Source organism: Mytilus edulis, chromosome 14 (genome assembly GCF_963676685.1).
Source record: "Mytilus edulis chromosome 14, xbMytEdul2.2, whole genome shotgun sequence".
In the NCBI taxonomy this organism is placed as follows: domain Eukaryota; kingdom Metazoa; phylum Mollusca; class Bivalvia; order Mytilida; family Mytilidae; genus Mytilus; species Mytilus edulis.
Genome location: NC_092357.1, coordinates 26,937,156 through 27,009,244, shown reverse-complemented (window position 1 = coordinate 27,009,244; position 72,089 = coordinate 26,937,156). Strand labels below are relative to the sequence as shown.

Sequence of the window (72,089 nt, the reverse complement as noted above, 5' to 3'; positions counted from 1 at the left end):
GAGATGCACTAAAAGTAAAATCGGGGACGGTTTCAGATTTTCCGGTAAGGTAAGCATAATCTGCTCAACATGTGCCACCCATCATGTAACAATGTTGAAAAGAAAACAAAGTTGGTACGTCTAATAAAATATTTGTACCAAAAATGTTCTATGTATCAACATGCGTTACAGTTATCGCTACAAACCAGTAACAGTCTGAAATGGCGTATATCTGTACTCGACAGTACTGATTTTGTCTTGACCAGTCTGAATTGGTCTGAAATTTACTTGATAATACTCGACTGTAGTCTGAACCATACGTAACCGTCTTAATGTGTACTTGACCAGTACTTAATCATTCTATACGAGTCTGAACCATGCTCAACCTAGTCTGAGCCATACTCGCCCTAGTCTGAACCGTACTCGATCTAGTATGAACCATACTCGACCAAGGCTTAACCAACCTAGACCTATTCTTTGTATCTATCAACTGAATTTTATCAATTAAGAAAATATTTTTAATAAAAATGAAACTTGAAATTAAAAAATGTTTTCAATATAGTATTGAAATTAAAATTTCACGATAATCAATGAGAATATAACTTCAACACAATACGTATCAACACTTACAAAATAATAAATATCAACTTTGAAATATAAATGAAACAAGCTGATCAAATAATCAAGAAATTCCATAGCCTTGGTAACCTTTAAAAAAAAACAGAAATGTGTTCCAAAGTAACAGTAAATGTTTATTTCAATTAATTTAAAGTATTTGTTGTCAAATTAAAGACATGAAGCACCTTATTATGGTCTAATTACCTCAGTACATTTTACAGGTTAAAAGAAAGCCATATTTTCTTTAATTCGTGTATAATTTATCTAGTATATTCGAAAGGCCTTGTTATTTAATTAAAACAGGATGTTTCAGTTTTGAAAAAATGTTATTCAGAATTTAATACCTCTGACCAGGTGTGATCTTACTTATGAGTTTGCACCTAGCAGAGGTAATACTTAGATATTAGACACATGAAAAAGCCACATCAAATGATTTCTCAAATGTGTGCTGATAGCAATGTATCTGTGATAATTAATCATGATGTAATCACCTGTTTCTGTTTTATTAATGATTATTTCGTATCATTCAATCGTATACAATATACCCTTAGTAATACGTGTTAAACGTCAATGCTATCATTTCTTATTTTCAAGTGGAGCTGTGGACATGGATATTATTTAAGATATGACAAATGTAAATGATACATATAATGAGACCAAAGAGGATGTATTTACATCTAGTAATTTGGTAAGATCTTTTACTAATGTACTTTACCTATTAGTCATTTATATTGTTCTTTCAAAAAGTCATTTTCTTTTTTTAACTTTACAAATTAATATTCACTTACACCAGGTACAAGTTTATCTTTTATTTGATTGATCTTTTCATATGTTCAAGGCACCCGATACAGTTTCAAGGGATCTAACTATTGGCGCAACGTTAAAGAGTTCGTATAACGGTAAAACGTCACATCTTCTGTGCAATTTTCATTCATAGAAAAGAAATGCTTTAAAGCTATTTTGTATGACGATGTTTCAACTTGTATTTTTTACTTCACAATAACGTCTATGCCTTAACATTTCTTTGTATAACATTATAATAAATAAAACACTGTTCCTTGTTTTGAAGCTTCGGTGAGGCCAGTCTTTTTTCTTAACATAAGGTATGTCAATACCATTTGTATCATAACATCATAATTTTGATTCAATTTTCTGACATCACATACAGAACAGTTGTACGGCGCATTGTAAAAAGCAAAGCAAATGTCAATTTGTCAAATTTTTCGAACATTCAGATAACGCAAAAATCAAGTTGTAATCATTTAATTCCACAAAAAATGAAAAGAAGTGCATTTCCTCACGGAACATTTTATCCAATTACTTAATTTAACAAATAAAAAGACGCAATAATAATGGTATGCCACAATTATTATTGCGTCTGAAACCGATATTATCAAGATGCTTGATTTCTTGATTGACAACATGTTTGTAACGTTCGGAGGACGTGTTTTTCAACAGACTGTCGGCATCCCAATGGGAACAAACTGTGCCCCTCTACTTGCCGACTTGTTTCTTTATTATTATGAGGCTGACTTCATGCAGGAATTTCTTAGGAAGAAAGATAAGAAGCAATATCCTTTAACTCTACTTTCCGCTATATAGATGACGTTCTGTCACTAAACAATTCAAAATTTGGTGACTATGTGGAACGCATCTATCCCATCGAATTGGAGGTAAAGGATACTACAGATACAGTTAAGTCGGCTGCATATCTTGACTTACATCTAGAAATTGACAATGAGGGTCGGTTGAAAACAAAACTTTACGACAAAAGAGATGATTTCTGCTTTCCAATTGTGAACTTTCCATTTCTAAGTAGCAACATTCAAGCAGCACCTGCATACGGGGTATATATCTCCCAATTGATACGATATTCCCGTGCTTGCATTTCCTATCATGGTTTTCTTGATAGAGGGTTACTGCTCACAAGGAAACTATAAAACCAAGAGTTCCAAATGGTGAAGTTGAAATCATCCCTTCGTAAATTTTACGGACGCCATCACGAGTTGGTTGACAGTTATGGAATAACCGTTTCACAAATGATATCGGATATGTTCCTTACGTCGTAACTACAATCCCCTTCCCTTTCATGAATGTGACCTACCGAATTAGACTATTTACTGGATTTGTAATCACATAAGCAACACGACGGGTGCCACATGTGGAGCAGGATCTGCTTACCCTTCCGGAGCACCTGAGATCACCCCTAGTTTTTGGTGGGGTTCGTGTTGTTTATTCTTTAGTTTTCTATGTTGTGTCATGTGTACTATTGTTTTTCTGTTTGTCTTTTTCATTTTTAGCCATGGCGTTGTCAGTTTGTTTTAGGCAAACAGTTTAAATGTATGTTCCCGAAGAAAAAAGCAAAACCCATACACCAGATATATAATCACAGTTTTATTAATCGTGGTTTGATAACGTTTTAACAGACGATTAGCGAATATTGCATTGTGTTTCTTAGTTTCTGTAGTAGTAGACTGATTAATGTACTCTTCAATGTATTAACAACACGAAGCACCGAGGTGTGGATTGCATAAATTGTTTTACTGCTACGTGTGATATAAAATTTTTTTACTATAGGCAAACGTTGAATTGCAAAAAAAAAAAAGAACTCTGGGGAAACTTCTTTACGGAATGTCCCTAAGCAAATGACAAAATCAAAAGCTCAAACACAAAAACGACAGCCGTCATAATCCTCATGTTCCTAACTAATAGTTTTTATTGTAGACAAACATTTAATAATACATTATTGAAGTCATGAACATGTTACATAACATGACTTTTCACAGTAATGGGAGTAAAAACAGCAATGGAACAGTACACAACAAAGACATTGATCCTCAGGTATAAACATAATTACAAAAATTTAATTTAAGATATTTAAAATCAAGTTAAATTATGTAAAAAAGACTTCGAATTGAATAAAGGGGATTTGGTTATCTAGACATACATATATATAGTTTTGCATGGGGCGCATTTAGAAAACTAACCTACACCGTATACGTAAAAGTTAGTTATGTGCTTATGCATATGTATCAGTATCGTAGTTGGGGAAATGGTGATTGTATTTTGATACAGTCTTCAAATTTACACCATTTGACAAATCGATATGTTTCGGCTTTGTTGTTATAAGACATGTTCATTGATAATCGACTTCATATTATTAGGAGTGATATCCCCATTCATTTATCTGAGAAAATCAACATTCAATATTTTAGTATATACATTTTAGTAACTAACCGAAATGTCTATGACAAGTTTGAACTTTTACAGTATCCGATATGATAGTGTCATTGGTTGCATTGCTGCAAAACAAGATTAAGTGTATATTTCAAAAAATCAAGTTTGATAGCATTTGTGTAAATATTGGTCATAACTATCTTCAAGTATAGCTATTGTTCTATTGCAATTGTTAAAGAGGTGAAATTACTAATACATATATAACATTTCCACAGGTTCTCAAATGGATATCTCTGATTATTCTCTTGGGAATATTAAGCTTGAACATATTGGTTTTGGCGTTACTACTTTCAAGACAAAACAAATCTAGAATGAAGTTCTTTGTTGCCAACTTAGCCTTTGCAGGTGAGGATTGTATCAAACAAGTCATGCATTAAATACAAAAATAATAAATCAGTATATTTATTCATTGCTTATTTTTTACATTTGTTTCTTTAATCTTTAGAAACCAAAATAGAAATAGTATTTGTACAAAATGTTGCAATTTAACTGATTCAGACCAACTCTCGAGCGTGACATTTTTGATTTATTGTAGATATGATCATAAATGGAAGACACGCAACGCTAGTTTGTTGACGCTCCAGATCCCTCTCTTTTGGAAGCTCGTACAAGTATATCAGTTTGTTTTTGTTATCTTTAATTGTCTCTGCAAAACATCTAAAGATGATTTCAAGCCTGTCAAAATCTTCAATACTTCCTTAAAGCCCGAATGTGAGAGATGTACTCGACTCTTATTTGAATTGAAACACGAATTGTATGTTTTGTTTTTTGAAGCATGAATTTGAGTGAACTCTAACGGGGACTTAATTTTACAAACCAACAAAAATGACGACAGTCACTACACAGTGTAGATACTATTCTGTACGCTATCCGGAAGTCGCGATTTTCGAAGCGATGATTTCCAACTGGCTAACAGGACGGTTTTGCCTACGGTAACTTTTCTCATCATTTGTTTACTCCTATATCTACAAAGTGCTTTGAAAATCTTCAAGGTATATATAGCATTATAAATATGAGTAACTGTAACAAAAACATGCATTAGTATATAAAATATACGTGTGCATCACATCAACTTGGTAGAAAAAAAGTGATATCGATGGACAATTTTGCTCTCGTAGTACAGAGCAAATAATCTTTTATTGCAAATATTTGCATCAGTTTACAGTTAAATATATACTGTTTCATGTTCTTTTCGTATTTAAGCAGAATATTCGTATTATCCATAAAAAATATGTTTTCCTTGAGGATCCCAAAATAAATTACTGTACGATCAGTCTAGAACTGACTGTATTCTAGAAGCGATTTCAGATTTTTTGACTATATGACCAGTCGTGATTTTGAGAGAAAAAAAAAACAACAGCAATTTGAAGGTATATACGTGTATATGGGATATTATGAACTATCCAGGGAACTATAACGTGTAATTACTTTCATTAGACAATACACATATATTTCTGATGAATTGTTTAGATGGCAAAATAATTGTATTTTTGTTCCATCAGTCTTATTTAAAATCAAATGCCTAAAAAGTAATACATGATTCGCTTGTGAACTTATAGTGTATTGTTACAGTTATCTGTTTATAGCTATTACATTTTTAACGATTATTTACACCGTCCTCCGTTGACCAATTAATGATAACATAAATTAAGCTTGTCTCTTTTAAAATAACGAAAAAATGGATAAAGACAGCTTTGCGTAGAGGGTTAATTCATGTGATATAATTTTGGTAAGTTTACAGAAATAGAAGGTCCATAATGAATTAATCGAGTAAAAATGGAGCAATTTCAGAAAACTTTAATGATTGGTGTAGGAGGTGTTGGAAATACCTGATGGATGCCCCCATATAATGCAATGTTCAAGTCCGTATCTTATATATATAAAGTAACCCCATAAAAGAGTTTTACTAAAATTCGAAATAGATGGTGCACAATACAGTCATTATCATTTATGATAAGGAATCCGAATAAGATTAATTAATAGTTATATCAGTGACGGATTAAAAAAAGGGAATCCGGCAGTTTGAAACCCTTTTTTAACTATCAATGCATTTGTATGGGAATATATTTGAAATCCCCTTTTTTCCTGGATCGGACCCCTCACCATTTAAAAATGGCCTTAACCCCCAATGTATATAAAGTGATTTATGAGGAGATTCGCTTACAAAACCGGCGAAACGTATTGTACCGGTCCAACGGAAAGACGGACTTATTTATCACTATAACCCCCAGCTTAGCAAGTGGTGTACAATTGAGTGTCAAAGAGACAGCTTTACATCTTAAACAAAGTGAAGGAACTGTGATCAATTATAGGCTACAGTACGGCCTCGAATGTGTGTAAATACAAGCATTTTTATATAACAACTAAATATGTGTGTTTGTACAATTTTAAGTATAACGGAGGACATTTCTGAAACTTATAAACTAGTATACATCAAACCTTCCTCTAATTTTAGCAACATTTAAACATCCTTATACTTAATGTAGTAAGTCGAGTACACCCTATTAAGCTAAAAAATGTTTCATAAGTTTTCAGGATGTGAATGTTTTGAAATATATTTGTTTTATTTAGAAAAATGCCACCTTCTAATGTATCGTAAATAACTTTGAAATCACCACTAGAATACAGTGACAAAAAGACTGATCATACAGTTTTAAAATATACAAGCGAGACTGATCGTACAGTGAGAAATTCAAACAAGTGTAATTTTCTTAATTCTGGCTTCAAAGATCTGGTTGAAACTCTTACCACCACTTGAACTATACTTCATTTAGTTAATTAAGTCTGGTTTTAACGTTAATTTGTACACTAAGAGGGTAAAAAGATTGTTTTTAGATTCGCCGACTGATTTTTCTTAGTAATGCACTTGAAAATCTCTTGATTAAGGCAAAGATACGAATAATGAATGTGCGGAATTTAATTCTAAACCATTTGTGAATATCGATGTTGGCTGAACTAATCATTAAGCAATGTACAGATGATCAACTTACCGTTTAATTCAGTTTACCCATCAAATTTAAAATGTGATCCAAAAAGTTCTCGCTTCGAAAATCGCTACTTCCGGAGAGCGCACAGAATAGTATCTACACTGTGCACTATAATATAGCAAATAATACTAAATATGGCGACAATTATTTTCATTAAATTCTGTATGTTTTCATTGCAGATCTCTGTGTATGTATATTTTTTGAACTACCAGAAACTTTGTTCAATCGGTTTGAAGTGCAATGGAATCCATATGTGTGCTATATTTACTACGTGTATTTCTCAATGGTTCCATTTTATGTGTCAACATATGCAATTGTTGTGTTATCAATTGACCGGGCATATGTTATTGTAAAACCATTAGCTGCTGCTTCTCAGGGAAACACATACCGATATGGATTGGCATTGTCAGCATGGATTACAGGCTGTCTCCTTGCAATTCCTTACGGAGTATTTGGTGTGTACACTGAAGATAATAAAAGGTGTGAACAAACATTTCCAAACCAGTTGGTAAGATGACAAAATAAGTATGGCTCTAATCATTCTAATAACACAATTTTGAAACACAGAAGTGAAAATTAAAGTACACACAATATAGACCAAATGAAATAAAAACAATCATAATTCAGAAATTTGTAACAGTTATTATTTGTATATTACCAGCTGTTCCAACTTTTGCATTCACCATAATATTTAGAAAAACGTAATTTCAAATTAATAGATACAGTAGCATATAAAAAAAAAACTATAGCAATAATAAGGAACACATATGTAAATAAACTCATATAAATGTGTACGCAATAATGGTGGTCTTCGTCTACAAAGGATTCAATGACGACAATGGTATAAAAAAATAAGAGGTCAATTAATGTTATAAATTGAGGAGGATCGTTAAGCAAACTATTCAACAAAAATGACGCCTACGCGAGTTATGTCAAGAACTAGCACTAATTTACCAGTTGACATTATTTGATATGTGTTACTAAAAACTCGCTACGTTGAAGAGATGTGAAACTTGTAACTGCGAACTTGAAATTTCTGTAATGTATTCATTAAATTAAATGCAGTAATGTCATACAACATATATCCGAACCATTTGTGTGTTTGTGGAAATCCTTATAAGATCTACATAAATATAATGATGTCTTTTAATTGCAATCGAGCGGTCAATTCATATCGATTTTGAAAATGTTTTTTGTTTGTACATACAAGTTTAAGTATTTCTGAACACAGATATAACCATTATTTCCTAATTTTTAAGACATTCTTAAGCTGTATGTATGCCGTTATTTAAGTTTTTTAGCAATGAGCAACTAAATTCGGTGCTTGTCTAAAATGACCGTTCGATAAACTAGCATGCACTCATTGATGAAACAATGAATATTCTAATGACCAATTAGAGTAAATCAATAGTAGGGTGTGGAGGTCATTTTTAATTCATGTAGAAAAGTGCAATACAAAGTCAATTCGAGAATTATTAGCAGATGTAGGAAACGAAAGACCGAACATTCATAGAACAGCGATATCAACAGCACTTAAGTTTTTCCCCTGATTTTATCAAAGGAGTGCAACATTGGACTGTAGAGGAATTTACAAATATACCTCAACATGAAACATGCTGAAATGTATTGATGTTCCAATAGATAAGTGATGTCACTTAACACAGCACTGACATTGCCATTTATCATTTTCGTGCTTGCAACTCCTTTAAAACACGTTTTATGAAAGCTCACTTATATTCTGGACCACAAAATAGTACATTAGTTTTAGTTTTAGTTTATCCAAAAAATCCTTCAGGATCACAACATTCATATTATTCATTTTAACTGATCGATTTATGATTTTTGAACAGGGGTATACTACTGTTGTCTTTATTATGCACTACCATTCATTTTTTTTAATTCTCAAATCTATTTTGTGAAGGTGATATTATATGCCGATTTTTCCAGTATCATCATAATCTCAGTAATAGTCATCACTGTGTGCTACATCATTATAATCATTACGATACGTCGTCGAGAAATGAATGGATTCATGCAACGGAAAAATATTAATTCACGTAGGTGCCTTAATATTATATATTGTGGACCTTAATAGTATATCTGTTTCGATAGTTCTGTAGAATATACAAACATTCAAATCGCAAACAAATTAGCTCCGAGGAAAATTAAAGAAGGAAAATCCTTTATCAATTTGCCAAATAAAAAGCTCAAACACATCAAACGAATAGATTACAACTGTCATATTCCTGTCTTGCTACCAGCATATTTTTATGTAGAAAGTGATGGATTAAACCCGGTTTTAAAACTAACTGAACCTCTCACTCGTATGACAGTCGAATACAATGTTTGAAATCAGTTTCAATTCTAATATAACTTGCCATTGAAAATGTATGATTTTCCTATCATAAGAATCGAATGTAAAACTTATTGATGAAGATTTTATTAATTATGCCATGCTAGGTTTTGGCCAATACATAGTACATCTTTAAGCTTTCCAAATTTTGCTAGGTGTATTTACCATCAATCAGTCTTTTAACCAGTGCGTGCAAAATTGGTAAATAAGTATGAATAAACTATTTTGTTTAATAACGAGTTCAAAAACTAGTAAGAACTCATTATGACAGAAATACAACTATACATAGTTAAAGGACCACTAGTAAATTGATGTTTACCGATTTGACTCAAATTATCATACGTGTATTTGAGTTATAACAATGTAAAACATGGTTCCAAACTACTTCAAGTCTCTAATAAACAGATGTACATTTCAACAATTAATGTTTCCACAGTTTGAAAAATTAGTTAAACTCATAGTTATAAATAACACACCTGTTTTGTATATCATTTTCAATGCATGTTTTAGATAAAGACTGCTGTACCGATGCTAGCGACACAAGAATATCAAAGGCAAAGATAAGAAGCATTCAACTATTGTTTGTTGTTGTTTTTGGTAAGAATTGCCTGAATCGAAATGTATGGTCGCTAGTAAAATATCTGGATCTTAAACTACAATATTGATCTGAAGATTGTACACATAGGTTTTTTGTCTTGTTAAAAGATTGAAAATTTTAATGATTTTTCATAAACTATAGTAGATGGGTTCCATCCTACAAACACCAACCGAATCACAAAACTATCAAAAATGTAAAAATATTATCATAGTATAGCAAGATCATTTGAAAGTGCACAACACTCAGGACTTAGTTTGTAATAGAAAATCACCCTTGTCTTTCAAACATACAATGTAATGTTACACCTTTTCATGAAAACCATTTTATTACAGCAAGATTACACAATGATATAAATGATGTTAGTCAATTGTTGACGTTTGTCATGTGTAATCATGGTATTATAAACATATATATCTTATGTCTTGTAATCTCAATAATAACATTTCCTTTTTACTTGTCTTCTTTTGTTTTCCAGCATACATCACTTGCTGGGCACCGGTTACTATTGCCGCTATTTTGTTATATCATGAAATTGCAGAAAAAGGACTTTGGTTTCAGGTACTTTTCCTGCTTGCACCATTGAACAGTCTTGCAAACCCATTAGTGTTTCTCATTTTCAATAAGAAAATGCTTCTTTCGAAAACGAAAAAAACAAAGACAAAAGTTGTGAGCGGAAAGGCCTTAGAGTGAACATTTCAAATAACAACAGAATGTAACTTGTTTTTTGTTATGTCCAGTAAATGACATATATGGATCTTGGCTGTGTTCGTTAGTAGCGTACGTGTATTCGTCTATCCATCCCATTACAGTTCAAAGTTTCTGTTTAGAGCAGTTTATGAAAAGTAAGACACACACGTGTTTCGGTATAAGAAAACAATGTGCATTCCAGAGACTAACAACATATGTATTTGTGATACAAATGTACATTATATGTATTACAATCGCTTCATACAATGTGAATATGTTGTGTGAAAGTTGTAATTGTATACAAATTTTAATTTGTACAGATGTTGTTTTACAAGTTATCAGTGTTTCATGAACTGATTAACACAAATGAATGATACAAGCATACGGTCTTTTGTTTCCCATTTTCTTTCATATGCTAGCAACTACATGATATAATCTACAGGGTCTAAATAGAGGATTGATTCAAAAACATTATAAGAATAATTTGTTTTCATTTCGAAACACCATCTTCAGTAGATTTATTGTTTTGGTTAGAAAGGAAAGTAACTCCTAAGTGCCAACGGAAACAACTTGTTAGCTTTCAAAATTATGTGTTATGAATTTATTTTAACCTTTCATCATCAATTTATTCGTCTTATAAATCCTTTCAGATTTGTCTTCAACTACGTGTTGTGTTCATAAAGGGTTTGCCTTTTTGTTGTTTTGATAGGACAGATACTCTTTACTTACCCCATATGGTAACTTTCCATGTATGGTAACAAATACTATATTTGTTTAACACCCTATATCAAACATACATAGTCACCACGTGTAGTCCTTTAACCAATCATATCTCCTTAAATTTATAGGAGGTAAGATAAAATTAGTTACATAGTGTGCTAGTGACATAATGCGATATGAATATGGAATTTACTGACCCAATGCATGTTTTATTGGATCACCATCACACTGTATATCAAAATTATCCTGCCTATCATGTATACATGTGACAAGTAGACTAGTGATTGGCCCTGTGAAATAAGTGTTATATACTGCCATAAAGAAGGGTTATTTATAAAGTGATCTCCATAATCTAATTTTGTTTTCATTATAATGAAAATTGAGAATAGAAATGGGGAATATGTCAAGAGACAACAACCTGATCAACGAGCAGACATCAGCCACCAATGGGTCTTCAGGGTGACACGTAGTGTTGACGAAAAAAAAAGGATATTTGCAACAGTAAAAATATATATATATCGATGGAAGGTCACACAGCTTCAGATAACAAAACATTTATCTCATTTGTATTATAAAAATCTAAATAAATAAATCATTCAATTATTATCAATACAAAAGTGATACGTTTTCATGAAACGAACATACCACGACATAATGTAATATTATTTGGTGCCATAATTGGGCACGTCATACGCATGATACCGACATCAAACGTTAACATAATGGATATAAAAATAAAATAGCTAACAACATACATCAATGAATACCAGAGTGATCTGTGTAGCTCCAGACAGTTGCACAGAGCTTACCTCACATTAAATACAAGCTTGTTAAAAGCCAATAATGTATGAATGGTTTAGACCAGCAAGACTAATTATAATAACAATTGTTACTTTTGCGTCAAGGATGTCTATGAATCCAATGGATTACACCGTCAACATGTTTTAGATACATGTTTCTACATACAGTTTTTGTTTCAGGCAATTCCATCAATATAAATTTCGACTTTGTTTGCACATAATCTTTTTTGTAACCAAAACAAAACGACACAAAAAGTTTGCTAAACATGACAACTACAGACATTTGACTTTATTGACTTATGAAACGGTTATACTTAAAGCATAAAACACATTTTTAGAATGCGGTAGCAAAGATTGTGTAATCATGCATAACTGACATACACAAATAATTAATAAAAAACGGTAATACAACCTGGTGTTACCTATGTTTTGTTTTGACGCATTTTCATGTGGTCTCCTCATTTTGTATAACTCATTATATCTAAGACATTAACCAACATTGTTTGTAGACCAGTATGATAAGGCCTGGTATCTTACATGTAAGGGTTCCCGATTAATTAACAATAAAGTATTTTTGCATAAATAATCGTGTCCCTGAAGTGTGAACTAAAAACAGAGTACACAACAAACTGAAGAACACATACCAAACAATACAGGGCCAGTACAATGACAAATTGTAGCTACGATTCGTCTGTTGATTATCATGTAATTCCCAGTTTGTCAAATCCTCGATTTTTGATTTAACAAGCAAACAAATTAATTCATTGGATTGTTAATACAAAGAGGTATTATATACAGTAGAGAATAGCACAACTTTCTGTCAAATATTTAAGAATACTAATTTTTGATAGCCAACAATATTCTCAAATCCTCATTTATAAATAAACGCATATAACTATTAATAGACTGTGTTTCATTAACAGAATTTGAAATGCTTTGAAAAGTGATACAATGTCAGTAATTCATTTTTATATTCCTTAAAAAGTCGATCAGACAACGGAAAATCTATAAAAGATATCTTTGCACGATAGGTTTCTATTTGTGTGTTTTTATTTCATTTCAATCTTTATTTTCGATCATTTTTTCAACTGAAGAATGTTTTTTTCTGCAATAGTTAGCTTTTATTTTCTTTTAATGGATATATCTGCATATGTTCTGTCAATTTTCTTCTTTTTTTAACTATTCTAATGTAAACAACTTTGTTTTCCTCAATCGACAGAGAGATTTCATCACTAACAGTAAATGTGATCAATAGTTATATCTGCAACGGATATTAGTGCACGCTGGATTATAGTTTTGTTATTATTTCAGTTTTGATCTTAATCTAACGATCGTCTTTCTCTTTATCACTGAGTGTTTTTCTACACAAGAAGTCAACAGAAATAATCCAGGTGAGACTCTGATTATTTTTCGTCACTATATTAACTGAATTATACGGGTCGAATTAAACGAGGACTTTTAGGATTATATTTCAAAGCTTCACGCTTTCGTTCTGTTTATGTCATTTTTTTTTAAATTCTAATGTTTATGTTACCTTTTTGTCATAAACAATGTAGTCTCAGGATGTTTGCCTGCCATGTTTCGGAATTTTTGTCAGATTTTCCGAATCTTCGAGTTATATCCATTTGAAAATGTTCGCCCAATGACCCCCATTATTCTTGTTTTCAATCTTTTATTTGTATAATCATAAGCCATCCGTAAAACAATCCTTGTTATTTTTTAATAGATTTGAGAGCTTTAAGTTGTCAATGATTAAGCTATGAAAAATCAAGAGAGACACTTCCCGTCATAATTTCATTGCGCAGATCTCAAAAACAGGCGCATTGACCTATATTATATTTTTTTTGCTCGTTTGGTTCATTTATTAATCCATTATCAATATATACTAGTATTATGAAAAGTTTGTTATTTTGAAACTGAGTAGCGAACTTCCTTAATCAGAAAAGTAAATACATTATGAAACCCAAGGTGAATTTTATTTCACTGATGTTCGTTTATAAAGTATCGTGAATTATGATGATAAACAGATAAATATTACTTTCAACTTCCACCCTGCAGACTTCGTCTTTTGTTTTCTTCTTTGTTATATTTGTAACAAGTCTATTCATATCATTAAACAGTCCGTATTCTGTGTTGATAGTAAATCTAGATAAATTATCATTTGAATACAGATTTTTTTTAAAGAAAACAAAATACATATTAACTAACTCTTTTCAAAAGAGACATTGATTTCCAGTGTTTTTCATTAATGTATATCTTTGCATGCTTCAAAAGTCAAAACTAAAATAATATTACTGACAAGTCGATCTAACGATAAAGATTGGAATAAAATAAACAAAATCCTAGAGTCCGCAAACATCTATCAAAGATAAACTTCGTCAGGTCGACTTTTTGAGGAATATAAAAATTGAATTGTTTTTGCAATGCTCACATTCTTTATATTTCCAATAATTGCAAAGTCTTTTATGGAAACATACTACTTATACTTGTATACTATTAAAATGAGGGTTTTGGAGAAATTGTCGATATAGCGTTATGTATCTTAACAAACATTACTTAGGGTTTTGGTTTATGACCAATTCATTTACCGAAAAAGATTGCATGTAAATGTACAACAAAATGACGGTAATTTAATTGAATATCCTGTATTAACAATGTTTATTATACAATTGCACATAGTTGCATACATACCTGTCATCCTACTGAATTATTGAAATCAATCGTTTACCATCACTACAAAAGTCAAAAAGTCTGAAAAGACCAGTTTTTGTCTGAATTTGCATGAATTTGTACTCGACATTCTTAATGTGTCTAAATAATATTTAAAAATTATTGACATAGTATTAATTTGTCTGATAAGGTTCTTGATTTTCCTTGACAAGTGTCTTGATATTATGAACATTGTCTTAAAATTTCCTGTATCATCTGATAAGAGTCTGGATTAGTCTCGACCAATTCTTGACTGTCTGAAATTTGTCTCGATCTGTCTTGACATATTCTTGACATTCTTAATAATGTCTTAATATGTCTTGACATATTCTTGACATTCTAAATAGTGTCTGAATATGTCTCGACGACAAATTCTTGACAGTCTTAAATATGTCTTAACACTTTCTCAACAGTATAAATTTCGCCTGAAATGTGTAGAGACTTATTCTGCAATGTTTATGACATTCTTTTGCTGTTATATACTCCTTTTTATTATGGCTAAACTAAACTTTGAAGAATCAAGGATTAATTTGGTATAGTAAAATAGCCCTTTTGGTTTACCTAAGTTGAAAGAATGTAGGACAGAAAGTCACAGGACAAAAAGTCACGGACAAAAAGTCACAGGGCAAAAAGTCACAATTAATTTTTTCTGATTATTTTCTTTGAATAAAAACTGCTTATATCTAGAAAAATATTTTTGTATTTTTCTTGAACAATTGTATATAAACCAACTTTCTTAACAAAATTTATCCAAAAAATATCAAAGATGATCCAATAATTGTTAAAAGAAGAAAATGTCAAAATGGCTTGGCACTTAAATGCTTAAATGGCTTCGTGGTGCCAAGAAATATATCTTTTGCATGATCAAAATTAAATAAATCTTGGTTTTTTTTCAAGTATAATGACACATTTCCTAAACTTTAATATGAATATATGTATTAAAAAGTAAATATTTCAAGATATTTCTTTTATATATTCAAACAATTGTCAACAAATTATTTGTGACTTTTTGTCCTGTGACTTGTTGTCCTACCAAATTTGTGACTTTATGTCCCGTGACTTTCTGTCCGTTTACCAGTTGGAATACCCTGAATAATCCCCCATGTAGTTTAGCTTTGATTGTTTTCACTTCGAATATAAGTCGAAAAAACTGACAAACATCATTTAAATTTTTGCAATTCGCAAAACTGCCAGTCAAATATGCTTTACTTAAATAGGTGTCTTGTAGGCAGTTTATAATGTGACCATGTGTCTCTTTTGGACCCCACAATTCATGTTTTAGGTGTGTGTGGCTAAAAAAGGAATGGGGGGGGGGGGGTATACGTTTAGGTAAAAAAAATGTTCTCATCTTGATTAAAAAAGCTTATTCATTTTTATTCAAATTTGAGGGTTGAATTTTATAATTTTTCATCATTTTCATCTATTAACAAAATTTTGAAATTGTATTGGCATGGTTGGTCAACTGATAAGATGTATTGCTGATTATAGGTATATCAGTAATTTCTATTTAACAGTTGCGTGTATTCTGGGGTATGAATACCTTAATTTTATGGGGAACAGCCTGTCAATGTGTAATAATTAATATATATTCCAACAGATGACATTACACAAATGTTTCATCTGTCAATGAATGATTTGTATATCATCATAATTTGCTATTTATATAAACCACATTTGTGTACAATAATTATTTACCATATAAACATAGAATATTATGAATGTAGAATAAATTATCTCTACAGTATGATTGGTTTAAATCAATTAATTTATAAGATTTAGGAATCAAAATTTGTAAAAGTGAAAACTGTCAAGTAAATTTAAGACACAATTCCAAATGTTCAGAATATGTCAAGCCATACTGAGAAAAAATAAGAATGTCAAGAATATGTCGAGAAATTTTAAGACAGTATTCAAATGTCAAGAATTTGTCAAGAAATTTTAAGACCATATTCAGAATGTCAAGAATGTGTCAAGTAAATTTCATACAAATTTGATATAAATGAGAATTTGTCAAGAAAAATTAAGACACAAGTCATACTTTTGGAGAATGTCGAGTAAAAGTTCATGCAAATCAAGACAAAAACTGGTCTTTTCAGACTTTTAGACTTTTGTACTGCATGCTATATAAGTGTAGATAAGAAAATCGATCTCGTCCTGACAACCTTATGTGTGTATTTAATATATACGGAATTGAAAGACCAGATATTTATAAATTAATCCTTCTCCTTTGAAAATACCAATCCCTATTGAAAAAAACTTTTAAAAATCTTGATTGCGGAAACAATATCCAAATGTTTACCTGATGATATGTTTACATACAATGTATATAGACTATCAAGTTTAAGTTGTCCTCGAAGCAACACAAAATCTGAAATATCTGCAAATGTTACTTTCCTTCCATATCATACAAAATCACACACAGTTTTTTGAGGGTTCGATTTAAATTTTCCTTTGTTCGTCATGTTTTGGGGTCATTTTGTCTAAGATTATCGTTGTCCGTCTCAAACTGTTTTCTATCTTAATCCTCTTTTCTTTTAATTAATTTTATAAATACCTTGTGTCATAAATCACATGTATTCTTTCAGTGTATGCTCACTGTGTTTTATAAAAATATCTTTTGATTGAGTTAAGCCATTTCAATTGATATGTTATAACGACTTTTTCAATGTTTTGATGTTACAATATTGTTTCAGGTACGGCTGAAGGTTGGTGCCTATTAAATTGTAAACACCTTCAGTATATGTTGACACTGTCCCTGGTGTTCATTGGTTCTGTTGCTCGTTATTTCATTGTTTATCTTGTGTTTGCATTTTTTGACAAATGACAATGTCAGTTGCTGCTGGAATTGTGGGTTATGTTATACCTTTGATGTCTTTCGCATAAAAGGTTTAGCTTTGAGCGTTCCAGATCAAGGTACATCCGAGAAAAAAAACATTGGTGGTTTCTTATTTCAGATAATATGACACAATTTAACAGTATAATCAAATACAATATTTTTGTGTGAATGCTTCATAATAGTGACAGTAATCATAAAATAATCATAAACTTGTCCGAGACTGAGGAAGCCGACATTTAGCCAACAGGAATGTATTTATCCTATTGATATGTAATATCTTCAGTTATAAACAAGAAACTCTGAAGCAAACATGAAGCCAGAAACGTTTGAGGCCGGTTACATGCCTCTTGACGTCACAAGTTATGGCGCAAAAGAAATAGTTCGCGGTATTTTCATTTGGTGAAAACTTATCACTGCTATAATTTAATAGATTTGTTTATTTTGAATATTAATAGAGATACTTGTACTATTTTGAATACTAACAGATATACGTGTACTATTTAAAATAATAATAGAGATTCATGTAATATTTTGAATAATAATAGAGATACATGTACCACTTGAAGCTTTATAGCCCGTACTTTTATTGTCGCAAATATCCGTTTACCTGTCTCCACTACGCGTCACCAGGAAAACTAAATTTGCGACAATAAACTACAAATGGACGTCTGCAAAGCTTTAAATATAGTCATCTTTAAATGCATGTTGGTGTCAACAGTGAAATATACATTGAAAACCAACGTATTACTAACTCCATTCAAGGTTGTGTTTTATAAGTTTATTTAGTCATTTGAATGCACTTGTTTTTCTCATATCAAAATAAGTCTGTGTCTTTATTCTTACAAACAAACTTAGACAAACTTCAAGCTGTAATGCGACAGATACACGAATGTCCTGTTGTTGATAATAGTCAAAATCAAGATCCACGTATGTCGTTGGCCGAACATAACTAACTAGCTATATTGGTTGTTCTTTATCATTGTATCTCTAAAGCCGTTCCACTCACTACTCTTGTCTTTATTTTATGCGTCTTCGAAAGACACATGTTTGTATTGAAAATGAGAAAGACTAATGGGTTTGAAAGACTATTCAATGGTGCAAACAGGAAGATAATTTGATACAAAAGTCCTGGTTCTACAATATCATAATGTGACAAAATAGCGGCAATTGTAACTGGAGCCCAACAAATAAGATATGCTGGAAAGATAAAAGCAAATATTAATGGTATATAATACTGCTATTATTGAAACACAATGGACACAAATATAAATACATGTAAATATTATTACAAAAACAGGACGTTAACTATTGGCTTGACAGTCATAAGTTTTATTTTTAAACTGACAATTGTTAAATGTTTTTTTCTTTGGTTGTCTGTAATTCACTAAATCTTGGTATTTTTTCATGAAATTTTCAGGCTTATTCCTAAATTCAATTAAAATTTGTTCTGTTTTATTGTTGGTAATATATTGCGTGTTTAAGTAACTCATCTGTTTTATAAAGCCAGTAAAGGAAAACGAATACTTCGCAACACACATCATTCTGATGTTGTTTTTAGTTCACAGTCTAGTATAAGTTATTGTCCTATCTCATATTCCAAACATTGTTATGTGTTCGTTCACTATCGCAATGTTTTCATCGTTAATTGTATTCGTTTTTATTTATATTGATTTATTCAAATATGCTAATGAGGAAATCCAACATTGTGCCCTTAAATGAACTTTCGTAGAAGCTATGTTATTAACTTATACAATCTATCGACTTTCCAAGTGACGTCAAAATATCGTTGCTAAAGTCAAACTTTGTTGACAAAAATAAATCAAACAAGGCCTACCGAACACAACAACACACATTAATTTGATGCTTCCAATCTTTGCCTTTGACATACTTGTATCTCTAGCATCGATACCGCAATCCTTATCTAAAATGATACATTCAAAACGAAAAAGTTTTTATCTTAATAACATGAGTTGAACCGTTTTTTTTTCTTTTAATATGTTCCATATTGATTCAATTTCCCGAAAGAAAAGTATTAAATACATAGAAATAAAAGCATTTGGAATGTTCGACAATGCAAAAATAAATTACCAAGAAAAACCGGAATGTCAAAGTAAGCAATCACATACAGTATAAGTGATTTACATAATTTCGGAAACATCCGTTTTGTTTAGCAAGCTCTAAAGATTACCGACATAGCAATATTTTTACCAATTCAGACCAAAAAAACAATGGCCAGATTAATGTACATGAGTATTAATAAATGATTTGTGTTATTATTTACGTTTTTGTCCGAGGATATATTTTGGAATTCTCTTCAGACATCGTTGAATATAATTAGTTTGATATTCTAAATATTTACATCTGTTCAAAGTATATATTAACATGCCACATAACATACCAAACATGTGAAGTAGATGACATCGATATGTAATACACCAAAGATCAAAATACATGTATGAAGATACTCTAAAGCCGTAAAGCACGGAGTTCATAAAAACACAGTCATATCTTTTGAGAATGTAAATTCTACGGCTTACATGTAAATGTTAACTAATTATCGGTTAACTCCTCTTAATATGAGTTCAAAGTAGTTTTTGAATTTAATTATCGATTATAATGTTTCATTTATTTTATCATATTTTGGAAACACTGATTAAAAGTATAGTATAAATGACAAACCTTCATAAACAAATTGCACCTTCAATTCGAATGATTTTATGAATCAAAGATATACAATGGCATTGCATAATTTTTGAATGTAATAAAGAAAAATAATAGTATATTTTTACCTGAATCCCTGTGTCTATGTTGCATTATTCCGTTCCTTTCTCGACGACGCATCGTAATGATAATAATGATGCAGCAAACACTTATAAGTAGAACTGGTAATATAATGATACTGAAAAGGTCTGCATATAATATCACCTACAATATTTTTAAGAAGTAAAATGTATCAGTCTATATATACAAAAAATACATTCATAAAGTAGTAATGCCGAAGCACGAATTGATATGAACTGTCTCAACATATTACATTGATCCATTACGTTGTCAAGCATCATAGAGAGTTGTTTGCCATGTTGAGCTTTTTTAAAATCAGTTGCAAATTAACGATACGTATGAATGTAGATGCCTTTTTAAGAGACACCACTTATATGTTTGATCTTGTTCGATAACAACTTGAAGGAATTTCCGGTTAGCATTATGTTGTTATATATTTGTAATTCCCTTTCAATGCCGTTTTCCCTTCTTTAGTCACATTACGGAAAAGCCTGACCTGTGTTCATATTACGTTGTATTTATGCGATTCCTTAGTTCTACATGAACAATACATTTTTGCATTGGTCATACCATTTAAGTTTCTTACAAGATTTTTAAAATACTCCCTATTACCAATTTTTCTCTATTTCGGTATAAAAACATGCAATGCTACAGCAATGATAACATCTAATGAGGAAGCATATATCAATCTGTGAAAAAAATCAAACCGTTGCTAGTTACCGTCTAGAATATTTAGGGAGGTTAAAACTTACGTGAAATATGCTGCTTTGAAAAGTAAAGGAGAAGAACAAAAAGTGAAAATTAAAAAAAACGAACTTCGAGGAACATTCAAAATGGAAAGTGGAGAGTCAAAAATTCAACGTCAAACACAAAATTTCAAACACATTAAACGAAACCAACTTTCAAATTACCGACTTGGTACAGAAATACAAATTTGGATCATAGTTGTCAATTGTTGTTAGAAGATTAAAGATTCGTGACACATACGACTTTTTAAGGAACTTTTTGGTTAAGAGTTTCAATGTTTTGTATCCGAGTACAGCCGATATTTAAAGCAAGCATTAACACTTATTGGCTTTATCCTTGAAATGACTTTATACATTTATTTAGCTTTGAAAGTTTTATAATTATATTAATTGATTATTATTTGTTAGGTCAACTTACCAATTCGTTTGGAAATTTATGTCCACAGCTATTATCTTCAGTGTACAATCCAAATACTCCATAAGGAATTGCCAGAACACATCCTGTAATCCAGGATGTCAGTGCAAGTCCATATCGATACGTGTTTCCCTTAGAAGCAGCAGCCAATGGTTTAACAATAACGTATGCACGGTCAATTGATAACACAACAATTGCATATGTTGACACATAAAATGGACCCATTGAGAAATACGCGTAGGACATATAGCACACATATGGATTCCATTTCACTTCAAACCGATTAAACAGAGTTTCTGGTAGTACATAAAATATACCTACACAAAGATCTGTAATGCAAATATGCAAAATTGAATGAAACAAATAGTCGCCATATTTAACATTAATGGCTATGTAAAAGTAGTCTCTTTTTTTGTGTTTATAGTGAGAATAAAGTCTCTGTTAGAATTCACTCAGATTCGTGTGAAAAACAGAAAATGAAAATACTTGTGTCAATTCAAGCAAGAGTCGAGCACATCTTTCATGTACGGACTTAAAACAATTAACTTAAAATTTATCGGGCTTGTCATAATATTTAATCTTTTATTATTAGTTTGAAGAGGCAATTACAGAAATCAATACAAAAATTAAATATTTGAAAGAGCTTCAAAAAAGGTTGTGGATCTGGTGTTTCGACAAGCTACCGTTTCGTATTTCCTTGTATGATCCTATCTACAATTAATCAAAATATTACGCTCCAGAATTTAATTGATCCGCATAAGATAAATTATAAATAACAATGACTATTCTGGTATTTAAGATAAAGAAAACACATGTGCAAATTCGTAAATATATAAATACAGTGATTTACACAAATATTTACAAATCTAAAAGTAAATTCAATTAACAGTGACTATAGAACATTTACGTATTATTTTTTTTTTTTATTTGAAAAGATATAAAAAAAAACATGTCGAAATGCTCTTTCAACGACATTTTCATTCGTTAAACTTTAGAATTAACAACGTTCAAAATTTAAAAAAAACATGTTTATAATTTAGTGCATGGCTTTTTTTTAGGTCAATCCTCACCTGCAAAAGCTAAGTTGGCAACAAAAAACTTCATTCTAGATTTGTTCTGTGTTAAAAGCAGTAATGTCGCAACCAACATATTCAAGCTTAATATTCCAAAGAGAATAATCAAAGATATCCATTTGACAGCCTGTGGAAATATTCTATAGGTTGTAGTGATAAACTTGAATTGTACACTGTCACCATACAAGATATTTGTTGATATTAAACTAATCGAATTTCACGACTTCAGCAATGGAAATGTATTGCAAAAGTTGTAGCTACAATTGAAGTTTTGATTAACCAAAATTAAATAAAATGCTTCAAAACTCAATCTTTCAAAATAAACATTTAATATCGTTTTGCATCACTGACATAAAAGTTATTAACATACTAGCAAATATTGTGAAAGCCCCAACTCGTCGTAGATATCAAATTCGTACTCACACTGAATATACTAAAATATTGAATGTTGTTTTTTCTCAGATTAGTCAACGAAGATTTCATTACTAGTAACGCCAATTTGCTTATTCAAGAAGAAACTATATTTTAAGAACAAAGGATAAACCTATCGATATATCACATGTAGACATCATGACTAAATCAAAATACGATCACCATTTCCAAACTACAGTAGTGATTTATAGGTATCAGCACTAAACTATCTTTTAAATAGATGGTACAAATTAGTTTTTGTGTCAAGGATACATAGAGTTTTAAAAATGCAAACCCTGTTATCTACTCTGTTTAGAAAATCAAAATCCAATTTTTTAAAGTCTTATCCAAAATGTAATTCAAAGTTTTTTTTAAACATAACTTACAATGATTAATATGCAAAATGTTTGTTGTACAAAAGTAATAATAATACCTGAGGATCACTGTCTTTGTTGTTTATCGTATCATTGATGTATCTACTCCAATTCATGTGTACGGTCGTGTTATTTATCATGTGCATGACGTCCATATTGTATAATTCAATGTTTGACTACACTAAAAAAGAATTAGTTATACTTTCTGTACCAAGTTAGGAGTATGATAGTTGTTATTCATAAATTGGATGTGGTTGAACTTTTAATCTACTCATTTGCTTAGGAACATTCCGTCTAGAATGTCCTCGGAGTTCGGTATTTAAGTAATTTTACGTTTTCTATAGTAAAATATGTCTACATCACACACACACAGCGAAGTAAAACAATTACTGCAATGAAAACCTCGGTGCTTCATGTTGTTTATACATTAAAGCCTACACTAATTAATTCACTTCTACAAAAACTATGTAACTACGAAATAACACAATATTCGCTATTCGTATTTTAAGCTTTGAGTCAATTATGTCAATTATTAATCTTGCCTTTTTTTTTTTTAATAAACTTTTTTTTTTACATAAATTGCTTGAAAAAGGAATGTTTCTTTAAACTCAGTAATGTATTAAATTCCCTATAAAGGAGGGACGAAAGACACCAAAGGGACAGTCAAACTCATAAAGCTAAAACAAACTGACAACGCCATGGCTAAAAATGAAAGCAAAAAAACAACATCACACATGACACAACATAAAACTAAAGAATAAACAACACGAATCCCATAAAAAAACCAGGGTTGGTCTCAGGTGCTCCAGAAGGGTAAGTAGATCCTGCTCCACATGTGGCACCCGTCGTGTTGCTTATGTCATAATAAATCCGGTAAATAGTCTAATTCGGTAGGTCACATTCATGAAAGGAAGGGGGTTGTAGTTACGACGTAAGAAACATATTCGATCTCATTTGTGAAGCGGTTATTCCATAACGGCCAGCGAACTCGTGATGGCGTCCGGTTAAATTTACGAAGGGATAATTTCAACTTCACCATTTGGAAATCTTGGTTTAATAGCTTCCTTGTGAGCAGCAACCCTCTATCAAGAAAATTATGATAGGAAATGCAGGCACGGGAATATCGTATCAATTGGGAGATATATGCCCCGTATGCTTTTTAAAGGAAAACAGTTCATTAGGTTGTTTTTTTTTGTTTTTTTTTTGTTAATTAAACATAATATGATTCTGTCAGGATAATTGACGTCGCAGGAATTTCTTTAATCAAAATTGTTCACTTTTACCTGCTGTTTGTTTGTGTCTTTTTCTTCATATGGAATATTTATTTGAACATTTATCCGTTCTAGAAAAAAAGATATTATTTAATACAGCAAGAAAGACAATTCTGATTCAGGCCATGTGATTGTTGATCGCAGTTACATATCAATGTACAGTTATTTGACAATGTAACATCAATAAATTCTCTTTTAATTTCTACAATAATGTCAGACGATATTTTTTAATTACCATACGGGAACATAACATCAGGAAATGAGCAAATCATGTCATCTTCTTGCCATTCATAACGTCATTTGTGATTCGGTGCCATCACTTCTGCTGACAAGTAGTTTGGTTAAGATACATTGTGAATACAGAAGATAAATGCTTCTTATTGAATGATTTTGTACGAATTCTTATAAGACGTGTTTTTCAGCAATATATATTCTTTAAGTTTCATCATTAGGAATACAATTATTACTTAATAATATTGTAAGCTATCAGATGAAATTGTCTCCGAATTTGATTTAAAATAGAAATACCAGGTATATGCATATAAAATGGCGTAGTACTACTTGTTACGAAATTTATAGTTAGAATATGAAATTTGTCTAATAACATAAAACATTTACATGTTATTTTTTGTCGTTCTGCAGTTAATAATTTAATTAATTTAAAGAAGAAAAAAACATTTACTTCCAAGTATTAAATTTCAAGATATGCCACCTACGATTTGATAATCAAAAACAAATTGTAATTCCCAATAAAATCATAACAACAATACCGCTCTTCAATAGACATCCATTGAATTATCAAAAACAATTCCGGATCTCAAACTCAAATAGCGGAGAAACAACAGAAATACTCAAGAGCAAAATAAAAAAAAACAAAAAAAAACGTCAACATGATCAGAAAAGGACAGTTTAAATAACAACTGAAAACCAAACTTCTTTAATTTCCTAAATATACATTTTAACAGACAATGCATATAAAAGTATTTGATTATTATAAAGAGTTTCAAAAAACATTTATTATTCGACAAATATAGTATGCTTAGACAATAACATTAAACAACTAACAATGGGACACATTGTACAACGTTGTGTAATCATATTCACTGTTTGCTGTCTACAGTACAATGTAGTGTATTCCTAATTTATAAATTTACTTCTCCGATCTAAACGATATCACACATTAATACCGAAAAAAACAATTATAATGTGTAACTTCTTTAATAATTATTATCCATCGAAATCTTATAAAATACATGCCTCAAGATAGTTTTACAAACAGTTCTCTTTGCAATCTATAACAACTGTAGTCTGTATTTCTATCATTTTATGACTTCTTGTGAAATGTATTTACGGTAATAACGATGATTGCATCGGTCGGAATACATGGAAGTACTGTTAAACGATCCTTAATGACTCTTTTCATAAACAACTCTCTAAACGTTTGTACATAACACGACAGTTGCATAATCGCTGGAACATTTATAACGTACTGCCATAATTGCTTTCAACATTCAACATTAAAAAAACACACCAATAAACATGTTCATGTTACAAATACCATGACATATTCCAGTACAAACACACACTGCGAAACTGGTAATAGTGTGTTAATAGACCAACCATGCGTTTAAAAGAGTTTAAACATGGTGAACGTGGAGGTTAGCAACAATCATGATACATGACTTTGTAAAATATCAAACACTATTTGTATATAAAAAAGGCATGCTAAATTTCTTTTTGGACAAGGTTTTTCTAAAATGTTTGCCAACCCTTATTTTTTGTTGATATGTTTTGTTTGTGATCACAATGCACGGATGTCTATTTGAAGTTGTGATTCTTTTCATAAGATACATGGGAGACAAGTATGTATTTGTAAGCGTACTTTTACTTTGAATGATTTCAGTTTGGAATTGGATGGAATTTTGTCATAGTATCACCTATATCATATCTTCTTACATATCTGCTTACATAACTGATCGTCAGTTTGTCAATCAATACGGAGTTGGTTATAGCAAAATTTAAAAGTTCAGGTCAGGGAGATAAGCATTTACTTATGACCTAAAATGGAAAAAAAATAGTTTTTTCCGACGTTATACAGTTGATGATTTTGTTAATTTGAAATGCGAAATACAATTAGAATGATTAGTTGACAGCCTGTTTTTTTACGTTATTTTTATTTAAGTGATTTTATGTTATCTATATAGACTAATGTGCTTTCAATAAGTTTTTTCGTTTATTATTAGTAGTCCCTTTTTTTGTGTCGGTACAGTAGAATATAGTGCGTTCCTTATAAACCTTCTTAAAATTAAACAAATCCGTATCATACAAACATTGAAATACGTATTTAATGTTGTATCTCAATCAAAAATGATATAACATATATATTTTCGAGATAAGTTCATATACTTATCCTTGTAATAAAAAAATAACTGTCAGAAATAATTAAGTATTTTGCTAGCGTGCTATATCTTTATCATGTTCTTGTTAAATTTTTTTACGATAAGAACGATGATTGCCTTTTGCATTATTGATACAAACATTGTGTCTTAAAGTACAACTCGTCGAACCTTTGAGACTCTTGAGCGTTTGAACTCAGGACATCAAATCAGAATGAAATATTTATAAGGTACTTTCATATTTGTTTTTCGAAATTCCTAAAAGCGATAAAACATGTTAGACAACTACCAAAAGAATGTATAGGCGTGGTGTATATGTTTTGTAACATCATTCAAAAGTGGCCTGATGATTTTTTTAACTATGAAAAAAACAGAAGTTTAGTCCACTGCTTAGCTCGCGGACGAGCAAATCGATCCAGTTGGGATCCAGTTGAGAATACAGCACATCAGGCATGACAAAAAGGTTTTTTTCTGAGTTAAACGACTCGGGCTCCTATTAGGTAGATACCATTTGAATTTGTTTGGGGTCTGAAAAATTAGAACAAAATATTTCGACTCTTTTTTGTTAGAAAAAAATCTTTAGAAAAAAAAGATTTTCCCCAATGAAATTTTTGAAGTCAGTATCGAAATTCCCAGTAAAAAGAAATCCTGTTGTAAAACAAACGAAATTCGTGTCCTCGTACATTCACTAAACTGTCACTCAGACGTAACAAAGAGGCATAGTTTCAATCATGGTTGAACATAGAAAAAAAATCTGATTAAACCATAGCTCCACTTATATACATGAAGTTGAAAGACCAATGTACGTCATGATTCTTTTTAATGGAATAACATATACATCTTTATATTAAACCATGGTTTTTCACAAACCGAACTATTATGCAGATTATCGCATGAAAACTTCAAAGGAAAAATGCCGCATTATGTAACAAAGCACAGATATGTCATAATTCACCTCCACACTTTATAAAATATTTACACAGATGTAAGATCGCTTGATATAGTTTTGATAAGGTTTTCAAGTCATTTCAGATGGTATCTCTTTAAGCATTGTTGAGTTACTCACTTCCATCGAAAATAAAAACATGTTTTCTAAAACAAATTGTTTCAGGACCAGATGAGGCCTGCGTCCGCGTGCTGAATTACTCGTTTCGTTGAAAACCTATTAGTAGTGTGCTCTACTTATTTATTGGTCGCTTTTTTTCTCTATGGCACACTCCCTGTACCAATCCTTTATTCTTCACCATGGTTTTTTTTCTAATATTGAATATTTATATAAATCATTGGATTTTTCAGAGAATTTTTTTTTTCAAGTCTTAGAAACAATACATTGATGCTTAGTTTGTCTTGTTACTCTTTTATAAATTGATAATGAAACATATCCAGAGAAAGATAGTAGGGTTAAGGTAATGTTAGCAGAAAACCCTAGCCGTATTTGGCACAACCCTTTTAAACTTTTGATCCTCAGAGCTGTACAACTTTGTACCCCCCCCCTTTTTTTGACTTTCAAACTTTTATATCTGGGCGTCACTGGTAATTCTTGTTTGGACGAGGCGCGTTTTTGACGTAATGAATTTTAAATCTGATGCCTTTTGTTATCTCTTATTCATGTGTTTCTTTGCCTAATACGTTCTTTTAATATGTATTTGTATTGTAGTTCTGTATTATTTTGTTGTCATTTTAATGTTACATTTAACAATGCTATCAAAGTGCGAGGTTTGGCATGCCACAAAACCAGGTTCAACCCACCATGTTTTTCTTTAAAAATGTCCTGTACCAATTCAGAAAAATGGCCATTGTTACATCATAGTTCGTTTCTTTGTGTGTATCATTTTTACGTTGTGTTTCCGTTGTGTCGCTTGCTTTCTTCTATATTTGAGTGTGAATTCACATTACTATAAGACGGTACTTTTCTAACCCAAATTCATGTATTTGGTTTTGATGTTATATTGGTTATTCTCATCTGATTTTGTCTAATGCTTAGTCCGTTGGTCTGTGTGTTACATTTTAATGTTGTGTCGTTGTTCTCCTCTAATTTGTAATGTGTTTCCCTCAGTTTTAGTTTGTTACCCCGATTTTGTTTATTGTTCATAGATTTATGAGTTTTGAATAGCGGTATACTACCGTTGCCTTTATTTAGGTTACTATATTGTTAGCTTGGCAAACAGTATAAAGTATTTGATATGCTTTGTTTAATGAATAACACGTAACTAACATATAGTGTACATGTATTTTATTTGAACACATGTATTATCATATGGCATAATGTATTTTGTATCAAATTCAAACAGATATGCGTGACAAGTTAAAATAGTCATTACTAAAAGTTCAAAATATATAATAAATAATGTAATATTATATAATATAACAAAACGACTATTGCACATTCATAGTTCAACCTAACCGTAAACAAAACTTATAACTTACTTTAAACCATCACATCTCAAATTGAAGCTTTAGCCTACCATGAACTTTAACGTTAGCAGGTATATGGCAAATAAACTAAAAAAAACCGACGCATTCACATTACACATTTCCTAGTGAATTAAGTGCAAAAAATTTTTGTAGGCATTACTGTGATGCATGTTGTGTATTGTTTTAAATTTATGTGTATCTTTGTTGTCGTCTTTCGAACATGCATGTGCGTAGCGTCGTCTTTTTTCTTTCTTCATTTTTTGTTCTGTATACTAGTTTTGGCATGTTTAGGTTTTAAAGTCTTTTTTGATATAAGTTGTCTGAATCCTTGTGGTAAGAAAATAGTATACGAAGGAGCGAACTGATTGTTAAATGAATTCCTTGGGCATTCCGCGTATACAGCGTTCGAGGTAAGGTTCAGCTTCTGTTCTGGTTACATGGATTTTGTAAGTGACACATACATGACATAGTATACAAGTTAACTGTAAACCCTTAAATCGGGGATTAGTTCTGATGTGAAACTTTTTGTGTTCATAAAATATTAGATACTTATTTATCGCTATCAACTTCTGTTAGATATATGGTATTTATTCTGTTTTTGTTCGTGTAATGATTTGAATGTTCTTACTCTTTCGACAAAATATGAGAACACGTCATTTTGATTCATGCGAATTCATTTCGTTAAAATCTCACGAGTTTTTGGATGTATCTGGACATGCCATTAAGTCGTAAAAACTAACACAATGATAATAGTAGAATGAAACCAAATAAAACAGATCTAACATGAATGAAAATTAGCAGGTTTCCTCTATTTTTATTTCTATTTTTATTCAGATACAAATAAGCAAACTATTCGATCTATTAATTTAACTGTAGACGTCATTTTTTGCTTTGCCTTTGTCACTTGTCTTGCTAGACTGGTGAGTCTTTTGTAGACGAAACCCTCAACCGTGTAGACATGGTTAAGCCTAGTATGTATGATGATTTTTTCCTGTTTATAATGCCCATACACTACGCCGTTGCATTTTATTATACTCTTCACTTGATTTATGATATGCATTTTCAAATCAAATGTTATAAAGAGAAATCACGTTTATTCATCAACAAATCTAGCTACCTAATGATACTGTTTCTGTCTCTGTTTTAAAAGTTGCACGACTAAATGCTCTTTTATTGGTCTTTTTCGTCTTAGAACGAAACATCTTCTGGTTGAAAATTAGAAACACTAAAGGATTACCCAGGCTGTTTACTGGAGCAAGTAAATAAAGAATATGAAACCAAAGCCCATATTCTGCTATTTCATGGTGCATTAAAACAGCTCCTATTGTAATTGGAGCCCAGCAAACAACGTATGCTGTAAAAAATATATGTGTGATTTAGTATTATTATTAATTGAACTTGTATTCAAGTAGATTTTGTTCATTAACATATGCATGATATAGGCAGTACCCTTTTATAGTAACCAGCAACATTTGCAAAATTGTAAAAGAGATATCTCAGGATAACATATCGTTGGTTAATATTAAGATTGGTTGCAAAAGATAGATGGTTTGTGTCCCATTAAGTATAAATCACATGTTCTTAAATAACAATAATATTTCAATATATCGTGACTATTGTACGAACAAATCTGTCTGTTATTGAAAACAAAGAAAAACTCTAATGATGTAAATTTTTGAAACAAAACCAAGAATACTTAAAACACTCTGTATGTTTAGGAGAGACATCATGGTAATCATACTGTAGATAAGCACCTCTCAAAACGGAAACTTCCGTTATCAATTATTCAGTCATCAAAATACATAATTTCTAGGCGACAACAGTATTGCAATGGATATAAATGATGTACCTTCTTTATTAGTTTATGAGTTACCACCTAGATCTATGCAGTATACAATTAAAAGAGTATGCTAAAGCAGGATCATTCTTACCACATACAACAACGCATAACAGTTTGATGGTCCTGATCTTTGCCTTTGAAATGCTTCTATTTCTCACATTTGTATCAGAACCATTATCTGTAATGAATGATCACATGTTTTTAAAACACTTCTGTCTTTTTTTGCACTTCCTTATTCCCAAGATTAGCATGCAATCTTATCTAAAACAACTGCGAACATTTTTGATTTAATTTGTAAATTTGAAAAACGCTGCATACAAATTAAAGATGTGATTTCCTTTTTGCATTTATAAGAAATATTGATAACATAATATTCAATTCTTTGATTGAACACCTTGAAAAATGACGGATTTCGAATGCAAAGTATAAAATGATGTGTATGAGCGACTGCATTCTAGTATGCATTCGTGAAAGGTATGTATGTTACCAGTTTTTATTAACGATATTGCGCAACCTTGTGTTTCCCGATTGTCAGCGATTGTTAAGGTCATTTTGTCCGAGTAAATATGTCCTGTTTTTGTTTTAATTCAAACATACTCCATGCGATCATAATGTTAAGACGGTAAAACTATTGATATCAAGATAAACAAAATTTGTTCCATAAACGAGTTGAAACCCCGTTAAAAGTATTGCAGAAAAAAAAATCAACAATGTGTAAAAAGTAAAATCACAAAAAATACTGAACACCGTGGAAAATTCAAAACGGAAAGTCCCAATTAAAATGACAAAATCAAAAGACGCAAATATAGTATTTTATAGTAGTATGGTATCCGTTACTGTTTTAATCGAAATCATGGTGCAAACTTTTCAAGGATGGGTACAACATAATTTAGATAAAGTAGTTGTCTTTTATTAATCGATTTCGAAGGTAAAATTTTAAAGTAATGATCGTGTTTGTTTTTCTAGTTAACTATGCATGTGATGATTTAAAACGGAGACTTAAACCATTGTCTATCAAATCCAATTAAAAAAAGACTATATTGTAGATTAAAACTATTTACCTTTGTCATTGTTTTCACCCCGTAAGAATCCATGTCTTTCCCGACCACGTATAGTAAAAATGATGACGATGTAGCATACTGTTATGATTACGATTGGTAGTATAATGATAGTGGTAAGATCTGAGTATAGGAACACCTACAACAAATAATCAAATTTGATGCATGCTTCTTTATTATCAACTGTGTTTCGTTTTTAACTACATTATTTTTCAAATCGTGCTGTTGTGTTAGTTTGAGTTGTTGTAACGATCTTATGCATTTCAGTTATTAAAGGTCAAATTATTTAGGGAATGACTGTAATATTTTTTCTGTCTATGAAGAAATAACATAAAAAATTTGGTGCACGCTGAATAACACGCGTAGCGGGTTACTTGACAGTGTGCACCACATTGTTTATGTTATTTCGAATAGACAGAAAAAATATTACAGTCATTTCTGATAATTTAATTTAAAATTCCATTTTAAACCGTAGAAAACCACGAAAAAACGTTGATGACGTCACGGTCACATGACTAAATTATGTTTATGGCCTCATAACAAAATAACGTCAGCCAATCAGAAGACGCGTTACATCCAAATTTAAATTATTCAGTGTTATTACTTCTCCCACTATATTTATTGTGTAAACATATTTCCATACTCCTACCAACACAATTATGATAATATTTAAACCAACCTGTGTACAGTTCTATAATGAAAGTTATTTTGTTTTAGGTTACAATTATCGTGTTGATATGTTGTGATATGTTTTGCATTCCTGTTTAATTGGTATTGTACAATGCATTAATATTGTGTCATAGATAATGTTGATTCGTTCAGTGTACGTAAACAACTTGTTGCAATTTGTGTAATAAAGTTAGGTTATTTTGATTGATATTTTATAATGTGTCTTTCTATAATGTGATGTAACACTACTGTTCTCAGTTGGCAAATATCTACACCTGCTGAGAGGTTTAAACCTGTTGCATTTGTTTGCACTTATTCTAAATCACAAGCCAGTTGTTTATTGGTTGTCGTTTCTTGGTATGGTTCATACGCGTTTCTTATTTTGTGTTATTTTTTCTATAGAATATACAGTTGGTTTCCCTGTTGGTACAGGTGTGCAGCTGGGATTTTAAAAACACCCCCCATTCATATGTTGAATAATTGTGAAATCCCTACCTATACATATATTTCACAGCGAAATCATAACCCATTCATATATTTATCAGCTCAAATAGTACCTATATCGGTCAATTAATACCTATTGATATATTTCCTCGGTAAAATTGCACCCCATTGATATATTTGACAGATCAAAAAAGGGACCCATTCCAGCGGCACATATGTATATACCTTTATAAAGAAAGAGACCCCCCCGTGAGCTTACCAGTAAGGGTGAACTATGCTTCCGTGTTGAAGGCCGCACTTTTACCTATAATCTTGATAACTGTCTACTGTTTCCATAATGTGACTTGAATGAAGAGTTATCTTAATGGCACTTATACCACATATACGTATTTCGTTGTAAACATAAGTCAATGTATTTCTTGCGAGGGAGCTGTCTTGTTTTGAGAAATAAATATTTCCAAAATAAAATTCATATATACGACTAAAAAAGATACCAAACCGCAATAATATTACATCAAGGACATATCTTACATGACACACAAGTGTTTATATCTATTACAGATAACGTAATATCATTTGCCAGTTTGATTTAAAATTATCCTTATCACTTTTTTTCTTGTATAACATTAAACAGTTTTAAAAGTTACACAAATTAAAAAACAAATGAACCGTCTTTGTATTATCTAAAAATTCGAAAGTTACGCAGGTATGGTATTTACAACAGAATCATATACTTTTCTCAGCATTTTTTATTTGTTTTGATAGGAATAAGGTAAGGGAAGGATGGTATTGGGGTTTCCGTAATATGACAGTATGAGGAAGGGAAGCGAAATCATATGAAAAAAACAATTTCTCTTTTTTCATATAAATTAGACTGTTGGTTTTCCCGCTTGAATGCTTTTACACTCGTAATGTTTGGAGGTTTTTTTGCTTGCTGTTGTGAGCCAAGGAAACGTATTGAAAACCGCACTTTGACCTATAATGGTTTACTTAAGTACATTGATGACTTGAATTGAGTCGTCTCATGCATACCACATCTCCCTATATTTATAAACGCAGTTGTCGGATGTGTTCATACATAAGGCCGAACAGTTACACATAGTTGGTTACATAGCCATACATGCACTTCTTGGTTGCCCCATTTTTTACCATTTTGCCTTTCGTCATCTATATAATTTACAATCACTCTTTACTACAAGATGTTGATATTTGAATTGTTTTTTACAAAGGTTACAATTTACTCCTATGGCTCAAAGTGAGATATGTTGCATGTCCCTCTGTCGTCCTTACCACTCCGATTCTATAATACACGAAACAATGTATTTAAATATCATCAACTAAAAACGTTAACCAGGGTCTTCGATTCATTCAATATCCTGTTTGTTGTTTTTTCTTATTACAGTAATACTGTTAGAAACATAACATGATAATTCTTAGGAAATTTCAATTTACAATTTAAAAAACGGTAACGACAGATCATTCCGTTTTTCAGTATAGTAAATCAAATATTACATACAAGAGAAGGCGCAAAAGCAGATATGTTATCCTCAAAAACATTGTCAGTCCTAACTTTGTTTTGAGAGGTAAAATTGTCTCGTTCATCTCCTCAACTATCTATATTTAGATAGTATATTACTTTGGAAAAAATCGTATCCAGCCTTTAGCAATTTGGAAAAAAACCTTACTAATCTTGGCGCATCATGCCAGCAGGTAACAACATCTTCGCTGTATGTACCAAACACTCCGTATGGAATTGCAAGGACACATCCAATAACCCATGCTGACAATGTCAGTCCATATCTGTATAGCTTCCCTTTAGAAGCAGCTGCCAAAGGTTTAACAACAACATATGCACGGTCAAGTGACAAAGCAACAATTGCATATGTTGACACATAAAAAGGAACCATTGAGAAATACACATAGTAGATATAGCACACAAAGGGATTCCATGGAACATCAAACCAATTGAATAAAGTTTCAGGTAGTACAAAAAATACCCCTACACATAAATCTGAAAAAGAAAAATATAAAGAAGTATTAACATTTGTCTAGTGTGTCTTAGTGTGCAACTTTTTTTTCTTTTTTTGAATTGGTTTTCTGTCTTTCAGTTGTGTTTTCTTGCGACTGATTTTGATATACATATATTGTTGTTGGTTGATATTTTGTGACTGTATTAATGTTTACAGGTTCGAATTCAATCATTTTATTAATTTAAATTAAAGTGTACCCTTTCGTTACAATCTGGTTTTATATGAGGTTAATTATATTCTATTTATTCTTTCGTGTCTTCTATCAATTGTTTTGTTCTTCCTACAGATATGAGCAGTCCTTACATGTACATACGTTCACTTAAAGCAGTCCTTAGGACAACTCTACAAGTTAACTTGGAAACATTTTAGCAGAACTTTCGGTTAACCTTACCCATAGCAGACCAGACCTCAGGTCTGCTTTTTATGGACTGCTGCAGATCAGTCCTGACGACAAGTTTGACCAGACCAGACCTGCGAAAAGGTCAGATTAACCAGAGCAGACCTCCGAACAGATCAGCTTGACCAAACTAGACCTGTGTACAGGTCTACTTGACCAGAACAGACATGTGAACAGGCCTGATTGACCGGACCAGACTAGACCTTTGGGCAATCTACTTGACCAGACTAGACCTGTGAACAGGTATGCTTGACATGACAAGAACTTGGGACAAATTTGTTATTTTACAGATTTTACTGGTGGTACAATGTATAGTTGATATTTGTTTTCACATAAAAAAAGACAAAGATTGTATAATTTTCACTAATCTGAAATCGATACTCATATGACATTCATCAATCACAGCAGTCATGTTTACAAGTCAACAATGGATCGTGTTCACTTTATTTTTGAGGAACATACCATATCAAAGTTAACTTGGGATCAAGTTAACTTGATCTTAGATAAGCAATGCAGACCAAAGTTAACTTTGGATCATGTTTACTTCATCATAGACCAAAGCAAAGTTAACTTTTATAAGTACAGGTCTGATTTGAATTTTGATTGCAGACCTGTTCATCAGTTTAATTGTGTGTAGGACTGCTTGTGCCAAAGTTAACTTCGACCAAAGTTAACTTCTAAAACTGAAAATTTTGAAAAAAAAGATAACAAATAGTTTGGGACAAATGTCTGAATAATTAGAAAATTCAACAGTTTAAGTAAAATCGTTTTAGAATTTTCTTCGGATACGATCACAATTCAAGACAAAGTCCGCTATACATTTGTTGTTATTATATAACAATTCATTTAATGCAGCATATTGGGAAAGTTCGTGTGTGCGTAGAGGATCAGCAGAATCTGACTGGTGATATTGCAATAAATAGTTTATTTCTTAAAACCGAGTAACGATCACATAATAAGATGACGTGTTGCTCATCTTCAATAGACACAGAATTACACATTTTACCTCCTCGTTGTGCGATTCAATTGTGTCTATGGCGTCCTCGTTCGACTTCTAGTGTGTAAAGCATCACAGTGAATTGCAGATCTGTGTATCCTTGATAAATAATTTTGTACTTTCCTTTTTTAATTTTCCTCGGAGTTCATAATTTTTGTGATTTTACTTTTTATTCAATACTATAAGAGAAAATGTATTTTAAATTGCACCAACTATTTTAAGACGTTACTCAGGGTCTTTGAGTCATTCAATATCCCGTTTGTTGTTTTTCATATGACAATACTATTGTTAGTAACATGACATACCGGGCCACGTCCACTTGTATTTTTGTCCATCTGATGAGTTCAGCCTTTTTCAACTGATTTGTATAGTTCGTTCTTATGTTGTACAGTTATACCACTGTCCCAGGTTAGGGGAGGGTTGGGATCACGCTAACATGTTTAACCCCGCCACATTAATTATGTATGTGCCTGTCCCAAGTCAGGAGCCTGTAATTCAGTGGTTGTCGTTTGTTTATGTGTTACATATTTGTTTTTCGTTCATTGTTTTTTTTTAAATAAATAAGACCGTTAGTTTTCTCGTTTGAATTGTTTTACATTGTCTTATCGGGGCGTTTTATAGCCTGCTACGCGGTATGTGCTTTGCTCATTGTTGAAGGCCGTACGGTGACCTATAGTTGTTAATGTCTGTGTTATTTTGGTCTTTTGTGGATAGTTGTCTCATTGGCAATCATACCACATCTTCTTTTTATATAGTTTTAAGGAAATTTCAATTTGCAATTTAAAAATCGATAACGACGAATCATTCCGTCTCTCAGTATAGTAAATCATATATTACATACCAAACAGCGGGATAAAGTATATTGTTTATCCTAAAAAACATTGTCAGTCCTAGCTTTGTTTCAGAGGTAGAATTATCTATTACATCACATGAGCTATCTGCATTTAGATAGTATATTACTTTGGAAAAAATCATATGAACCCTTAAGCAATTTGAAAAAAAAAACTTCCTAAACGTGGTGCATCAGGCAAACAGCAAACGTCATCTTCACTATATATACCATATACATTTGTTGGTGTTCTATAATAGTTCATTTAATGCAGCATATGGGGGAAGTTCGTGTGTGCGTAGAAGATAAGCAGGACATGGCTGGTGATATTGCAATAAATAGTTTATTTCTTAAAGCCGAGTAACGATCACATAATGAGATGAAGTGTTGCTCATCTTCAATAGACACATAATTGCACATTTTACCTTCTCGTTGTGCGATTGGATTGTGTCTATAGCGTCCTCGTTCGACTTCTAGTGTGGAAAGCATCACAGTGAATTCTAGCGATTGCATATCTTTGTGTGATTGATAAATTCTTCTGTACTTACGGCTCGATAAAACATTCAATTTTTTAATGTGCTCAACTTTGGCATATTGTTTATTTTGTTAAAACACTTTTCTTTGAAGTCTGCTACAAGTTTACTTTTCACAGAGTCTTGGATGAATCTTGTTGAGATACCGGAGTCGTTGTCAGTTAGATGTGAAAGATTGCATTGTCCGGAAGCTTTTTTACGCTATGGAACCACGTGTTTATGTAACCTCGACATTTCACGATCCAAAAACAAACACTTGTTTGGCAAACTCTTGCAATATCATCTTTAAGATATTATATAGGTATATCATAGCTACTTTCTAAGCATGAGGTACACATCAGATCTAATTCTTCAACATTTATATTTTTTAATAGTTCTCAATGATTTTTCGTATTGCATACTTGCCATAATCACCTCAGTATTTTATGAATGTATTTCTTGGCAGAAATGATAAAGGACCATCATATATTAATCAATTGAAATTGTATTTGCACTTTAGAAATCTGTTGTATACACTATCCAAATTTTCTTAGATAAAATATTTCATTTATGACTTAACCAGAATAGTAATTTATTATTTCTTTCTTTCTTCTGGATAAAAAAGTCAAACGAAATAGGTTTTAATATATCTTGGATGAGCAAATACTTAGATTTATAAAAAAATAAATCTAAACTAAATTGTTGGAAGGATTTGTGATTGTTATTTGGGCGTAATGAACAAATTTCGAAATATTCTTCCGGCTTATTCAACACTCTTGAAAGATAATAATAATGCTTATATGTAGGTATGCATTTTTAGTCTATTAAATCAAGACAGGTTAAAAGCTTTGCCAAATACAAAGTTGTTCTAGATTTAATTAGTTATTAAAGCTACCAGGATTTTAATTTAGTACGCCAGACGCGCCTTGCGTCTTCATAAGACTCATCAGTGACGCTCAGATCAAAATATTTATAGAGTCAAACAAGTACAAAGTTGAAGAGCATTGAGGATCCAAAATTCGAAATGTTGTGCCAAATACAGCTAAGGTAATCTATGCCTGGGATAAGAAAATCCTTAGTTTTTCGAAAAATTCAAACTTTTGTAAACAGGAAATTTATATAAATGACCACATTATTGCCATTTATGTCAACACCAAGTGTTGACTACTGGGCTGGTGATACCCTCGGGGACGAAACGTCCACCAGCAGTGGTATTGACCCAGTGGTGTAAATAGTTATTAGAATATATAGGCTTAAATGTGAAAAATTATGTTTTGGATAGTTTTTACGTAGAATAATCAATCAATTAAATAGGACTGTCTACGCTAGATATCTTTCATATCAATATTAAAGTCCTGAGTTACAAATTGGATATATCATCTCGATTTCGTTTAGCAACTGTGGTTTCGAGCTGGTGGCTTTAAAACGACTCATCATAGAAAATAGGGGGATCATTCCGTAACAGCCAAACATGTGTCTGAATGATGTTTTCATGTTAATTGTATCGGTTCTGAATTGTTATATTTTAGATCTCTATTATTCTTACCTGCTATAGCTAGGTTTGTTACGAAAAATCGCATTCTTGATTTAGAATTTCTTAAAATCAGTAGAACCACCACCAATAGATTAAACAATATTATTCCAAGGAGAATGACCAAGGAAATCCATTTGAGACCCTGTAATTAATTGATTGACAATAATAAATATTGCTTAACTGAGTGAGTCATTACACGATTTTCATTATTTTAAGGAAGTTTGCTTGTCAAGTTTTTGTGATTTTTGTCAGATTTTCGAAAGCATTTGGTTTTATCCTTTTGAATGCATTAAAAAAAATTGCCTATTGACCCCTTTTTTTATTTTTTATATCTATGACATGTATAATGATAAGCCATCTGTTAAAGTTAAAGTCTTATCAAATTTTAATTATTATTTAAAAGTTTTTGAAATTTTCAATTTATATAAAGCTATAAAAAGTCAAAAGAGAGTATTTTCCAGCAAAAATGTCAATGCTAATATATCGAAAACAAGCACATTTACCTATATATTTGTTTCGCTCTTTTGATTCCTTTATTTAGCAAACTTTTTTAAGATTTCCCAAAGATTGTAAAATAAATAATGTAAATTTTTGTATAAGAGAAGGAAAACATACAATCTCAAATGTTGAAAACAAACAGACAATTCAATGCAAACCCGGAAATGACTCTTATATATTGGCTTTACATGTAGAAAACAGAACACGGAAATGTGTTTCATACAATTGGAACATAATTTCACTTTGGATGTAACACATTTTCTGATTGGCTGACAGTATTTTGTCTATCAGTTCAAAGACATAATTGTGTAAAGCGACCGCGACGTCGTCAACGTTTTTTTATGATTTTTTCTGTCTTAAAATGGAATTCGAAATAATATAAATATATTCAGTGTGCAAAAACACATTTTTGTATATTATTTCTTCATAGACATAAAAATATTACAGTCACATCATTTAATATCGGTCGTCGTCGTATGTGAAACAAATATTCAGAAATGGTCAAACAACTTCCATTAGAACATAAACACTCTATCAATGAAATTATAATAAAAAACTGGAATATGAGAGATAAGCATCCAATATACAGGCTTAACAAACATATTGGTATGCAGAACTGGAAATATAAAAAAAAAGAGTGGTAAGATTGCCAATTGGACAACTCGTCACAATAGATCAAAAAGTCTAGCATGTTAAATTCACCGTACGAAGTTTAACGATGATCAAAGCCAAACCGCATTTCCAGCTTTAAAAGGCGCCTAAATGAAATATATAAATAAATTCAAACAAGGATAATAACGGTCTAATAAATGTACAAAAATGTGAACGAGAAAATATATTAAACAGTTACAAACGAAAACCGCTGTATTACAGACTATGATGCATGCAAATTATGACTTGTTGTATTAGTTGCATGAGGCTAACAACTACTTGCTCGAATATAAATATAATAGATTACCTGAGATTCGAGTGTGTCCGTTGTCGCTGTTTCATTCCCAGCTTTACTCCTAATAATTTGAATTGTTATGTTACTTAAGAACGCCATTGTTTCCTTGATTCAAGTGAGCCTATATAATGAAAAAGAAACAAATTTGCAAAAACAATTATGTAATGTAGAAACAATTGTAATTAGAAGCACAGAAGTTTAAACCTCTGTTGAATCGTAATGTATACATTAATGTTCTTGTTTCCGATAATTATCAAGTCTTCGTATATTAAAGTAACAGTTGCGTTGCACTTTTATACATCAATGTTCCCAGTAACTTATTGCATATCGGCTGAGACAAGAATCAAGATATATCAGATGATGTTCATGACGACTTTATAAAACTGAGAAGAAATACGTAAAGAAGACGATAACATTGTATATTTTTTGAGAATTATTTTTTTTTATTAAAACTAGAACAATCATTATAGATGACATTTTCAAAAAGATAAAGTTGAATATTTACAAAGAAGTAGGTTCCTCTTTATATGTGAAAATGTTGAGTTTTTCACCTAACCGCTGTTGATATGTTTTTAAATAAAGGTCCGTCAATCTCAAAACAGTATTTCAATTCAAGTTTTTAGTCTAAGAGTGGAAATAAATTGCTCGTGATTTTTTAAATTTTTTAACTGGTAAAAATTGTTATTATCTAAAGATTGATGACAATTGCAACTGTGTCAATATTTGGCATATTTGAATGTACAGATTTTTACAAGAACATCCTTGACCAGAATAAGGATGGACTCTATAATAATTCTCCAATCCTTTCGAATTATATCTAACACGTTAGTACGCTATCACAAAACAATTAGTTGGTGCGTGCTTTTCAGAAAATATCTTCAATAATCTTTAACATTTGAAACATCAAGAAATTCTAACAATACTGATTTTGACCTTTAACAAGAAACCAATACAGATGCGGTTGACCCTAACCTTTATGTTTTTGTTTGTTCGTTTGTAAATGTGAATGTTCGTGTTTCTGGTCTAACAACACTCTTTGCGTACAATTGAAAGCATTAACAACGTTTCAGTAAAATTGATAGAAAATCGTATTTGCCTGGTCAGACTTGTTCATGTTTACATACGATCTAAATAAGGTACCATGTTCTTTTGCAATATACATACATGTTATACATAGACAATTAGCGGTAGTAATGTAGGTTTTATAGTTCTTTATTTACATATAGATTAATCAAAGACATCATTCCATAATCAAGAACCTCTACATACATTGACATAGATTCCAACAGGGACAATTTTAAGATTTTACTTTGTTTTATATAATTTATAGACAAGACTTGTGTTATTGACTAAATTTTTATTATATTTTTATTTTCAACAAATCAAAGTGATCTGCTGAATAATTCATGACAGGTGGTTTAGATAAGAGATAACTGCATCAGCATTCAATCAGGAATACCTCTTGAAGTTTTACGTTACTGATCTTTCAAAATAAAGTTTAATATCTGATATTATCGCAAAAAGATAAGACGAAACGTTTTCCTACATTTTACGCGTATTATATATTAATAACGCTTATAAGAAGTTGTACAACTTGTCTCATACCACTCGAAGTTTCCATACTAATACAAGGGATAGACCACGATCATTCATCCCCGCAAGAAATCCGATTATCACAAGTATGAAAAAAACGGCAATATTTCCTCCGAGATAAAATGTATTTTGATGTAGCTTGTTCAGCCGTAACTTAATGAATTGCATTGTACATGGTCTTAATCATTTATCGCCTACCTTCCAGTTAATATATTCCTTAGTGAAAATGATCTTGATCTTTTCGGCAGGGAAATAGACTAATCATATTTCTGATTAGAATAAAAAATAAAATGCTTACTCTATTTACTTGAAAGTATGTATAGTTCAATGATTGTATGTTCATGTTGTTAGCTGTTGGTTGGTATTTATTCGACAATTTATCTTTGTCAGTCAAAAAGTAAACAATTAAAATTACATTGGTTTGTGATTACAAATGCACATCCACCAGACTAAAAGATAATTATGCAACATATGACATTCAACTGATTAAAAAAAATGACAGGCAAAAGATATTCCAAGTTATGAACATGTTAAAGTTATGATATTCTAAAATGAAATCCATTTATGTTTATACGTTGAAAAGGTGCTAAAATTTTGATTCAAAATAGGTTACATACTCGAGATCCTGGCAAAATTCTTACAAGGGTTCTAAATCATGTATACAGTATGGGACTTTCAATAGACGATGCAAGAAGACGATTCTCGTATAGAAGTTGTACCCTCAAAAATGCATTCTTGTTGCGCATAGTTCGTTATGATATTATGCTGTTTTTTTGGATACATTCCTAAATTAATTTAAGGTATTTGTTTTAATTCGTTGTAGTTATTAAAGGTAACAGGTTTATAATTTAAAACGTCAGACACGCGTTTGGTCTACATAAGACTCATCAGTGACGCTCAGATAAAAAGACTGAGGCATGTCGAAATATCGTATTACATTATTTATGTATTTCTCTGTTCTTGCATTAATTTATACGGTATTCCTGTTATGACATGTTGTTATGTTAATGTTATATTTAGCATTGTCATAAAAGCATGATGTTTTGGCTAGCCTCTAAACCAGGTTCAACTCACTATTTTTTTTTTAAATGTTATGTACCAAGTCAGGAAAAAATGACAGTTGTTATCTTATAGTTCTTTTTTATGTGTTTTGCATTATCAGTGTTTCTGTTGTTTCGTTGTTTTCCTCTTATAGTTGATTGGTTTATCTCGGTTTATTTTGTAACCCTGATTTGTTTTCTCTCAATCTATTTATGACTTTATAACTGCGGTATCCTACTGTTGCCTCTGTGTACGTATTATGCCTGTTTGTTCGTTCTATTCACACACGGTTGTCAATATAACGGAATTATATGCGACTTTTATACAAGATGAGAGGATTAGCTAGCTTTCAGACCAGATTTAATGAACCATTTTATACATAAGAAAAAATGCATGTTGCAAGTCAGGAACATGTCAGTTGTTTGTGTTTTTTTTTAATTTAGTCTTGAGTTTAGTATTTTTATAACTTCCCCTTTTTTTATTAGAAACCTCTTATTGATCTCTCCACGAAAAAAAATATATAATTCATAACATGAATCGTTATTGTTTTCACTACAAATATGATACTATATTTTTGTTTTTTAACAAATCAAAGTAATCTTTTGAATAATCTATGACAGGTGGTTTTGATAGAGATAACGGTATCAACAGTCAATCAGAAATAAACCATCATGTCTGAAGTTTCGGATCATTTTAAATAATTTGTTATACCTGTTATTATCACAAATAGACAACATGAACCTTGTTTGTAACATTTTGTATCGTTTATGAGAAGTTATTCGACTGATGTGATATCACTCATGATTATCATTTCCTTCAATGTGTAAGATGAATATGCTTTTCAAATGTAAAATTTCTTGTTAACTCAGATTTCATGTTGGTTTCATTGATGTCGTAAACTGCTTAGCGCTCTAAACTAAAGCATACATGAATGCTGAACGTTTTTACAACCCTTACATTTGATGAAATATTCAATTATTACAGACAACACACCACAGTTGAAATTCTTCATCTGGTATGTAGTGTGTAATTTTTTGCATTGTATATCGTTTGTGGGAAAAATCTGTGCTATGGGATACCTTAATACAAAAATATATATAGACCGATCAAAATAACGGCATCACATTTGTACAATTCTAACTTTTTGTTGAATTTTTAAGATTGCGAACATAATTACATGTACTGTATAGTTTGATGCAAAATCATCCAGAAGCAAATACATATAAAAATACCTGCACTTTTGTCAAAGAAATACAATTCGTACTAACCATTTATCAACGATATATATCCCTAACAAATTTACTTACGTCCTGTATATTATTTGTTTCTGAAGGATATGCATCCCAACAATGTGCATTATATTGACAATACGGGTGGTAATATTATTTTAATAAACAGAGGTTTTTTTTTAGATACTGAAAATCTTGTCGAATGACTGAAAGATACGTGTTTTCTTTCAATAGATTATTTCCCGTTTCTTTTCATATTATCCCATACAATTAACCACACTTCTGACATCAAAAAGTACTTGTCAATGCATGTTTCATCTAAATATAACCCAATGAAAAATAAGAGTAAAACATGCAATATTTTCTTTTAATATTTGTAATAGTTGCATTACCGTCTCAAAATGGAACGTAATCATAGATGCACACATACAAAACACCTCATTGATATTATCATTGGTGCAAACATATTTCCTTAACGTTTCCTCCTAGTTTTTAAATTCAAATTTAACCATGATATATATCTTTCTAAAGGGTTAATGCCATTTAATATCTGTAAACTACTTTGATGTATACTACCACTCTACGTATACATATGTTCATAACTTATGTGAATATTTTGGTCCATTCCGTAACGTTTAACTTAGTTGTGCGCGAACCACAACATTAGTTATTTTGATTGGCTTATTTCTGCGTTTGTGTTCGTGCTTGAAACTATAGTGACCACACCGCTGGAACTAGTAAAGGTTGGAACGGACACTAGTTTATGTTTCGTAAGGCTGAGTGACTCGTGTTTGCGTCAAACAATTAAATTTTATTTCCAGAGTTGTGCATACACAATGCAAGCCATATAATTCATTAAAACTCACGTTTTTTTATGCTTTTATGCATTCCCTCAAGAAATCAGAATATGAAATGTACAAAGAAATTGTAATATTTCCCTTTAGATAAAACTCGATTTGAAATTTTTGTCGCAAATGGTAGGTTTTATCCAACGCTTCTAATGAATATATCCTTTATTGAAAATGATCTTCAATTTTTCAGCATGGGAATAGATTTATTACAATTCTGATCAGAAGGCGTTAAATAATAATGTTAACTTATCTTCTTTTTTCTTAAAATATTCACAGCCAATTGATTCCTTGACACCTTTTACTGTATATTCAGTAACCAATTTATTTTGTCAGACAAAGAGTAAACCACTGAAAAGTGTTTTCATCTGTAAATAAGGGAAGTGTCTACCAGAGAGTTAAAAATCATTACTATTTACCGTACTGCCTTCAACTAATTAGTAAAACCCAAGTTAGTAGATGTTCGCAACAATCAAAATCAAAAAAATCATATTAAAATAATTAACATTTTCGAATTTGCCTAAAGTTGTTGAATAAGAATGAAGTGTAAGTAATGCGCCTACTTGATACATGTATGTGATAAGGGCTAGACACAGTAGTGTCTCTGTCAGTTGATGTTTGTTGTGGAGAGGCGTAGCCACAAAGGGAAGAACTGGAACTTATTTTATGGACCTCAGGTAACATTCAAACAGGTGAATATGTATACTAAATTTAACATATCTTGAGTGTCTTTACCTATAAATTAACAGTTTCTTATTTATTTCTACAAGATATGACTTTTCAATACTTGATTACCATCTAATCAATAGATGAAGATAGTACTTAATAAAATCCCATACTCATTCTTGTTTGTTTTTATATTAACTAAAAACATCTAACGGTCAAAATATATTTTATATTGTTATTTATAATAATTCATAATCTTTACACATTTATTGGTTTTATTTTTTACTTGTTACGTACTTCAAACACAACAGCAAAACATTCATGAGTATTAGAAAATGTGTACGTCAACAAAGGTTTTTAGTTTAACTTTAAAAACGTCATGAGTTCCGGCTGAATATGTTTACTAGTATTAAAATCGAATAAATTGATAAGGGGCAAAGTGAAGCATTTGTGAAGGTCACAAATAAAAACTGGGGACATGAAAACCTCAAAAGGTTGTTAAGCTGTCATTTGACGCGTTTACAATGCAATTCCATTAAAAAAATATTGAAATAGAAAGAAACAGCAAGATCATCTGTTTAACACAGTTTTGTTTCTTTCCAAGACTACACACCTTTAATAGCTGATTTTTCTTGTCATTTCAAACAGATCTGTAACTTATATTTGCTAACATTAACGTTCGTTGGTCTCTGTTAGATATTACTAGAATTTGGAAGCATAACATATCTTAATATTGACGTGTTTTATTTCAAACTGTTCACATGATCCGTAATTAAAATATTAATTTAACACTAAAATTAGTTACGAGTTACACAATTTCCATTTACATGTATGTGGTCTGACGGGAGATTACATCATAGCGAATATTGATGCCACACCATCTTATATATTTTCCTAGCAATGTTTATCTACAGTTAAACGGAATATATATAGACCAACACAATGAAAATCCGAGAATAGTGTGGTGTTACAATATAAAGAAAAGATATGAATTACTATAATCAGGGAATACAGAATGAAAGTCTCCTATCTTGATGATCTCCATATATTGAGTGTACATTTATTTCATTCGGCTTTTCTGCAGTATAGACTATCTGTATTCGTTAATTCTAAAAAAAAATGTGATACCTGCGTTTTCTACAAACATCAACCATCTTTTTAAATATAATCTATGAGATGTTTTCGTTTATAAATTAATGCATTGCAATCACGATGATCTAGAGGAATAATAGACTTATACATGATATATCGAAGTATTTTTTTTTAACAGTTTCTAGTTGTATAAAGCATGAAATATAAAAATAAATTTGTCACCCTGATTTTTTTCTTCTCTCAATCAATTGATGACACTTGCATACTTTGCCTTTATTTCTATCTTAAAAAAGGATGAATAATAAACTGAAGGACTACTCATGATTTGTGTAATTTCATAATTTCGAGATTCAATACAAACATAATCGATAGAGTGAATAAAAGATGTTACGATGCTCTATTCAGTGATTGTCTTAAATGGCAGACCAAAAAAAAATGTTCCGTTTCAATTGTTTCACGTTTTTAACTTCGGTGCATTTTTATTTCCAAAACTAAGGTTAGAAGTTTTATTGTGAAGGCCTACGATCCCAATAATAAATACTTCTTACTACCACTTAATTTTAATTACGGTGGATGGTTCTTTCATAGGTACATTTAAAATCATACTTCTCCATTTCTTCTCATTTTTTAATAATAAATCATTCTACAAAGAAGTTAAAACTATACATATTTATCAAATTAGATACTCATAGCTTGATAAAAAGGAGGATATGCTGATTTGCCATGTCTTTTCTTCCGTCAAAGAACAGTTCAAAATCTATAAGTTGTTTAAACCTACTTGCATTTAAATATTGAAATGTATATCTACAATGTATTGTATATAGTATATATACTTTCTTTATTAAATAATCTTTTAAATGAAATTTGGTGATGATAGATTTTTGACGGAGGTTTGATAAAAAAATATACACATATTTTGTTTATCTCAAAACAATAGATATAATGTTTTGGATCACTGATTTTCGTTTTTGTGTTTGCTACATCAAGCATAATGTTTGCAAAAAGTTTGTTTGGTTTTTTTTAAGGTTGTCTATATCTTGCCTTTATAGCCTTATTATTGTATGAACCGACTTATAAATAGCGCTATTACATTTTTATAAATATTGATCTACATTTCTGAATACGCCGAAATTATTTCACTGTACAGTACAGTATAAATTAAACTTTGCTATTACCTTAATACATTGAAAAATAGAAGTTATAGACTAAAACAATGGAAATAAGTCAAATAACTGTGATAAACTTACAGTAATATTTCTATTATTTATTGCATGAAATTGTATTGCAATTATAATTTGGATCATTGGTAAGACGTCACTCGCCTCTTGCAACTTTATCAATCCCTCAAAATGTAAAAATAAGTAGCAGAATTATTCTGCCACTCCTGTGTTTAATCGACTCTTAAAAACAGTCGCCGATAAAAAAAAATTGCTATTTGAAACCATGAACAAAATGTGACTTAATGAATATCATATTCAATATAGAATTGTGATTGCTAATTAAACAAGTATAGACAACAATTCAGTGCGTTGTTTCCATTCTGTTTCGTTACTTCAGGCATTCGACATCGGGGACGCTCGAATCAAAAAAATGTTTTAAAGGCCAAATAAAGTACGAAGTTAAAGAGTATGCAGGACCAAAAATTCCTAATTTTTTTTGTTTTTTGTTTTGCCAAATACAGCTACGGTAATGTATCTCTGAGATAGAAAAGCCTTAGCCAACAAAGTTTATGTCAACAGTTAGTTAATAATTTTGAACACATCAATAATAGTTAATGTAAATACAGAAGTGCTGGCTACTGGGATGGTGACACCAGCAGTAGCATCGATCCAGTGGTTGCAACTAAACTCATCATAAATACCATATTTAACATTTTATTTTATATTAGACTTCAAGTGCTATGACCGCATATAATGCAAAGAAAGTGTTCTAATAGTTTTCTATGGAACGCCGGAACTGCCTTATAGTGTAAATATTTAATGTGTTCTGTCGCTTTGTCTTTACGTCCTGTCGTTTCTTCTTTATGTTATGTGTAAACATCTGTATTTCATGACACGGCATCTCTGTGTTATGTCAATTAGTTATTTATTTGGTCAAACAGTAGTATGATTTGTCATTGCTAAACTTGGTGTGTACAATAGGCATTACATTATGCTTTTAGTACTATATATTCTGTGAATACTTCGAAACTTTATGATCAACCACCTTTACATTCTCTCATATTTTATCTATGTTCTGTCTATTCTTTTTTTACATAAGTCAGTTAAAAATTACGCCCTGTCTCAAATGTGATTGTTATGCCGAATGTTCTAAAGGTTTTGTTTTGATACACCTTTTTTCTATGTAAACCTCGTGATATTATAGTCTTTTGGCGTTATGTTGTGTTAATACATATGTTTCTCCAGTGAAAAACATAACACATCATGGTATAGTTCCTATGCGTTTTGTCGAACAATCGATACTCTCTGTGAGCATTCATTACGTCATGTGCAAATGTATTTTACATTATGTGCAAACATCGTTCCCCTTATGTGCAAACATCGTTTACCCTATGTGCAAACACCTATTGCGTTATGTGCAAATACCTAATAAGTCATGTATAACAACTACATCATTATGTGCAAACACTATTACGTTATGTGCAAATACCGCTTACATTATGTGCAAACACCGATAACGCTTTGTACAAATGCCTATTACATTATGTCCAAACATCTTTTACGTTAGGTGCAAACACCTATTACGATTTTTCCAAACACCAATTACGTTATGTGCAAACACCTATTACGTTCTGGTGAACGTTTTTATGACACAGATTAAAACAAAACGCATCAGTGATATATATTTTAAAATTGGATGCTGAATGTGAACTGAAGGTACTATATTTGCATGGGGTTGTTGATTTAGTATTGGAAATGTAGTATTTTTATATATTGATTCATATAAAAATGTTATATAAATATTTAGTTTTTTGTTCTACTTAAAGAGTGTGCGTTATGCATCCATTCTTTTTATATTTTGCTCACTTCACTTGTTGAAAATTTAAATATTTACACATATATAGACACGATTCTCGAGGTTTGTCTCTCTGGAGGTGTGCCTAGATTGACAAAAGTCATAAAATACATTTAATGCATTTTTGAAAACATTGTACAGGGACATTTTTTAGAAAACAAATCGTGCATATTGCAGATTAGCAATGCAAATAAAGACGTATTAATGATTGCTATTTCAATTTTCAATTTCAGTGTGTAATATATGCATAATAAAACGACCATCAATTAATATCATTTGATCTGAAATGTAATACAAATAGTTAATTGTCTGGCATTTGATGGCTTAGAAGAGAGCAGTCTGTAATTATTTATCTCATATCTCATTTAAGTCAATAGTTGTAGCTGAATATCAGCCACATCATGAAGCAAACAAACAGAATTTATATGTGACAAGTAATTATTTCAAGATAGCGTGTATATCGACTGAAACTAAAAGCTCAGCCCTGTTATTCGAAGCAAAAAGAAAGCTACATGTAAAAAACAAAATGCAACCTCATTTCTTTGCGGAAAATGTGAACGGAAAATAAGTTGATATAAAAAAGAAGACGTGGTATTATTGCCAATGAGACAACTCTCCACAAAAGACCACAATGACACAGAAATTAACAACTTTAGGTCACCGTACGGCCTTCAACAATAAGCAAAGCCCATACCGCATAGTCAACAGTAAAAGGCCCCGAAAAGATTATGTAAACCAATTCAAACGAGAGCACTAACGGCCTTATTTATGTAATGTTCTCTTTCATCTGCACCAAGGGGGTCATTTTAAAGGTCACCATATCTTGCATACATAATCATAGCATATGGTTTTGGAAGGCGCCGAATTACATTTACGAATTGTAGACTTTTGACAAGGTCAACACATTATATATGCGTCTATTCAGATTATATTGACCGAGGACGAAGATATTTTCCCGCCATCTCTCATCTTGTATTTGATTTTTGAATAAGCAGGGAGTTTTGGCAAAAATGAGCCCAGAGCCTCCTCTTAATCAAACTGCTTATAGAACCAACAAACGCAGCTCAATCTTTTAAAAAAATTCTGGTTCCGCCACAGGTCATTGAATGAGAAAACAAAAAGAGAAAAAACATAGGTCCGTGTGTTTTTTATCTAATGATATCTTAATGAACAACTTCTCTATTAATTTTACATCGGATGACCGTGAGGGCATTCATGTGTATTGCTGTTGCCTTAATTTCCATTACGTAACATTCGTTTTAAGATTGTAACCGACCTATAAACATGATAATAATAGATACGCAGATATTATCGAGTGCAAAATTACATTCCTTATCACTTATTCTTAATTCTTTTCAAATGGATACTCCTAAAAATATATTTGTTTGAGCATAAATTAATGATATGAAAATGTCGTTAAACTCGTTAGAAACAGAAATAAAGTAAAAAATCTTTAATATTTATACACACGTCTAGAAAAGTGTGTTACCGCATGCGAAAGAATATCTCAAGAACGTTTGAAATCTCCCATGCAGAGTTATCTGTCTTTGCTCCCTCTCTATGCGTGGGACATTGAATGTTTTGCTGGAAAATTCTAATGCCTACTCAAATTCAATCTATCAGAAAAATAGAATTATTACAGAAGAGTGTTCATCATGCACATGCACAGCACTATAATTAATATAGTGCAATATAATGATATACAAATGGATAAACATTCTATATACATGTAACTGTAATTTACAAATATTAAAATAATGTATAACAAAAAAAAACAGAGTTTACTGATTTGTATCACTTCTACGATGAGGTTGAATGTATCATCCACGCACAGAAAATATATATCTGTACTTTAACGTCACTTTCAGGTAAAGAGATGTGATTCGGTTTTCTGAGACAAGTGCTTGTGATCGTCCACTTTGATTAATATCTTTAACATATAGATGTTCTCAAAAATTAATAAAACATAACAAGGGTTTTATATTTTTTACAAATGTCTTATTATCCTTATTATATCTTGATTCATTTTGAGACCTCAATTCGTATCAATGACATACTGCACATTTAAAGATTTTTGTAAACTGGGAGTTAACTGGCAATTGTTTCATGGTGCTGTAAACGGATGAACAAGAGGGTTCCGAAATTCCAACAATACAAAACATGACAAGTGAACTTTCTTAATTTATAATCAGTAGCAGGAAAATTACAGAAGAATTTAAGCCTTCCCTTTCGTGTTAAAGTCTGTCACAGTTTTCTTTTCGTTATATAGGTGATTTTTTTTAAAGAATTTTGACTAAATATGTTACGTCGATTTCAAGGCGAACAAGATTGCATCAATTCAAGATTGTTTCCGCACTTTGAGGATAATTTGGATTGAATCAATTACACGTCATGTCTCGCTAGCTCTAAATAAAAAAAAAACTGTCTCGCTTTAACAGTAACCGAGAAAAGGGGGACCGATATATCTAAAAATGATAATATTTAACAGAAACTGTCAAAATGTATTTTAGAATGATGACATTTAGATCCAAAAGAGTATATTTGTATGAAATGTTATATTTTTTAGAATAAGATTTCTCAAAATAATGATGTGCAGCAAATCCCTTTTATGAACATTAGGCTCAATTATGTGTTTAGCTATAGTTATCGAACCATTCGCGTTCATAACTAAACGCATCGAAGTTTACCGTTTATACCGTATATCCCGCAATAATATTCATTGAATTAATGACTCTCCGTTCGGAAAATAGGTTGATGTTTCTAATTCATACGACGATATTCGTTGAAATATTGAACAAAAAGATTAATTCATATCAACAACTGTGGACTAATTTATTGATTATAAAATTAATGTACTTTGTCAGTAAACGTGAAATTTATTTGTACGAGCTTTAGAAACAGGTCGAAAAGCGAGGCTTACCGAATTTTCTCCTGTTTCACAGCTAGAACTAATACATTTTGTATTTCTGACAATGTACATATATTGTTTACAATTTACACCTGGTATTTGAGCAAAAGTTGTTTAAATATTAACCATTGTCTATGATTTTTACAGTTATTGAAACGGAGAAAACCTCAAAATGAACTATTACCCAGAAAGAAATATCCATCATATTATCGATTGATCAACATGGAAGCGGGTAGCAGGAAAATTTATCTGTACATGTACAAACAAAGCAAAAAAAATGTTGTTTACCCGATTTTTGCACACAATAACTTGCTAATTGCAGGATAAAAGTGAATTACTTAACTGTACCTTTTTTTTTTTAAACTGGTGAAAAATTAAATAGGGTAGAAAATTAAATAGATTAGATGACTATGTGGTATGGGTTTTTTGTCAAAGGCCAACAGAAGATCTATTGTTATTTATTTCTTTGTCATTTGGTCTCTAGTGGAGAATTGTCTCATTGGCATTCATACCACATCTTTTTTTATCGATAGTTTTTTTCTGAAATTCAAAGGGTAAATTATCTTATGATGACCATTTTAGCAACGACATTACTTAAATATTCTTATAGACAACAAAATAAACGATATGCATATCACTTATATAAAAAGATTATTGAGGAAAACAATTACAATTTACTAGAATATGTATTTTTTTGTATCCTTCTTGATGACACGATTCGTAAAGTTACCGGACCAAATACGGATAAATGAAAGTCATTATCTGGAGTTTCAAGTTGCAGGTTAATTTCGAGTATGGTCAGTGAAGGTGAAACAAGGCTGATAACCTTTTCATTCAGACAAAAATATGTATATGCGTCATTTTTGTGGATTACAGGATAATGAAGTATTTAACATGAAAAAAATAGGGTTTTTTTTTGGAGAAATTGCAGCTTTTTGTTACACCCTTCTACTTGTCTGATCCAAAATTGGATCAAATTTTTCTAACATCCCTGTTAATTTAAAAAAAAAATTGTCAGATAAGACCACTCCTTTCAGGACACCCACCCGTCTCAACACGCTTTGTCAGGGACGGAGGAAATAATAAGTCTTAGGAAGATTATTCAGAATAATATTCACAACTGTTAAAGGAAATGAACGAAAATAAAATCTTAAACATTTTGTAGGATTCCTTAGCTGCTACATGAATCGTGGGAGACGTCATTACATTTTTAGCATTAATCTGGTACACGTTTCTCGCTAAATGAAAACCCTACTGGGAGGGTAATAACAAATCATCCAGGTCACTTGTGAGGAGTTGTCACATTGGCATTCGTTCTCATCTTCCTTTTTTATATCGTATTGTTCCTTTCGGTTGCACCTCTTGAAAACTAAAGTCGTGTCTGTATATTTGTCACAATTTTCAACAAGTAAAGAGAACAAATTTTCAAAGCATGGAGGCATAACGCACATTCTTTAAGTAGAGCAAAATAATGTCCCATCAAACTAGATACATTGTATGTATATAGCATTCTTACACCAATCAATATAATTAATATAAAAATCCACAGTTTGTTAGAAAGGTCAAACTTTTAATTTTCTTCATTTTCATAATGCATATCATTGATGCGTTTTGTTTTAATCTGTGTCAAAAAAGTGTTTACCAGAACATAATAGGTGTTAGCACATAACGTAATAGGTGTTTGGACATAACGTAATAGGTGTTTGCACATAACGTAATAGATGTTTGGACATACTATAATAGGCATTTGCACATAACTTACATGGTGTTTGTACATAATGTAAGCGGTATTTGCACATAACGTAATAGTGTTTGCACACAGGGTGAACGATGTTTGTACATAATGAAAAACACATTTGCACATGACGCAATAAATTCTCACAGAGAGTATCAATTTTTCGGCAAAACGCATATGAATTATACCATGATGTATTGTGTTTTTCACTGGAGATACATATGTATAAACACAAAATAACGCCGAAAGAGATTTACATAGAACAAAGGTGTATAAAATCAAAACCTTTAGAACGTTTGACATACTAATAACACTTGAGACAGGACGCAATTAATAACTGACTTACGTAAAAGAAGAATGGACACAGCATAGATAAAATATGAGAGAATGTAAAGGTGGTTGATCATAAAGTTTCGAAGTATTCACAGAACATATAGTATTTACAGCATAATGTAATGCATATGTTACACAACAAAGTTTAGCAATGCCCTATCATACAATTGTTTGACCAAACAAATTACTAATTTTACATAACAAAGAGATGCCGTGTCAGGAAATAAAGGCATCTGCACGTAACAAAAAGAAGAAATGACAGGACGTAAAGGCAAAGCGACAGAACACATTAAATATTTACACTATAAGACAGTTCCGGCGTTCCATAGTTTTCCTCTTTTTTGACAACTTCTTCTTTCCTCTAACGATATTATACTGCAAAGTAACATGCATATGTTAGAGAGTGTTTTTTTTATTCTGTATCTTAAAAGACCATATTTGCCTATCCACATTCATGATTATCTTTATTTCGTTTCTCTGCTCCAGTACCTAGTTATTCTCAATTATTGTTCATTAATTCATTCTACGATTTGACCATGATTCTGCAATGTTTGACCATTTGTCTGTATTCTATCAACCCTATCCAATCAGTCATAAAATAAATAAAAAAAATTACTTACTACCTGCTATTCATACAGTTATATATCCTCAAATATTGTTTTAAACATCCAAATGTAATTGAACATCCACATTCAAAATAGCCCACACGACAAATAGTGATATTGATTATCATTATCCGCATCCAAATCATTAAATACTAATAGTGGTAATGTGTTCATGGATTTGTGGATAGAATAATAAAAAAATATCAACAGACATGAATCTCCGACACCATTCGTATTACAAGCAACTGTATAAATACTGAAGTTTATTCGTAACGTTTTATCCTGGGATAAATTATGATCAGAAAAATGATTGAAGCGTCCCTTCTATATAAGTCGGCAACATGATTCAGTAATTCATCGAAGCTAAATTCAAAAGAAATTTTTACCGTAAATATTACTTTTATAGACAGCAACAAAGTTGTAACCTCCTTTGGGAATAATCCATCATATTACACTAAGTTTAATACATTGAGCTGCTGTTCTATTGAAACATAATTTAATGTTAATATATAATGAGAACAAAAAGTAGGTAATGTTTTTTGTATAATACAGGTGTAGATGTGTTGAAATAATTGAAAAATTGATTTCTTTCAGAGCACTGAATCCTTTTTCCGAATCCATATTTTATGTAACTTCATCTTCCATTTCATAAATTCTTAATCATTTAAGTGTACCATTACTTTAATTATAGCATAATTAAGATTTAAATGTTTATTTATATGATAGCATGAATTGATAATTCGCTTTGGAGTTTCATCGGAAAAGCTTTTACATTTTTCAATTTATTTTTTTTTTATTATAATAATTTGTATTAGAATTACTGTATATGCGCTGAGGCCAAGAATAGAAGTAATAACTTCGTACTTGTTGATAATACTAATATTTAATATATCATGTGTTCATTTAAAACGTAACTTTCTCTAAGGAAACTCAATAATCAGGGTCTTTTTGTTTGTTTTTAATTTTGTTTATCCAACATATATAAAAGAGGAACGACAAATACGAGAGGGCGGGTCAAACTTATGGATAGAAAATAAACTGACAACGCCAAGGCTAAAAATAAAAAAAGAAACAGACAAATAATAGTACAGAAATCACAACATAAATCACTAAAGACTAAGCAACACGAAATCCACCAAAAACTAGGATTGATCTCAAAAGCTCCGGAAGAGTAAGCAGATCCTGCTTCAAATGTGTCAGCCGTCGTGTTGCTTATGTTTTTACAAATCCTGTAACAAAGGATACAGTATCTACGACATAAGGAACATAGCCGATATCATCTGTTATTCCAAAAAGGTCAACAAACTCGTGATGGCGTTCGTAAAATGTACGAACGGATTATTTCATCTTCACCATTTAGAACTCTTTCTTTAATAGCAACTTCCTTGTGAGTAGCAATTCTATATCAAGAAAGTCATGATAGGAAATACATGCCCGGGTATATTGTATCAATTAGGAGATGTATACTCCGTATGCAGGCGCTGCATAGACATAGAAAGTTTACAATTGGGAAGCTCTGTTGACAGTCTCATCAAATCCGTTATATTTACAACGATGCGTAAATAAATCATACCCAATCAATAAAATAGTCAAAACATGGGTTCATCACTCATTGTCATCACTGTGTATCTTAAAACAAACAATTATTTGCAAAAAACTCAAAAGCATCTATCAAATCAAAAACACATTCATTTAACGCGTGTCTGACGTCGGAAAATTGAATCGTCACATAGGAAGAAATGTTGTCGGTCAATATTTATTCAACAAAATTATAATTTCACATTGGGAATGGTGGTATACAGGGCTAAAAAATCGAAGTCCTGTTAAAATTAATTTCATAAATAGTCCGAGATTTAAAATTTTTCAGAAGATCTTTAGAAGAATACACATACGGTAAATATCACTACACGAGTAACATAATTGTGTCGTTTGGCGTTCCAAGTATTTTCAAATTTATAATAGAACAATAAAATAATGACATAAAATAGAACATAAAACCACATGAGAAAAAAAAAGAAAAACGTCGTCTCCTGCAATTTACGTATTACTTGTAAACGAAGCAATTAGCAATTGACAGAATTAAATCAGAATAAGAATTAAGCAAACTAATAATTCTCAAAGTGCTTTAAAATGTAAACATCAAAAACTGCTGTCAAGAATATTAAATATTGAATAATATATTTACAAAATGTGTTCTTTCATCTTTAAAATAGCCATTTATATGTATAATGTAAAACAAAGGTAAAGAAACGCCCGTGGTATTGCATCGCGATTTGATAAACAAACAAATGAATACCACACACGTCTGTATATTTTCACGTCGCCTTTCTTGCATTAGAAACATATCTCTGTAAACGCGTCTACTGTATAAGAGATAATATAATGTCTTTATTAACAAGAATATATTATTTAAGACTGGTTCTCTTCATAGCAACTTACTGGTATTTGACTCTTTATTGTTGTCGGACTCAAACAGATAAAGGAAGGAAATCAGTTTATTATAATGTTGTCGTATTAATGCAGTAGATTTCAATATGTACTCCTCTTTGTTCTTTCTATGTTTTATCTCGGTAATCACATTTTGATAGAATTGCAAGAAGAAACAAACGTGTATTTCAAATTCACTGAGCGAAAAGAAAAAGAAAAAAAAAACACTTTCCTTAATAAAAAGACTAATAATATTAAAACTAATAATAATAAAGAACTTCCGAATATGAAAAGAAATAAATCGCAATTGACAAAACTATAGTTTTACTATAAATGTATAAACAATATAAATATTAATTTGCTCATGGATATTTTCTCCTTATAATTCATTATTTATTTCATTCGCATATTCAAACTTATATGAACTTACCATATGATAATACACTTTTTTTTTAATTTCAACAATGGAATAACGGGACAATATAGTGTATTTACGATACAATGATCCCACACGCACGTAATGCAATCTAAAGCAGAGAAAGAAATAACGTACAATGCTGTACTTTATTTCAACGTAGTACTTTGCTGCTGGTATTGGTTCATTGTACGTTGCTTTTTGTACAGAGGCAAATAATCCATGTATAAACAAACCGTAATTGTGAGGCAGTCTGTAATTTTGATCGACTAATTTATCGGTCAAACCCTCCCCTAACCTGGAATTGTGGTATAACAGAACAACAATGTATATATATTGTTCATTTCAAGTAATGTGCATTCCGAACAAACCATTAAGACATATGAGATGCAATTTTGTATTTTATCTCAGAAATTAAAAATTTTCAATTAAACAGAATGTTATTTTGAATATTTGTAAGAAACATATTAGTATTTGTTAGATCAGACCAAACCAATAATGTTTAATACAAAAAAAATATTACAAAGCATATGTAGCGATACATTTAATGTTACAGTGACATTCTTGTGATAAAGAGATACATATTGATAAGTTGTTATTATATCTAAGATCAACTGTGTGAAAATTTAGAGTCATATAGAACAGATGTAAATTCTGTACACGTGTTATCAAAGGCAAACATGCTATGATTAATTGCATACTGTGATTAATTTATCTTGGTAAATTACTAACGTTCTTCATAACATAAAACATGTTATATCAGCACGTGGTAATAAACAATTACCAGGTCAACTATTTAAAATTTACATTGAAGAGCATCGGTTTACCTTCAAATGTGCAACCACACTTGTTTCGGGGAGGGAGAAGATCCAGGTAACACTTACATTAGAATTTAACAAAGAAACCGTGCAAAAAAGAACGTATGTATCTTTTTCGCGTTTGGAGTAACTGTAAAATCCTGTAAAATAACGGAATAAAAACACAACGAAACGAATTGAAACAAACAAACACAAACGAAATTGAATAAAAGAAACGATATGAAGAGAAATAAACGTTAATTTGTACTTAAAAGTTGATGTAAACAATAAACTAGTGGCAGACGGGTTTAATACAAAATTTGAATACTTGAAAACTTTGGTTTTGATCAGTATCAAGTAGAAATAACTTTAACATTCTTACAATCATTGGTTTTGAATTCTCTCGCATTTTTGCTATGCAGGTGCCTACATACGATACACATATATTGTTACATATTACAATGCAGTCTTTTAAACTTGAGTAAAATAGAGTTGGAAAAAACATAAATACATTTTACTTCAACATGTTCAAATAGTTTACTGAAAATTCAAACTTTAAAGAGTTCACATATTGTCTTAATATTTCTTGTGTTTTCTTGTTTTAACCTTTACAATCAATTCAAGAAAATCTAGTATGACTAAAGGCCCTTAAGGTTTTGTGTTTTACCACTACTTGTCGTTACGTGAGCTACAGTTTCCAGGTGTCAAATTTATTAACTCTCGTATTTCAATGTTACATTACAGAACAATGTCTGCCTTCACGATTTATTAATTAGAATTTAAGAACTCTAGAAATCTATGATTGTATATAATGCAAATTATGCATGTTGTCATATGCCATATACATTCAGTTGTGCACATAATTATCAATAAAACTGTTAAACCTGCTAACATAATATCCATTGAAGGTATGCAAAGGGTAACCGAACCCACTATTTTTGAAAAGAAAAAAAAAGAAAAAACACTGTATCGCCTCGTTATAAACTAATTGCCTGCAGGTTTACATTGTAAGTCTGACATAAGCTGACAACAGAATTATTGTCTGTGTGTCAGATACTTCAAATGTAGATAATACAGATTAACTTTCCGCATGTTTTCATTCAAATAAATTCCGTATGTCATTGTTACAATTGCATCTCCTTTTCCAAAAAAAAGACGTACCGACATAGATTTATAACAAAGATTTTAAAAACCTGTATAGAGCATCAGTGTTAATTGTTGCTCATATTGATCTGTCTTTGGTTGTCTATCTTGTATTGTTTTTACTTTCTTTGTCTGTTGGTGTTTGCAATTCCTTAGCAATGGTATTGTGAGTTTATTTTTGAGTTATGACATTGAATATCCATATGTATAAATTGCCTCTATCCTACAGAAAATTCCCGCCTTCCAATTTTGATGAAGAACTCATATATCTTTGAATTATATTGACATGATGAAATATGCTTTATACATGCTAACGTGTCCACGTTATGGTTAAAGAAGCTGTTTTTACCTGCTAGAATTATATTCTTCGAAGCTGTTTGTTTTCGTGTGGTTTGCCAACATGTTATTTGTGAAGAGGAAAAAAGAATAAAACCATTTTATCACATGAAGATAAGATGATTATCTGTATGGTTTTTTGTAAGTTACAATAACTGACATTCAATATAGAATGATTGTCTTCTTGTCTCTGTTTGGATACTCTAAATGTCGATGTAACTGATAAAGTATCTGCATGTTTTCGTGTCAGTGTCATTCTTAAAGCGGAAAGCAATATTTTAACAAATCTTAATTCCATCCTTTTTACACATATACCAAACAACAACTGTCAGACATGTTATAACGATAACTCAAATTATATAGAATATAGATTATAAAGCGAACTGAGTACTGCACAAGTCGTTATTACTACAATTTAATGTATTGAACCAACAATACCTCATTGTGTGTTAAAACCGTTAGCAACTTTGACGAGCAAACAGTTGACTTTCGGTTGTTCTTAGTAGACATATTTTGCCATCTTTTTTGTTTTGCAATCATTATGGTGTTTTCGTTTTCTACACATATTTCGTTGTTCACTGATACCTTGTCATTTGATATTTTTTTTGTGATTCTCGAACAGGTTTACCGAAGGATATATACAGTGTATGCACGCTGTAATCCTTTAGAGATGTGTAATACATTCAACGATATAATTCTACATACACTTACATAGTCTATTTGACAATTCCGGTAATTGACCCTGTAATTATATATCCATTTGTGTTGTCTTCTTTATGAGGGATTACACCTGTGTGTAATGTGAGTAATCCTTTGGTTTTTTAAATATTTTATTTTCATTAATGTGTTGTTTAGCTAAATACTGTTGTCACCAGATATTTAATGAAAATTTGGTTAAACCGTTGATACATCATTTGAACTTATCATGCTTTGAATTGGCAAAAGTTTATTTTGTCTGGTTTAGAACCAGTCCACGATTGACAAAGGCAAGTTATAAGCATATAAGTGTGTAGTAACAGAATCAAAACGGTAATTGTCAAATGCACTATCTAAATCACTCATTCGTTTTTAAGCAAGTAATAAAAAAAATTAGTAAAATCATCTTTAGAGAAAAACAAACTTCCAGTAAAACGTGTGAGCTAACATCGTGTTTACTGAGCTTCGTGTACTTTATTCTCAACAAAAAAATGTGTTCTGAGAAATTTTGTTTTGTTTTATGCCTATCAGTAAAATTCTACTTTCTGATGTTATTTAATTTGATTGTTGCTACGTTGGAATTTTTGTACAATGGTATGATTTTCTCAGACTAAGATTCCAATTCATCAAAGCATTGCAAAGGTGACTGCTTTAAATAGTGTCCATTTGATTTTAAAAAATGTAATCAAGATAATTTGTATCTTGTTCTAAAAAGGTGTGATTAATGTGTAATTGTTCTTGTCTGAGACTATGATACACATATGGCTAAACATAATTGTTGATATTTCTGATTTTTGTATTTTAGAGACACTAGAAACGTAAAGTTTATCATGTTAATCTAGCGAACTTACGAATGTTAAGATGATATACTGCTTGGTCCTGTGTGTACTTCATCAATGAATACTTTTGACTTTATATCAGTTTGTTTGTCCATTCGTTCGTCCAACCAGTAACATCAAAAACAAAAACACAACATAACTCTATTTTTGTTTCTAAAATATTTATTCAATAGCATCATACGGTTTTTGCACTCTAACATTTTTATCCTTTTAAGCAATACAATTTTCTTTGTAAGATTGATCTACCAATTCACAGTTTATCATGTGTGTGCATCTTCTCCGTAAACAAAGATAGCAATTAATTTTTTTTCTGAACTGTTCGATACATCCTATGATTTGTTTAGCTAATTTAGATTATAGCGATTCATAAAATTTTAGAGTTATCTACATGAACCTTTACCAAATAAGTTTTTGCCCTCGAAGATTCTAAACATAAGGTTACTTCTTCATTACTTTAACTTTGTTCATTAAAAAGCCATATGATTTTTTTACAAAAGGCTAGTTGATATATGAACTTCAAAAATGACAACCGGCATTGCCCTTGTGAAAACCGGAAGTAGTCACTGTTTACATTTTTTTTAATAGAAAAGTATTCAGAATTCCTATATGTTGTACTTTAAATACATAATCTTATCAATTGAGTATCTCCCCATCTTATATTGTGCAATCGCAGTACAACATCGGTCTAGATATTTGCTCAAATATGCAAATTTGGATACAGATTTGCAAATATTAGTTAGACTGATTATTAATGTTATAGAATATCGCCTTTATAAATGAATCTTTTTTAAAGGTTATCCCGAACCGACATAATATTAAATATACAGCAAATGTTTATGTAACAAATAATCTTCTGTTTAAAGATCATCTGTTCATCATCACAGTTTTAATAGAGTTATACAAAAGATATAAGATATACTCTTTTTTTTTCTAATACGAAACATGTCAGGTGTTGGTCTCCAGGTCAGAATAAAATTAGACTACCTTAATGATAAGGTGTTCTTATGAAACGGGATGTATAAAAAGTTATAAAACAAATATATTACTTTAGATAAAGTTCATTTAATTGTAATTTGTCTTTAACAAGGCTTTTAAACAAACCAACACAATAGTTCTCAATAACACATGTATGTTATTTTCTGTAATAACCCTATAGAGTGATATCCCTGACTGACATACTATTTTCTTATTATCTAAAACGTTTCATGAAATTATGTTGTGTGGTTTCAGAGGAGTTGCAATGACTAACTGTGGCAGTAGTATATTGAGGTAAATGAGTTCAAAGGGTCATAACTCCTAGAAAAAAGTGTGAATTATAATGTCCTCTCTATATGCACATGTGCATATTATGTCCTTATTATCTAAAAATGTTCATGAAATTTTGTCAAACTTAATGCATTAAAATTGGTATCGATTCGTACTGCCTTCAATGTTTAAGTTGGTTAACAAATAATATTTAATTTTGTTATTTTCATAGTAAAAGAAAGTTTAATAATTTGATACCTTTCATTCGATTATCCATACTATTTGAATTTACTCATCTAACATACAAGGGATTTAAATTTTGTATTTGCGCCAGACGCTCGTTTCGTGAACAAAAGACTCAGTGACAAATAAATAAATAACGTGAATCAAAAAAAGTTAAAGAGTCTATGATATTTAAGTAAGCAAAACCAAACAATATTGCATAATAAAACCGTTACAATTTCAATCAAAATTAATCAAAATATACACTGTGTGTCATTTAACCAGAGAGTAATTTAATAATTTATATAAAACACAAGGGGAACACATGGTCGTCAGCATTAAACTTATTTATCGTAAATCAAATGAAAAGCACATGACAGAATGACTATAAATAACAATTAGATATCAGCAATTATTTAAATCATCAATTGAAAGTAAAACAAACAAAAAAGCAAGCACTGTAAAAAGTTTAGGTTTGGGACTGACACTCGGTAATTTGCAATAGACATATTTATCGTAAATAAAATGAAAAAAACAAATAACAGTGTGAAAAAAGTTAAAATATAAAACCAACAGTAACATAAAATCATCACAAACAATCAAATTGAAGAGAAAAAAAAACCCAAGCACTGTCATGAATCTTGATTTAGGACTGGCTTATATTATTCTGCAATAAACAAATTATCTTAAATTAATTGAAAAACAAATGATAGAATAAATACAGATAACAATTAAAAGTTACTCAACATCATCCAGAATTTTACAAAAAAAAAACTTCATTAAGGACCGACACTTGAAAGTTTTGCCAAGTGCTATATTTACACGGTTGTTTGTATCAACAAAATAGTAACAATAAGGATTGCATTTCAAACAATTGAAAAGAAACACATGATCTGATAACATCGATAGAAGTGTCAACAATACAACCACATGTGCTCATTCGAAAACCTCTGCACAGTTTAAATATAAAGGGAACTATGTATTACTTAAAACAATTGATTCTTGTTGGTTACTACAAGCTAATATGATAACACATGGCCAACCTACAATTTAAGAAATATGTGACACTGAATCTATAACAACAAACAGTCAAGCAAATCTGTTTATTGTAATTGCTTTCCAAATGTATATCTTTTTTTAACCAAAACGTATATCTTTTTTTAACCAAAACGGTGAGAAGTAAAATAAAATTAAATACTATTTACACTGCTTTTGTTTTATACAAAGAGAAAATCATAAACCAATAAGAAATTCATAATAAATTTCAACATTTCAACATGGGAAACCTCTGCAAACTACACAAACCAATGGAGATAATAAAAGCAATACAAAGATATGATGCATGAATGCATGTATTATTTTTTATGCAGTTTGTAGAATTAAATTTTGTCTTTCAGTTTATAATTGGTATTTTGTACATGCAGTGTATCAAGAATTTTTATTGTATTATTTTACTAACGAACAGATAAAATGATAAAGATTATCACAATCGAATATTGAGTATAACTATAAATTTATCAAAAATGAAAGAGGTGTGTTACTTACAGACCAATTCTTAACATGCAGCTGTTATACATTTGTTATTTTGAAAAAAAGTAATGTTTAGTAACTTCAAAGGTATTTTTCGATTTTACATTTAATCCATAAAATATTAACGCTTTCTGTATCGTTTGATATTAGGCTATGGTTTAATTATATAATTTCGATAAGAATTTTCATGTCATGATGTTATTCAAGTCAGAACCTACTGTTTTCTCAAAATATTCGAGGTTCTGTTTTCCATATTTCAAGATAAAACAGTACTATACATAAATGGTAGATACTAATTTTATAACTATCTCTAATTTGTTGATCTAGTGGACGAAGATGGATATGCATTGATACTTATATACGTGCTTCAGATAATGTTGAGCTAACATTGACATTTAATGATAGGTATTGGATATACAATAGCTGATGTTCGATTGAAATATGAAATTAACATGTTTTTGTTTGAAATGTCCAACTATGATACCGTCCTGGTGTTAATCCATATCAAATTCGGGATCTCTACTCACATAATAAATTATCAAGATAAAAAGAATACATTTTGTTGAAGTCTGTTATCAGTCAGGGGCATTACTTAAACAAGTAATTTTTTTTAGTTACTTATATAGTAATTTTTGTTTTAAAAATCAAAATATGACTTAATAGAGTTATTTCAAATTTCAATAGAAGCATGGACTAAGTGTAGTTTTCATGAATATTTACATCATTTTATATCATAAAATTAAGAACTCATTAGATTTTAGTGGAGTATAGAGATAAAGGATTACCTAAAAAATAATGACAAAAATATTACCTGAATAAGTTATTTTATACATCTTTGAAAGACTTAGTAATAACACTTATTTTAGGAACATATGTAATTTTTTTGGGTTACAAATTATAAATATCTTCAAGTCTTATTTAATTTACAAGTTTCTATCTATTTATTTCTGTCTACCTTCAAGATTTTTGAGGAAAACGATATTTTAACAGTCCCAAGAGACAAATCTTTGACCCAAAAGCGTCGATATGAAAGATAAGTGGATCAGAAAGGCAATTAGAGTTTCAGAAAGATTAGATTTTCTACTTCATGGGAAAAATAGACAGATGACCGTGAAAATTTGTTAAAGCTAGTAAAATCTGTAAAGTTGAACACCTATAAAAATAATATTTAGAAAAGTTACTTATATAAGAAATATTTAAAATGGCCTCGTTTTCAACATTACATGTTTAGGTAATTTTAAATGTTACTTGTTGAAGTAATGCCTCTGACTGGTTATACTATTGTACGAAGCCTATCACTAACGTTAGTAAAAATCAACAGTTTAAATTAAAATAAACTATAAAATGCAGTGCATTTCTTCAAGCTATGATATTCTGGTACCTACTATAACAAACACACGAATAAGACAGTGGCTTTTTTCTGCAATGAACGTACCTGTCCTAAAAGAAGCATTGAACTTACAGATGACATATTTAATACAAGTTAAGAATAATATCAATTCCGCAACAACATTAAAATGTAACCGAAAACTAATATATTATCCTTATTGGCGAATGCACTTGGAAAAAAAAAACACATGGTTTTCCGCAATTCACGTATTCCTTGTAACGAAGCGATTATCAGTTGACAGAGTAACATCAGACTACAAGTAAAATTAATGCATCAAGTGCTTTCAAATGAGAACATAAACACTGCTGTAAAGAATATAAGATAATGTATAAAATATTTACAAAACATCTATAAAACAGACATTTATATGTTAAATGCAATACAAATGGCCTAAAACATCAACTTTATCATAAAACACCAAAAATTTCAAAATTTAGTTCGTAAATGGATCTATTTCAAAAACCTAAATGCTGAATAAATCATTGTTTTCTCATAAAGTAATATTGTCAAACTTAGGCCCAGTTTGGACATTTTGTCAAAATATGATGATTTTGTGCTATTTTCAGACCTTAAAGCTTTAGGAAAAAGTTGGCCGCCACCCGCGATCCAAAACGTTTTGTAACCAAAAGATTCAAATTCTAATATATAATTCATTAATATAAAAACATTTTGGATCGTGGAAGGCGGCCAATGTTAATTATGCCAAAAACAATTAAAATTCGGAAAAAAATAGACCAAAATTGATCTAAAATACAAGTAATGTGTAATTAAGGTGTCATAGCTTTAAAAAAAAATTAAAGGAAGGTGTCAACAAAGTATATTTTAGTCTAAATAGTATTATCATAAGTATTTCTATATGAAAGTTGTAACTGTTTGTCCCAATTTAAAAACCATTAAAAATGTAGGGCCAATTTTAACCCTTTGTGAACCTTCTGCTTTACCAGCAAATATATTATATTACACAAAATCAACACTAACAGTTCAGAATAATTGTGTCAGGAATTTAAACAATTAAAGAGTCACGAAAATGTTGTTCAATCAGCATGAGAGACAAACAGTGACAATGTACTTTAATTTACATTATATGAATATGTAATTTTAGATTCTTTCCTACGTTAAATCAATATGTTTGTGCACGTTTTATAAATATTAAATCTCATTGATACGTTTGGGTATTGAGATTTCTACTAATTGTTGTAATAACTTCTACCATCAATCTTGCTTGTTAACATTCTTGTGATTTGAGATCGTCAATAAAACAGCAACGTGTTATTTTCATTTACCTTCAAATTATGACAGAAACTTTTAGATGCAAGTGTATAACATATTTTCAAACATAATTGACATTTTGTGACGATAAGACTTATCATACTTGATAAATAGTATCCACATTTTATTTTTACCACATTCAGGTAAGTTTGATTTTGATTTGTTTTCTTCTTTTTTTTAATAACATAATTAAATATTTATTGCCTTTTGAAATATCCTTCACGAGTCTAAGCTCCTCCTGATGTTCCCGGTTATATTCCATTAATCACTCGGGGAAGTACTTAGATGTAAAATTCGGATAACATCAAATACATAATTATTAGATTATATTACACATATTAATGATGATGTTCATATGTTTTCTAATGGTTACTAAAACATTACTTTTAATTTATAACTTATTGAAAACAATAACGAATATCGAATATTCTTGAAAAGAAACAAACTGCTGTTTAGGTAGCATGTTTATTTTCTGTTTTTTTGTTGTTGTTTTTTTTTAATTAGATTTTAACTAGTTAAATATGTTTGCAGTTAACGAATTTATGATGTTATTTTTTCATATATTCTCAAACAAATCACTGGCAGCTTCATGTTTATTGTAAATATTGGCTAACACTACGGTTATAGGGCATATATATATATTTGCCTCCAGAAATATATAGTAGCATGGGAGACTTTCTCTGGTTTGAGTTTGCTCATTCTTGAAGGCCACACGGAGACTTATATGTTTACAATGTAGTTCTGTTATCTAGTCTCGATATGAAAGTTGTATCAAAGGCTATCATACGACATACATATAGGAGATACCTCTCCTCTGTCTCTCCTAGTATATATAGTCTTACACGGAACATTTTTTAATTTTCAGTTATAACTTGCATGTTTTATGTACTATAAAAAGTAAAATCACAAAAATACTGAACTCAGAGGAAAATCAATTCGGAAAGTCCATAATCACATGGCAAAATCAAATAACAAAACGCATCAAAAACGAATGGACAAGAACTGTCATATTCATGACTTGGTACATGCATTTTCAAATGTAGAAAATGGTGGATTGAACCTGGTTTTATAGCTAGATAAACCTCTCACTTGTATGACAGTCGCATCAAATTCCATTATATAGTCACCGATGCGTGAACAAAACAAACAGACATAATAGGTAAAAATGTAAGACCAACCCAAATTTTCGTGATAAAAAGTAGACAATACACGATCATATTGTTTTATTGGATGCTTATAACAATTATACAAACTATGCGTACATGTGCCAATATACAAAACGTCATCTGATTCGATACTTTGTCACTGTTTGTCTCAATTGCTGTGTTGAGAGATTGTAAAAAATCCGTATTTAAAGATTAAATTGACAACAAATGTATTCTCAACTGGTTGTGTTGACTTTATATAGTCAGTTATATTATACGCTTGTAAGTAAATTTACATATAGTGTTGATTATTGCCAACCTTTTGTTCAATGGAAATGTAATATTTATTGTATATATCGAACTATTATGTTAAGGTTGGTAACATGGAACGGCTCGTCTTGACCCTGCACGTGTGAATGTGTTTTCTCCTGAACATACATTTCTTACTGCCACTGGTCGTTGTGTCATGAACATACATATAATACTTCAAGTGGTCTTTGTGTCATAACCACTAGACCGCGAAATAGCGGGCTTAAATGCTTGAATGGAAGTATGTTATCTGTTTTAGAATGGATTTTGGTAAAAGATGTATGTCTGGAGGATTTTAGAAATGATATAAAAAAATACAAAAGTACATGGAACCGGGACAATGTTTTCAAGCCCTCTCTCTTGTTCTTTTAAAGCTCGTTATTATTTTGTTTTCTATAATAGTCCATTATTGTCTCATTATGGTATACTATGAACATACGTTTCTTTATTATAAATAAAATGGACTTAACATGTATGAGATATTAGACACTGAACGTTAAGCAACCAACAATCAATCAATCAATATAAATAAAGTGTGTTTGCTATTAAATATTAATTCTATCTTTTCTTCTCTACGGCAATCATGCATGTACTGCTTTAGAGTCTCTATATAGTAAATTTGTATATTATTCATGGTATACATGCAGATAAACGCGTAAATGATCGCTCTGTCCCCATCCGTGTACTTGTGCAAATAATTCAAGTAAAATTAGCGGTTATTACGATCTAAAACCCACAATATAGACCACGCTCAAATTGGCTTATTTATTTTCATTTTTGTTATCTATCATACGATTGGTTATCAATGTTGATATAAGAAGTCATGACTGACTTTAACGTCGGTCTGATGATGGAAACATATCAGGACGTCTATATTATCGTTTTTCTCCAAAAATAACCAAAACTGAATAATCATAAGAATGGATGACAAATGTAACTATGCAACTATGCATAAGACATAGAGGCATGACGATAAGCTAATTGTGGGAGGAAGAGAAGCGACACACAAAATGAGGTCTTCTCCTTTAAATGTAATGATACATGGCAAATTGTCACTAGACGTTTTTTAATGAATACACATATACTATTTGCCAGTGGACGTAAAGCAAAATACGATGAAGAATCAATGCATGCAGCCAAATACTACATTATATTAAAGAACAGCCATGCACGTCAATTTTAGGTTTTATCTAGTGTGTGTGTGTTTTTTTGGTCATGAATAATATAGTACTTCCATGTTCCATTGTTAGAATATAAAGGTGTATGGTCATCAAGCAAGTGCATATATGCATACATATAATTATATTTAAATATGCAAAGAAATGAATAAAGAATTCAAGTAGAGAAAATATGAATGAGCACACTGATATCTAGATTGTAATGCATTTACAGCAAGACTTTGATACTGTTAATTGAGTTATGTTCCTCTTTTTCTCGGAAGTTTTGGATTTTTTTTTATTTTCACTCTATTGTTTTGAAAAACACATTTGTGTATTTTTTTGCGCTATTGTTTTCAGAATGTTATTAACAAGATTACTTAAAAAATATGAGGATTTTATTTATTTATTGATATTATACAATTGTGATAAACTAGTGTTCAGTCAGTTATCTCTTTGACACGGACAACAAGGGCAGGACAATAACTCGTTTGTTACAAAGCAGAGAATCTGTCTCTAATTCATTGCAATAAATGTTTATAGTAACCATGTATAGTATTACAAGTATAGAAGACACATTCGAAGAAATATAATTCTACAGCAAAACTTGTGTAGCGAAAGTGAGCAGACTTTTAAGTACACCTGATGAATTATTATTTTGCTTATAATTAATTGTCTGACAATTACTAATGAAGTAACTTTAATTGCAGAATATTATGTAATGTCTTGTATTTCTCCTGTGTGTTTTCTATAGTGGTAATCTAATTGCATTTTGACAAAAATATTCCCACCGCGTCTTTTGATTAACTTTTGTTTAAATTGTATGCATTAAAATGCACCATAGTTTGTTTATCATTTAAGGAATGACTGTAATATTTTTTTTCTGTCTATGAAGAAATAACATAAAAAAAAATGTGCACATTGAATATCGCACGTAGCGGGTT

General features: G+C 30.8%; 2 protein-coding genes across 3 annotated transcripts; one reads left to right on the top strand and one right to left on the bottom strand.

The window, feature by feature from the left end:
* The first annotated feature begins 1,058 nt into the window (after window positions 1-1,058).
* Window positions 1,059-11,530, top strand: LOC139503010 (mesotocin receptor-like). The gene is made up of 7 exons (XM_071292679.1): window positions 1,059-1,285; window positions 3,322-3,438; window positions 4,050-4,179; window positions 7,001-7,329; window positions 8,743-8,878; window positions 9,685-9,771; window positions 10,248-11,530. The coding sequence occupies exons 2-7, from the start codon at window positions 3,352-3,354 to the stop codon at window positions 10,460-10,462; spliced, it is 984 nt and encodes a 327-aa protein (XP_071148780.1). The 5' UTR covers window positions 1,059-1,285; window positions 3,322-3,351; the 3' UTR covers window positions 10,463-11,530.
* A 17,684-nt stretch (window positions 11,531-29,214) lies between these two features.
* LOC139502974 (cardioacceleratory peptide receptor-like) lies at window positions 29,215-56,644 on the bottom strand. 2 transcript variants are annotated; one of them, XM_071292642.1, is made up of 7 exons: window positions 56,241-56,644; window positions 41,173-41,281; window positions 39,729-39,858; window positions 35,103-35,428; window positions 32,308-32,443; window positions 31,338-31,424; window positions 29,215-30,760 (listed from the first exon to the last, which is right to left on the bottom strand). In XM_071292642.1, exons 2-7 carry the CDS (start codon window positions 41,257-41,259, stop codon window positions 30,516-30,518), a joined length of 1,011 nt encoding a protein of 336 aa, XP_071148743.1. In that variant the 5' UTR covers window positions 41,260-41,281; window positions 56,241-56,644; the 3' UTR covers window positions 29,215-30,515. The 2 variants fall into 2 exon arrangements, with proteins under 2 accessions (XP_071148743.1, XP_071148744.1); XM_071292643.1 differs by lacking the exon at window positions 56,241-56,644 and having other exon boundaries at window positions 41,173-41,392.
* Between the last annotated feature and the right edge of the window lie 15,445 nt (window positions 56,645-72,089).

Coding starts and splice junctions, on each gene's coding strand:
- LOC139503010 (XM_071292679.1), top strand. CDS start 3,352: ATGAACATGTTACATAACATGACTTTTCACAGTAATGGGAGTAAAAAC. Junction 7,330..8,742: donor AAACATTTCCAAACCAGTTG/GTAAGATGACAA, acceptor TATTTTGTGAAG/GTGATATTATATGCCGATTT. Junction 8,879..9,684: donor ACGGAAAAATATTAATTCAC/GTAGGTGCCTTA, acceptor TGCATGTTTTAG/ATAAAGACTGCTGTACCGAT.
- LOC139502974 (XM_071292642.1), bottom strand. CDS start 41,259: ATGGCGTTCTTAAGTAACATAACAATTCAAATTATTAGGAGTAAAGCT. Junction 39,859..41,172: donor CGGACACACTCGAATCTCAG/GTAATCTATTAT, acceptor AATTAATTACAG/GGTCTCAAATGGATTTCCTT. Junction 35,429..39,728: donor AACAAACCTAGCTATAGCAG/GTAAGAATAATA, acceptor TTTCTTTTTCAG/ATTTATGTGTAGGGGTATTT.